Source organism: Clarias gariepinus, chromosome 4, assembly GCF_024256425.1.
Source record: "Clarias gariepinus isolate MV-2021 ecotype Netherlands chromosome 4, CGAR_prim_01v2, whole genome shotgun sequence".
NCBI classification, from domain to species: Eukaryota; Metazoa; Chordata; class Actinopteri; order Siluriformes; family Clariidae; genus Clarias; species Clarias gariepinus.
Genome location: NC_071103.1, coordinates 5,591,568 through 5,663,656, shown reverse-complemented (window position 1 = coordinate 5,663,656; position 72,089 = coordinate 5,591,568). Strand labels below are relative to the sequence as shown.

Sequence of the window (72,089 nt, the reverse complement as noted above, 5' to 3'; positions counted from 1 at the left end):
GAATTTGAATTTGAATTTGATTCTTGTCTCTACAGATTAGGCCATATTACAAGATTATCATAGAAATTCATATCTAAGACCCAGACACTAGACAGATTCTTCAGAGTTGTGGGCTACCATGAGCCAGACAACTTACAGATTCTTCAGAGTGCTAGCTGTGTTAATAACTTCCCATCTGAGTTCCTATATGTATATAGGATATGTTTCTTTACACACTTCTATCCCTCTGCAGGTGCTGCTCCAGCTCAAGGGCTGAAATTAAAATTAATAATAATTTCCTTGAATGAAAAGGTGGAGCTGATATATCACATATATATATATCATATATTTGTTTATTTATTTCAAAAGATGCAAGACAATACTGCCAAAATGTATAATTTACAGGCTGTGAGAAAATTTGCATTGTCTCTTATTGAGTCACAAGGGTGTTAAAAAGCATTCGTCATTTGAAGTTATTCATATCAGTGTATTCTAAGTATAATTTTGAAATGTGCTATAACTCCACCTGCCGCAATTTCATCGTAGTGGAACAATCTGACTACATGTGCAATGCCATGAAAAAGTATTTGCCCCTTCTTGATTTTTTTTCTTTGCATATTTGTCACACTTGTATGGGTGGAATTTCACTTAAACAATTTATGAGGAAAAGACAAATTGGCCTTTTTGTTTGTGAGATATCATAAACATTTCGCATGGGGTATCATCTTGATCATCTTTAGTGTAAGCTGCAAGAGCAAGCAGGGTCAGTGAGGATGAACCAGTGCCTGCTGATGATGACCAACACCAACCCCCTGATCTACCAGTGCTGAGTGAAAAGAATGGCAATTAAACTAAACAGGTAAGCTGGAATAAAATCAGTAGCAGCATTAACTCGTGCTAGTAACTATTATGGTCATAAATATTAATTCAAAACAATGTTTCTCAGCATTATTTAGATTAATATTGACTACCATAATAATTAAAATAAGTAACTAATTTACTAGCGTAAGCTAATGCTGCTACTGATTTTATTTTAGCTTATTACCTGTTTAGTTTTATTGCCATTCTTTTTAAAATATTGTCTTTATAGTTTTATATGTTGTTTGTCTTGATGTCCTTTCCTTTGTTTCTTTGTTTTACTAATATGACCCAATATATGGTCAGTGATACTTCAAATAATATCAATGTTTAAATAGCATTGATTTCTGTATTCATCACAGTAATGTACATTTACAGTAATGTAAACTGAGAGAAGAGAAAGAAAACAATGCTCAAGGCCAGCATGAGCCTAACAACTTTGTGTTTCTTCTGAGAATTTATGGCCAACTCTTTTTCTTAATGCACTATTGTTTATGCCTAGCGGATTTCATATAGAATAATTAAAACATTAAAAGCTAACCATTTCAGCAACAAAGTGGTTGACCATGTAAAATCACAGAGTGGGGTCAACTTACAGTATGTTGAGACACACAGAGTTCCCTTTTAAAGGCTACACTCGATGCTGCGTGAAAACGCTATGGGAAACATCTTGTCATGTTGCTGGTTGTGAAGCATGTGTGTATCAAACATGCCATGTTTGGCTTTTATAACATTGATCGGGTGACATCATCTGATAAGACGCACCTGCAGGTTATAAATAGGAGTGAACCGGAAACTTTTCTCAGATTCTTGTCTTCACCTCGTTTGGTGCATGTCTGTGTCTAACCAGCAAAATAAGTGTTTAACTCACCGATAATGGCAGAGTTTTAAACGAGATGTCCCTCTGTGTGTATAATCCATATCGGAGGGCGATCTCTACACTTTACTGCTTCGATTAAGTGCTACCAATTCCTTGAGAAGCTTCGAGCCGCGGGGCATTCCTGGGGCTTAAACTCGTGCATCCGGCAGAGCTGTGAGAGACGGATTTAAAAACTTCTTTCTTTCGCATTCTCATCGGATCGGTAAATTCCTCTGTCCGCTCTTAAGCGCGCCCTGGCGCTTCTTGTGAATGGGCAAGGATAAACATCCTCTCTTGCTTCCGCGGAGATGGTAATAGCCTCTAAGCACTTAAAAAAATGTAATAAAAAAAAAAAAAAACATAGACGGCAGGTTCTGTCGGGTGGCCGGAGGGCGGAGCCTCAACGACGCTCTCTCCCCTTTTCTTAGACTTTTTATCTTCCCTGGGGGGAAAAGCTTTTCAGGCAGCAGGTCAGGTTGGTGCTCCATTGCAGAGAGAAACTACAGGATTCAGTTCTCACATCACGCTTCGCGTTTCAATGGCGTGGTCTCTACTTCCATGAAACCGGAAAGTGCGCATTTGCTGACAAAAGTTGCTGGGAAATGGGGCCATGTAACATGTTCCCCTACCAGACAGAGAGTCAGGCTACTACATTAGGTATTTCTTGGTTCCCAAGAGGAACGGGGGGCTGCGTCCAATTTTTTGATTTTGCAGGCTTTACCGCTATCTAAAAATAAATCAATAAAAATATTGCCACAACACAGGAGGTTCCTGAGGTTCGCTTTCGGGGGCGAAGCTTACCAGTATCGGGTCCTTCCATTTGGTCTAGCTCTCTCACCCGCGAATACACAAAATACACGGAAAAAGTTCCGGCTCTTACGACTCCAGATCATCCGTATTTGAATTGCATGACTGGCTGGCCCAGTCTCAGTAGCTAGCGCTTTGACATCAGCATGTCATTCTAGCTAATCTTTGTTAACATCCAACGCCATGAAAGCATGCTCTTTCCTGTTCAGAGGACAACATATTTGGGTGTCACATGGGATTCGAGCGTAAGCGGGCACAGCTGTCTCCCGCTCGTGTCGAATCCATTCTCAATACCCTCAAGGATATCAAGCTAGACCAGAAAGTGACTATCACTTTTAGAGATCTTAGCTCTCATGGCAGCTGTATCCATGGTGACACCTTTGGGCCTTCTGCACATGAGAGCATTTCAGTTGTGGCTAAAAACCAGAGAATTTCACTCTAGGGCCAATCCCCAATAAGGGCTATGCGCCAGGTGCTTCGTACCCTTCCTATGTGGTTCAGACCCCGGTTTCTGACTCTGGGTCCCACTCTAAGTTCGGCTTGTCGTCGCAGATGCTAACGACAGACGCTTCCCTCATGGGCTGGGGTGCGGTCTTAGATGACTGTCCAGCCCAAGGGAGCTGGAGAGGCCATCTTCTTGCGCGGCACATCAATTGCCTCAAAATGATGGCTCTATTTCTGGCCCTAAAGCACTTCCTCCCGCAGTTGAGACTACCATGTCCTAGTGCGGATGGACAACACTATGGCAGTCTCATATATTAATAGGCAGGGCGGACTGTGCTCGTGCCGCTAAATAGCTAGCGCACCAGGTTCCAGTCCCTCAGGGCGATTTACATTCTGGGAAAATTTCATGTAGCAGAGGTGGACCTCTTTGCCTCGCAAGATCAGCTAATGTCCACTTTACTACTCTCTGACTTCCAGCCCCTGCGTCTGGATGCCTTGGCGGTCCCTGAACAGGACCAATTAAGTCAAGCTGGACTTCCTTCCAGCGTAATTAAGACTATTCTAAGTGCTAGGGCTGCCTCCCCTAGAAGAGTTTATGCCCTTAAATGAAATGTATTTGAAAGTTGGTGCATGACGAAGCAGGTAGACCCAGTCCACTGCCGAATTGTTTCAGTGCTGGAGTTTCTGCAGGAAAATTTGTCTTCGGGCTTGTGCCCCCTTGTTGAACCACTAAAGTCAGCGCCTCAGGTTTCTGACTCTCAAAATGTTTTTTCTAAATGGCGTTACCTCTCTAACAGGATCGGAGATATGTCTTCCTATCCTGCCTAGACTTTGCCCCTGGGCTAGTCAGGGCCATTTTGCATCCTCACTAACTATCTTCCGAAAGTTCCATTCCCAACATGCACCCTATTGTTTTTGAAGCCTTCTGTTCTCCGCCTTTACAGCTTCGGAGCACAACCTTGGAGTCCAGACACTTGCACTTCCCGCCTTTTCAGGGAACAGGGTTACAGCAAAGTAACGCGAGACGATCACCATCTTTCTGCAGAATCAATAGCAGCAATAACATGGCCTTTCAAGCCTTATACTGTACTCTATCAAGTGCATAGCAAAGCATTGGATGCAGTGGTGTAAAGCAGTCCGCCACTCCACTCTAGAGCCGTGGAGATGTGTTCTTTGGACTGGCAAATGACGTTTCTTTGTCTGGCAATACGATAGATGAGACTGGAACGGGACTTGTGTGACTGCCTTATGGCGAGTGTAAAATTTGATGAACGGGGAATTATAATGTGGGGTTGTTTTTCAATCATTGAGCGCAACCCCTTATTTCCAGTGAAAGGAACTCCTAATGATTCAGCATACTGTAGGGTTTTAACATAATAATGACCATGAATAGCTGCCGGCATCCTTCATCATTATTATGTAGGGTTTACATAATAAAGACATAAACACAATTGCAGAGTCTTGAGTTTAATCTTACGGTTTAGTTATGAAACAAGCACCAACTTCAGCAAGGTATGCAGCTTTGTTTACTTTTCATTCTTTGGTTCGCCTCCAGCGAAGGGAATCACGGCATTGATGATTGGTTGGTGCGATTGGATGTTGTAGAGATAACGTCAGTCGGGAAAGCCCTTCGGTGAGGTGTTGGTTGCCTGGTTGCCGATGGCTGCGCTCTGGAACTTCTCCTGAGGTTTCCTTCGTTGCGGGACTTTAGAGTTCTGGCACGAAGTCTCGTTGAGAGTTCTTGAAGAGCGGATGACGCCTGCAGCGGTGGCGCAGCGCCCGCAAGGGCGAAGCCCGAGCTGCTTGGAAGATGTTGTAGGTTGCAGTTGTGATGTTAACTTCTCTTCTTCTCTACACTGTGTACTTCCTGAGGGTTTTTGTCCCTTGGGGGTCAGTCCGTCTCACAGGTGATTCATCCAATCGGATGTGATTGCAGGGCTTAGCCACGCTTCACGTGGTTCCTCCTTCCGTGCATAAATTAACCAGGTGTTTCGGCTGTCACGTGTGACCCATCCGGTTGGAGTTTTTAATACTTTATAAAAAGTAATTTTGTATGAGCTCTGTTTATGCTACCAATTACCCATGGTCACCAACATTCCTAAAATAAAGCCAGCTTGAGATTGACACCAACCATTACATATCTTACCCACTCATTCCTTCCTTTATCTAATACAAAGGCTTGTAAATGCTGATTACACCTTTAAAGTTATGCAGAAAAATCAAACATATACACAGGAATAAAAGGAACTGAGTAAATATATGTGAATACGTTTTGCCCTACTGGCACACTTTAAAGATGTTTAAAATAGTGTCCATGCTGTATGCCTTTGTTCATGGAAAGGCATGTCTTCCGGAGGTCAGGAGAGTGTACAGGTTTGATGAGTCCCCCTAGCTCGGGGTGAAACTGTAAAACTGTCTTCTTTGTTTACCGGATCGCCGATTTACACCCTCGGTTTTGGGGTCTACTTCAAAGCATCTGGTCTTGTGGAGTTTCTTAGTTTTACAGACGTCCCCCTTAAGATAGCGAACCAGATAAGGTTATCAGGATGGTGCCATGCATGCTGGGAGAGGGGGTTCAAGAATGTGATATAATGTTACCCTATATAAAAACAGTATGGCTAATGAGCTCAGTAGATGCGGTGTCATCAGAAGCGCACAGTGGTGTGCAGAGCAAGTAAGACAAGTAAGAAGCACAAGTAAGGTGCGCATCTCAAAATGCGATAAGACAACAGATAGATAATTAGTTTAAAAATTTATAAATACTCAAAAAATATGACAAAGAAGATTTTTTAAAGAAAAGTCTTTAATTTAATAATGTTTAATATAATATCTTTACGTATTATATAAGATGCATTATTTAGACTCAGTAGAATATATTTCTAATACTTATTTCATACCCTTTGCAAAAGCAATACAACAAAATGGAAAATCAAGTACTCAAAACTATACATAAGCCACATTGAAACTAAAACACACAAGCAATAAGAAAACACATACTTACTAAAAACTGGAAGGAAACCAAAATATAAAATTGCAAACTTATATAAATTTCAAACTATTTAGTGAAACAATAAGAGTTGCATTATTTTTAGTATTTGAATAATTAAACAAGGGATTTGCTACTGCAATTCTGCCCACTTGTGGCCGGTCAGTCTTTGTGCTGGAAATCACTGTGGAGCATGAGGACACAGAGCTCTCCTCTCTGGTGGTTGTACACCAAAGCAAAGAGGAAACCACAGTTTTAAGTACCTTAAGAACCAGTGTCAAGTTTTAAAATAAAAAAGACAAGTGATCCTATACACATTAAATTCAGCACAAGGTTTTTATTTCAAGATTTATCTTTGGCATTTGCCAGTAGACATGATAATTTCATCATTTGACACAGGCCTTCATTGCATTCATTTGTTATTGTTATTTATTATTGTTATTTGTTGAGACAACAACTACAGAGGGCAGAGGGTCTCAAAGGAGAAGCGGCTTACCCATTTTTATTTAACAAGGAGTAAAAATTATACAGGCGAATTGATGATATTGCAGTTTTAAATTTAAATCCCTGCTGTTGGAGTTTTACTAGAGTGTCAGAGTGCTTCCCCATCTGCGTCTCTTCCTTCGTCTCATGAGCTGCTCTTCCTCCAAAAAAATTTCAAAAAACATGCTGAAAACTGTTGGATAAAAATGTTTGGGGGGAACTGCCTGATGTTAAGAATTTCTTCCTTAGTGAATATAATTGAACATGAGTACCAGCTAATACAGTACAATCAATAAGCAAACATAAAGAAAGTACAAGATACTGTAGCATAGAGCAAGAATGGTCAAAAAGGTTGTTATTCCTGTTAGCCTACGTGATGTCTTATCTTGTTGAAATGTTATAATCTACAAGATGCAAAAGACAATATTTTTTGAATAACATTGCTAAATATCACACAGACCATTTAAATAACATGCTCATCTTGGTGTCATTTTATATTTCAATCTTTTATTCAAAGCTTATGTAGATAATATTACCAGTATAACATGCTTTCATTGCTGAAATATTGCCAAGATAAGGAATATATTGTCACTAAACTATGCAGGCAAAAAAATAGTTCATGCTTTTATCACCTCTAGTTGATAAAAGTTGGCTTATCTAGTTGGCTCAAATAGTATCACAACAAGAGTAGAGGTTTTTTTTTTAAACAGTGCTGGACATCTCTGTTACTGTCAGTCTGTTAAACTTTTAGTAAGACGCACAAAGTTGATTAAAACTTTCTAATACAGCGCATACTGTTTACTACAACACTCTCGTTATAGTGACCATGTCTGTGCACGCGTAAAGTATTTTTTTATTTTTATTTTGTGTCCAAGGGTAGTGACTGTCCTTTAGTAACTGTATTGCAGCAATGGGTTCTGGGAAGGAAAAAAAGTTAAAAAGGGTGTAGCAGTGCGGGAGATCAATCTGTTTGAGTGCAATGTAACGTCACATTTGACAAGTGAGACAAAAGTGTCATTAGAGAGGTTCTTTGTTAAATATTCCAGTTTGCCGACAGAGCTTTTCTATCAGAGAGCAGTGATTCAGTTTGTGTGTGTGTGCACCCCACCCTCGTCCTCCTTCTCATTCTTCTTTTTTTTTCAATTTTTTTTTTATTGAACAATTGTCATACATAAACATTACAGAAGCAACTAATTAGATGTACTATTATTATCAAATGGAAAAGAAAAATGAAAAACTCCCCCGTCCCCCCCCCCCCCCCCCCCCCCCACACACACACACACATACATCCTGGCATCCTTCGGCTCAAACTAATCTGTGTGAATTAGATTGGTCATACATCCAGTCCGATGCTTGACCCAGTCCAGATAATCATTCAGGCAGTACCTATAAGCTTGCGAAATAAGCAATAAATGGTTGCCATTTGTAAAAAAACAAAAAAACGAACATATTATTAGAACCTCTCAGTGTATATTTTATTTTTTCTAGTTTAAGAAAAAATAATAAATCTTTAATCCACTGAGAGATTGAGGGACAATTAACGGACTTCCAGTGTAAAAGTATTGTACTTCTGGCCAACAAAGATGAGAAGGCGACGACATCTTTATGTGCAGAACTTAATGGATCTGAAGTATCTGTAATGCCAAATATAGCAGTTAATGGACATGGCCTCAACTGTACCCATAGTGGACATGAGATTAAAAAAACCTGTCCAAAAGTTGTGCAGGTTTGGGCACAAAAAGAACATGTGACTTAAGTTACAGGGAGAGGCGTGGCACCTGTCACATCTGTCCTCAACATCAGGGAATATTTCAGCACGCCTTGATTTGGAATAATGGACTCTGTGCAAAACCTTAAACTAAATAAGACGTGCACAGGAGGAGCTGGAGCGTATTCTGTCTATAGCCTTCCCCCAACATTCCTCACTCAACTGCAATCCCAGTTCATTTTCCCAAGCAGCTGGTTTTAGCAATTTTACAATCACCATAAGATAAAATAAAATTATAGATTCTTGATATCACACCTCACTGATATGGATGTGATCAGATAAATGTGATCAGATTTTCCCAGGGCTGCCTGGGAGGTATAGAAGGAAAATTAGGAAAACGCTTGAATACAAAGTTGCGAACTTGCAGGTAACGAAAAAAATTAGATGCAGGCAGTTCATACTCCGAGGACAGACTAGCAAAACTTTTAAATACTCCATCTTCATAAAAATTGTAAAAATTTGTGATGCCTTTGTCATGCCATGATAATGCTGAATCTAAACGTGACGGGGGAAACTAATGATTTTTATGCAATGGACCCATTGCCGATGCAGATCCAAATTTAAAGTGGCGTCTAAACTGATACCAAATCTTAAGTGTATTAAGTACCACTGGGTTATCAGTGTATTGAGCGGATTTGATTGGAAATGAAGTGCAAAGTAGAGCTAATATACAGGATGGTTTACAAGACAGTAACTCTAATTTGCACCATGGGGATTCAAATGAGTTTATCCAAAAATTTAATTTTTGAATATGTGCAGCCCAGTAGTGAATTTGAAAATTAGGCAGAGCTAGTCCACCAAGTCCAAGCAAGTCTACATCTCTGTAGTAAGGTCTTACAGATTCTAGAAGGTTTCCCAGCCCAAAGAAAAGAGATTATGATTTTATCTAAGGAATCAAAAAAATACTTAGGAAGAAATAAAGTTAGTGAGTGAAAAAAATAAAGAAATTTAGGAAGAATTTTAACTGCATTGATTTTTCCAGCTAAAGAAAGAGGCAGATTGCTCCATCTCTGAATATCAGATTTAACATCAGCGATAAGAGAGGAGAAGTTGGCATGAGAAAGGTCAGACAGAGAACGAGTCATTGTAATACCAAGATATTTAAAGCCTGAACAATTGAATTTAAAAGGCAGGTTTAGATGCTAAAGTTGTAAAGCACTATTTTAACCGGGTAACAATATGTACAGGATTACGGAATCTCCATGGGTCTACAAGGCCATTCTGTGACATGAAATCAAAAATTATTTTAGACATGGCAGACTGGGACACAACACGAGAGCTAGAGCGATCCAAAACTGGATTAGAAACACAGTTTAAATCTCCCCCTAAAATTATTAAATGGGTGTTTAAGCAGGGAAGGCTACTAAGTAATTTATTCGCTAAATCTGGATCATCGAAGTTTGGAGCATATACAGTACATTTACCATCAAAACCTTGGTCTAAAATAGTGTGCCTGCAACAATAAGAAACCTGCCATTTCTGTCAGCAATTATATGGCTAGGTGAAAACTGTATCTTTTTGTTAACTATTATGGCCACACCTCATGACTTAGAATTAAAATTAGAATGAAAAATTTGACCTACCCAGGGACGGAGAAGCCTATTATGATCCTTAACTTGAAGATGTGTTTCTTGTAAAAACACTATATCAGTATGTAAACGTTTCAGGTGATTAAATACCCTAGATCTTTTAATTGGGTTACCCATACCTCTAATGTTCCAGCTAAGAAAACGGATAGGTGTACTACTCCCAACTAAACTTGGGCCTACATAGGAATTGGCCATTTATCCAAAAAATGTTAAAATGATAGAGATTCGCAGAGCCAGAAGGATGACACCCCCTCCCCCCACACACACATGCACAAACACACTCACAAACACACACAAATCTAAAGTCTCCATTCTAACAAACCCTGGGAGACAGCAATTTAAACTAACTAAAAGAAAAGTCGCTCTTACAGTAACTGTGACCACGACTCGGAGAGTGAGCCCGATGTAGAAGGGAAAAGAAGAAAGAGAGAAAAAACTAAGGAAAACAAAAAGGCTCCCACAGATTAAATACTGTACAGTAGAACTAAAATAATGTGCAAATGGAAGTATCCTCAACCCCAGCTTATAATAATATATAGGTAAATAATAACCATCTTGAATAAAAAAGAAGAAAAGAAAAAAAAGAAGATGGAAAAAAACAGCAACAACAACAAACAAAAAAAAAAAACCCTAGAGGTTAATGAATACAATATATTAATCAAAAAACACTAACTTTGCAAAATAAGAAGCTTATATAGATAAAGGTAGCATCAGAAAATGTTAACAGATCACACATTTAGCTTTTTTAAAAAGGAGAAAGAAAAGAAAACCCCTATTCAACAATAAAACGGAATTAAGATTTCCCATAATGACGAAATATTTAAAACACCACGAGTGCACATCAGGCAGTTCGGAAAGTTTAAATGTAGTCCTTTGCTTCAACGGCCGAAAGAAAATCTTTCCCTACACTATTGTAGGTTATCCTCAGCCGCGCTGGTTAGAACAGACCGTAGCGGGCGCCCTCAATGCCACGGAGTTGTCGTCGGACCTCATTAAAAGAAGCACGCGCTTTTGCAAGTTTTGCTGTGTGGTTGGGAAAAACAGAAATACTAAATTCCTTTAATTTAATCTGCCCTAAGTCTCTGGCACGCCATAAAATATCAAGGCATTCACTGTGGTAGTGAAATCTGGCCACAACAGCTCGAGGTCGTTCACCAGGCTTTGGTACAGGCTGTAGAGTGCGGTGAGATCGGTCTAAAGTCGGCTCCTTCTCCAGGCTGGGCGCCTCTTTAAGCAACGCAGCGATGCTAGAGGTAGTGCAGCTGTTAGGACTCTCAGGAACACCGATTATGCGAACATTATTACGACGTGATCTGGCGTCCAAATCTTCGCATTTGTTATCCAGTTTAATTAAATCTGCTGTAAGACGTTGTATCTTACTTTGCATTGCAGTAATATCATCAGTACAACCGGAGAGCGAACGCTCCATCTCACCTACGGTACCCTTTAGGGCAGACAGTCCGGCATTAATGGCGTCCTTGTTATTAGCCAGTTGTGTCTTTACAGCCTGTAATTCCGATTTAATTGTGGACAAATCACCCAATGCAGCACGCAGTTCCGCCCTAAAAATATCCGCAATTTCGTTCATCAATGAGGACAATATCTCGAGTTTCAGCGCACTCGTGTCAATCACAGAGACAGTCTGGTGAACCGTGGGGTCAGCGCGCGGCGGCGAATCACGCGAAGGTGAGGCCGTGACCTGTGGATTAGGCCTCAGTTGTGACTGCGTTGTGCTACGGGTTTTAGTGTTTTTACCAGACATTGTAACCACCTTTAGAGACAAATGTACAAATAAAACTGTTAACGGGGAAGAATGACAGCAAAATTAAAACTGGAAAGCGCAATTTAATAACAATTTTAACAATAATCCTCCAGAGCCTCCCAAAACACGTCCTACTCCATCACGAGCTCAACAGCGCCCCCTCACGAGCTCAACAGTGCCCCCCTCCTTCTCATTCTTCTATCGTCTCATACCAGCCATGATTCTTTTCAAAGGTAAATTGCAGGTTAATTTGTTTTCTTATTTATTTACCTTATGTAATAATGTTTATATATATATGAATATTTTTGGGTTAAATTAATCATCTGAGTTTCCGTTATTTTTAATGGGGGAATTTGCTTTGATTTGCGAGAGCTTTTTCTTACAAAGCCTCAAAGTTATAAAATAGCCTTTCAATTAATGTTTGCGACTCAGTGGTTTAAGTCTAGTCTAAAAACATATTTATTTAGACAAGCATTTGTGTAAATAGATTTGTCTTATGAACTCAGGTACGTAGAGTCTTATGGTGATCTGTATGTCAGTATGGTTCGCAGTACTGAAGGGACTGCAAAACCCACATTCAAAATATATTTGGATGATTAAGTGACTGGTTGCTTTACATCTCTCTTTACATCTCTCAGAGAGCCCTCATGTCTGTGTTTTATTCTGGCTCTCTCTTTTGGTTATGCTGTCATAATTAGTCCTGCTGGAGTCCCTGATAGCACTCTGCACTAAGTATACAATATGGGGCAACATGATAAGATATGGGAGTAGGATTTATTATTGTTTACAATAGGGACCCATTAAAAATAATAAACTACATGAATTGAATACATACCATACTTCTAGAGATTTAATTAGTATACTGCTTTTGATTTCATTAGATTACTTGCTGCTTGCAGTGTGTCGAATAAGCCAAACAATAAAAAAAAATGACAAAGGAATAATCAACAGGCTTTTCTTGAAAGAGAGGAAATGGACTATAATGGACATAATGGATATAATTCCAAATAGACTATATATTTTTTTACAGCTTAAAACTGTTTTTTAGTGGTAAAGTGTAATAGAAGTTACAGTTTAGTTTTTGATCTTCCTTTCTCTGTGAACTCAATTTTTTAGTTCTTGTGCATTGACCAAAGCAACAAGGAAACCACTCTTTCAGAATCTTTAGAAATAATTTCCTGAATTGCTGCCTAACAAAGGCATAAATAATGGGGTTGAGGCAGCAGTGACTGAAAGCTACGGTTTCCGCCCACTGCATGGCCATGTTTAGGTCCTGATACCACTCACAGCTTTGCATGTAGCCCATGAAATTTTGTAGGGCGTCCAGAAAAGGAAGAAAACAATGATCAAGACAAGCATGAGCTTAACAACTCTGTATTTTTTCTGAGATTTTATGCCCATTATGCAGTGGATGGTATGTGAGTAGCAGTACACCATCACTGTTAAAGGAATGATAAAACCAAAGATGTTCAGCTCAATGGAAGTTAATGACATCCATACTATCCCTTAAATTTACCACTTTGCATTTCCATACATTTGATTCATTCTTTATTTGTAAGAAAATTATGGTTGGCAGAGAGGCTCCTAAGCTAAGAGTCCACATGATTAAAGAAAGGGCTATCCTAGCTGGACCAGACTAGTGAAATGAGAAATGGGAGGTATGGACGTGGACAATAATGGCATAATGATTTAACGTCATGAGAATCATAAAGAAGGCTTTTCCATAGAATCCCAGCATGGAGAGTGCTGTCACTGAATGGCACATGAAGCCCCCAAAGATCCACTTAGATCCACTGGCAGCATAGTGTGCCCAAAAAGGCAATGAGATAAGGAACAGGACATCTGAAAGTGCCAGGTTTAAGAGACATACATCGGACATTTTGAAGGTTTTGTGGTACTTGACCAGGACACACAGCACCAGGCCATTGCCAATTAACCCAATGACGAATACGATGATGTAGAGAGTAGGAAGGAAGACTTGGCTGAAGGCCATTACTTTGGTGTTCTTGCAGGGTAGGAACTCCTCTGCTGATATATTGTGCTGATCAGAAGAGATCCTGGCTGTTTATTAAAGAAATTAAACATCTTATTATCAACCCTTGTTATAAATAATCTTACAATGTAAAAGTTAAGCAATATCACAGAAGAGAAATAACTGATGTGCTGCACATTGGTACACCTGTGAGCGGCTAAGGTATCACAGCCGAGTACCACAAACACCATTTACTGTATAATGTCTTTATCAGCACTCGTGGAATGGCTCTCATCCAATCAGATTACTCAGTTAAAACTAAATGCTGTATAATGTACATTATATAAAGGGTAGATTGGTAAAGAGCCATTCCACGAGTGCTTATAATAGATGATAACAGCACTAAAATGTTTAAATTTATGTATCAGCCCACATGGAAAGAACCTATATGAGGATATATGCGCATATATTAAACCTATATGAGGATATATGCACATATATCCTCACCTATATGCAGTATATATGCACATATATCCTCACCTATATGAGGATATTTGCGCATATATAAAGGCCTATATGCAGTATATATGCGCATTTATCCTCACCTATATGAGGATATATGCGCATATATGAAGGCCTATATGCAGTATATATGCGCATTTATCCTCACCTATATGAGGATATATGCGCATATATGAAGGCCTATATGCAGTATGTATGCGCATTTATCCTCACCTACTGTATATGAGGATATATGCGCATATATGAAGCCTACGTATATGCAGTATATATGCATATATATGATAATATATATGCTGCATATAGGCAAAATTGAGGTGCATATATGTGCATATACAGGCCATATAGGTCTCCTGTATTGCTTCTTTATATGAACATATAAGCCCTATATGTACATACAAGATATGTCTCCTATATATCTCATGGCAGGATCTGGTCATTTTAGCTCATATTGGCAACTGTCATACATGATGCGCTCATATTTTCTATTATCAAGGCAATAACTAAGAACTAACTAAATTAAAAAAAGCAAAAAACTTATGTGCGAACACGTGAAATTGGTATCACATGTAATTGGCATGTTATGGAATTTAACTATAGTTATACACATTTTAGAATTTCTGTCGCACTTCATTATCTGCTAATGACCTGAGGCAGGACACGCCCACACGCCAATCACACGGAAATCAGTCCGGGTAATTTACATACTAGACCCCGCCCCCGGACACCGGCATGAAACACACACACACAAAGACAGGCTTGAGTTTACACACAGATTCAGTTTTCTGCACGTTTGGAAGATGACACGCACTACTACACATCCAAGGAAACTCTTCAGAATGTTCTGGAAAGTGGGAGGAGTTTACATTTACCTCAGAAGAAGACTGTGTGGCCATGACGAAGAACAAGAGCATTTTGAAGAGAGAATAGATCCAGGAGGACACACCGGGTAAGTTATTAAGTCTTATATAACTCTTATTCTGATAATATTAAACTAATATTAGTAAATATTTTCCTCACTTCAGCTAGCTCTTGTCAGCTTGTGTGACACATTGGCTTTCAATGCCATTTACATAGTTTAGGTAAATCATGCTAACATGCTGCCTTTCTGTACTGTATGTAGCACATGATATTTCCCGGTGGCTAAGCTAATGCCTTATGGAGTTTACAGATGTTTATAAATGTTCTAATGTATTTCCCCTTGTTTTGGATAGCTTTAGATTATGGTTGCTAATATGTATTTGGCTCCGTTTTGGTTAGTTTATAACACTGTTTCATATCTTTATCATTAACTATTGGGAAGCTAAGCAAGAATCAGTATGAAACATGAAAAAGTTTTTAAAAGTTGCCAATAAATTAGTATTGTGATGTGAAATTATTTTTCAGATTGAAAGGGCTCTGGGGTGTTTTGCCAGGCAGAAGCGTGGAGAGCAGCCCGCCTTGCCACCTCTGCTACTGCCATAGTGCGGAATCTACTGCTTCGACTTGGAGACTTCACTGCAACCTGAATGGTACAAAACATGTTCCTAATCTCTTCTGTCTTTAAAAAAAAATAAACAAGTCAGTCATGTTCTGTGGAATAAATTATGTTTGTGTGCGGGCCATCGCTTTTTTACTTGCCATTTTTGTATTTTCTTGAACCTCAAGAAAACGTGATGTGTATATAAAAAAAACTCTTGCTTTCTCCACCTTCATTTTACCCCCTTTAATAATAATTTTGAAATATTACTTTAAGGTGAAAAGCCAACCAGAGGGGATGGGGAGCAGCTGGTCGCGTTTATTAGGCATTGGAGACTGCATAAGGTAGGGCACCCATTATTGTTACTTTATCTGCTTAGGACCTATATACTAATTCATCGCTTGCTCACTTCTTAATTCTACCTTTCCTTTAAAGCCACATCTTTGGGGTATTGCGCTATAAGGTGTGTAGTCCTCTATTTTGTAGAACATATAGTGTAGCAAATAACCTCGTGGCACTAATTGTTGTCGTCTGAAGTTTTAATAAATAATCATTTATTATTATTATTACACTGTCTTATTATTTTTGTCTTTTCTAGATGCTACATTGAAGAAGTGGCCGGCAGCCACCCGAGGGCAGACAGGCACATCTATCAATTCAAAGCTCACGAAGCTGAGAAGGTCTTCAAAATATATATATGTTTTCTTCCTGTTGAGTTTTTTTGTCTTATTTTTGTTCTTGTACTATATTTTTGTTCTTTTACTATTTGATTGTTCTTAAAAAAAAAAAAAAAAATTAAATTTCTACATTTTGGGCTTTTATTTATGTTGTCTAACAGCTATGGATTTTAATAATTTTACTAATATCTAGGTAAAAATATAGGTGCATATATGCACATAGGTACATGTATGCATGTATATATAAGTACATATAATATAGGAAAACGGCCAATTTTATATATGTCACATATATTAAAAACCTATATCAAACCTACATTAAAACATATATGTTTTATATAGGTTTTTTTCCGTGTGGGAGGCCGCTTCACCAGTGTTCTAACTATCGTTAGGTACACTAATTGTCTATTAAAGCATGTCTGTATGACCTGCAACACAGAGAGGAGAGCAGATGCCTGAAAAACCCACATTCATAACCAGTCACAGAAGCATTTTCAGCATGAAAACACATTTGATAATGGTATGCCATTTTAAACAACACTTTTATCCTTAATAAATGCTTCTAAGTTGTTTCGAACTGTCCTTGGTGTTTTAATTTTTCCTAAGTTACAAAGCTAATAAGATTATAATGCCAGACAGAATACCAACTCCTTCTGTAATCCTGGATCAAGGGCACTACTTGGTGTGTTAAACAAGTGATTGTACACTATAGCACACTAGCTTTTTATTTGAAGCTTTTTGAATTTCAACCCCTGAACCTAGAAGTCAATGGAGTTGATATTCTTTTTATAAGCAAAATATAAAAAGAAACTGTTTTAGGCCTGTAAACTACCTATATGGGTTATTCTCCTCACATTTGGCTACATAGGACCAATAAGAATTTAAACCACTTTTACTTCTGTTGATTACACTACAGTAACTGTTGGTAGCTAGCAGTGCTGGACTGGGACAAAAAATCGGCCTGGGCATTTTGACTAGAGACCGGCCCACTAGGTATTATTGGCAAAGCCATAAAGCCTTTGAATGAAAACAAACGCTGTTCTGACAGCGATGTACACCGTCCTGTTAGTATATGTATCAATCTAATAAACTTAAACCTACACCATCCTCCCTATTCTGGTATTCTAAACAGTACTTAGCGAAAAACAAAAGACTGCTTGGTCGAGTTAACCTCCTGAACTATCTACAACACATGGTGGAAACCTGAAATTAAGACAGAGAAGACTAGAGGTGAGACATGATCATTAATGAGTATTAAAATTAATAAATTACAGATTTAGTGATATTTTCATAAACTATTTATTTACCACATCAACAAACAGCATGGCAGCACAAAATTTTTTTTAAACATGGCAACCTTTAAAAAGTGAAAGGAGACAGAGAAAGAAAGTTGAGAAAGAATAACATTTAATTGAATTTTTGATGCCATTTTACACACAGTACATGGCACAAGAACTGACAACACAACAAAACACAGAGATCACGAGAGACCTGGGCTGCCACAACCAGCTAAATCGTAACACAAATGCACAGAAATCAATTATTTTTCTACAATAATTAAATAGATTCAACATCTTTCTTCGACATAATTTCAGACTGCACAGATGGTAAGCTTACTGGGCTTACAGAGACTTAATATTTTTAGACTTAATATTTACTATAAATGATAATTAATTTCTATACATTTAACATCAAATGACCGCTTTGGTTGTAAAATTCAGATAATTATTTAAAAAGCTAGACATTTAAAATGAGAATAAGAAAGAAAAGTATTTCTTGGTGCCCCCCTTTCCTTGTTAATGCCCTACCTGGCCCCCTGGCAAAACTTTGCTAGACCCGCCCCTGCACAGTTACCAGCTGTCAGCTATGTAGAAAAGGATCCTGGTGTTATTTGTCTGTCAGAAACAGTTCATAACTTCCCTTCAACTCATTCATGTCACCTAAAAGATAAACCTGTTTCTCCATCACCTGTTCAACTCTGATGATTCAATAAGGAATCACCTGGTTCCTGGTTTCACCTTTGTTTCTCTCTCACATATCCAAACCGATCATGACTAGCAGCTTTTATGGCTGTGGCTCCAGCAAACAGCTGATAAACCGATTAGCTGATCAACAGGAGAAGGAGGGGAAGAGAATGAGAGAAGCCGAGGCAGCTGCGCAGAGTAAAGACACAGGATAACTCCAGCTTTGTGTGTTTTTTTGTTTTTTCATTTTAGCTAAAATACAGGACAAATCGCGTTCCTTTTCACCTCAATACGTAACGCGTAATATTTTCTCTGAATACGGGACGATTACATTCTTTACGTTTGGCAACCCATACTAACTAACCTTATTAATAATTCACTCTCAGTAACATCATAGCACCAGCATAGAAACTCTGTCATCATGCTAACTAGTACACAGTAGGAGTTATTGTAACTGACTGTAAAAAGTTAGCAAGCACAACGAAAATAAGCTACACCTACTTGGTTTATAAGTTTTTTTTATGGTTTTACTTGGTTTTACTTAGGCTACCTCAGGTTCAGTTCTGCCACTTGAACCGGCGGCCGCCTCGGGTCTCTCCTCCTCCTGCCTCCCCTTTCCCTCTTCAACCTGCACTTGCTAATTTTACTGAAGTGGAAGCTCCACTATAGCCACCAAACAACTGTGATATTTTAGCACATTTGGCAGCATTTGCCTGAAGGGCTAGTTTTTTTTGGCCCTAATTTTTTCGGCTCCTCCTGCTCCTTTGCGTTTTTTGTTCTCCGTTTTTGTTCAGCAATGATATGTGATTGCTGAGCCGTTGCAAGCGGGAGGGTGCATCTGACCTCCTCGGCTGTAATTGGTCCAGCCCAGAGTCGATCATGACCAATTGGCCAATCCGCCACCTTTAATGGTTTATAACGTTACAAAAAAAAAAAAAAAACATTGGCAGTCGGCCCACAAAAGACGAAAATCACCATCGGCCCACCGGGCAAATGCCCGGTATGCCCTATGGCCAGTCCAGCCATGGTAGCTAGTGTCGGTCTCCAGCTCTGCCAGTCGCGCTTAGTTAGTTTAACCACCTGCTGTAGGATCGGTGTTGGAAAAGCTGTATATATATGTTATGAATAAATAAACAAACAAATTATAATCTGTTGATAAATTGTGTTTGTGGAACTGTGATATATTAAAAAAAAATAACATCCAACATATTATATGACATATTATAGAACACAAATTTATTAAAGAATCTCTCTTGTGTGATATTGCTTAAGTATGCAAAAACTTTATTTATTTTTAAGGTAATGGCTATAAAAATAAAATGCGTGTTTCCTTTTGAGGAAAAAAAAACAAAAACTGTATGTCTAATGTTCAGTGCTAAAAGGATGGGTAGAAATAATCGCCTAGTGTAGTTGCAGACCTGATGGAAATTTGTTGAAGTTGATTAAAAATGAATAATACATTTGTTTTTCTGTGTGGCCTATTTTTTTCTGAAATGATTTACAAATTATAATAACAAAAGGTACTTTGCAAAACTTTATTTACCACCTGAACCAGGTGCCTTTTAAGACTGTATGAATTTTTTTCTGTTTGTTTTTCTTTTAAAGCAACAACATAAACAAGCTAACTGCTTTAAAGGAACAATCTTTTCAGTTATTTTAAGTGATTTACTACTAATAGATCTCTTGAGATATTCTGTTAAACAAAATGGTGACATACCCTAGTCTGCATGCTATATGGCTTGTAAATAGGCTAATAAATTATTGTTTGTACAAAAGGAAATAGATAAATATTTTATTTATATACATGTTAATAACAAGCAGAGTAGCAGGTTGTAGTACATAAATATGCACCACTGTTAAGATTAACTACTGTTAATAATAATATACTATAATAAACTCCCATCAAGGAGCTGTAAAATGGAAAAGTTTTACTTACTTATTGTTATGTTAGAATACATTGTAGTAGTACAGTATTTGTAGGCATGTCTTATTCACTCCAGATGGACTGGTACAGTACAGTATATAGCAAGAGTCTGAAATAAAAAATTCCTGAGGTGGAGTTTTGGCTTGTCACCAGAGTCGTCATTTTTAAGGGTTATTTTAAAAATATTTTTTTTCCATGGAATGTTTTATTCCAGTGTAATAAGTAATATGTGCTTAACGTAAGTCATTTCCCATTAACCTATTAGGCATTACCTATTTATTAGCGCTGAATTTAGGCATGGTTTTCAAAATCAAAAGGTGACTCTCTCTAAATCTCATACCTTGTGGACTCAATATATTACAATACGCCATACAGTATTACCAATATAGTATAATGTCTTATCTTCTTAATGCCAGAATATTGCTTAATATAAATAATTACTTTTTTATTTTATTTTTCCTGTTGTTGATTATTAAAGCTGCTTTGTGGGAATGACAATTGTTAAAAGTCATATATAAATGAAATTTAATAAAAAATGAATATATATATATATATATATATATATATATATATATATATATATATATATCCTATATACTAATTATATATATCCTATATACTATATATCCTTGTACTATCCCCATATAAGCACTGTTGTTATTAGGGCCCAAGCACTATAGCAGGACCCTCTTGTTTTCCTAAGGATTATTTTTTTTCCACATCCTTTTGGGCTTTTGGGAGGTCTTAACATGCTTAAAAACTCATGAAAATTGGCAGGCAGACTGGAATCTGCTGCAATTAGGATGCCTGAGTGTCACATGGCCCAGGGTCATCAGGGGCTCCCACACGAGATTTTGCTGCATAGCTCATACACACTTGCACGTATTCACACAAAACTCTGTACACATTTAGAGCTCCTTGAGCTGAACAACTTTCGCATGACCTGGGTTCAACTCAAAAGGAAGTCCGTTATTTTGGGTCATTCACAAAAACGCACCTGATGGATTTTGATATACTTCTCCAAGGGAATTTATACAATCTCCACCATACCGGGCCAAAGTGAAAGTCAAAGACATTGAGGATGCAAAATTATAGGGGGATTTTAGATATCTTAAACGGGTCAGCCGTGACGATGCCTTAAACTTATGCTAAATAGTGATTGATAACTTTCTGTGTGGCATTTTATTGAGTGACATTATATTCAGTGCACTGTAAGCCCAGACAAGTTGAGTTTACTTAACAAATTGGAGGAAACTGGTTGCCCTAAAAAAAAAAGTAAGTAATGTAAAAGTAATGTTCAAAAAAAAACTTAAGTAAGTTTAATTTAAATGCTAAGTTGACTTAACTTAAATGAGTAAGTTGACTCAACTTAAAATCTCTAAACTAAGTTGACTTAACTTAAAATCGTTTGTAATATCAATTGCTTTACCCAATCACACCACTTAATATCTTAAGTTAAAGTGAGAATTTTTTTATTTCCATTCAACTTAAATTAGAGTGTTTAAATTATTATTTTTTAAATATATAAAAAAAATTAAACAGTATATTCTTTTCCAGTTTTATTTAAACTTCAAACATAAAATTCAAGAACAAGTCATGTCTTATAAAACTTTTTTGTTCATTATTTAAACAGTGGTTCAATCATAGTCCAGGTGCAGAGCATACATCAGTCCAAAAAGGCCTGAAGTTGGTGGCCAGTTTATCCATCACCACACTCCCTTCCAAGATGATGTCCACTCTAGATAGGTTGAGCTGAGGTTTTTCTTGATCAATGTAGAGGACTCACACTGGTTTTTTACTGTACAAGTGCATATTAGTTACATAACAGAAAAAAAAAACTGATTAACAAAGAGAAGATATACTGTAATTAGCAGTTAGATAATGCAGTCTTGTTCAACAAAAAGTACCTCTATTTACCTCCACCTATTTATATTTTTCATGTGCATAAAATTAACCATTCTGTAAACCATTAAAGTAAAAGTTAAATACCAAGCAGTCCTTAAAAAAATATTAATGAAGAAAGAGGTGGACAATAACCTTTTAATCACACTGGTTAAAGCATGTTTTACTGCTCACAGACCATGAAATGATAAGGAGGCTAAATTCCCGTACAGGTGACCAACAGGTAAAATGACCATCAAACTAATTAAAAAACATCACGTTGTACTGCTCCAAAACAGCAGAAAGAGTGATTAGACAACGTTATACAATATAGCTAGCTACTGTAACTTAGCGGGTGAAATTATGTGAAATGCGCGTTCGTGTTCCCAGTTATCTAAAAAAAATAGATGAAAAATTGTTGAACATTACAACAAAGTTTTAATACTGCCACACTCAGCTCCTCCAGAAAATAAAGCAAAAAAATAAATAAAAAGCAGCAGGTTTATACTTCTCGCCAATAGCACTCACCATATTCAGTAGACTGTAGAACAGCAGCCCGACCCGTCGCTCTCCGTCTCACCTGCTGGAAGCAGCCTCGGCTCGGTCACCTGGCAGGAGGTTAATGCGGGGCAGCGTCCGCCCACAGCCACCATTACATTAGCTCCGTTAACGGCAGTCCAAGTAACAGGTGATAAAACTTTTGTCAATTTCAACGCCTCACAATCAGCCTCTCGAGTGAAAGAAAACTATATGAAAAGGATTAGAAGTGAAAAACAGATTGTGGTCTAATCAGACGAATGAAATAATCTCGTGTGTTGCCTGAAAAAACAGCCATCAACTTCAAATTTGGTCTCTATGGAGATAAAGAGGCGTGGCCACGGCTAAATCTTACTATTTTTAAGCGATTAAACTTAAAATTATTAACTTATTACATTACTATCAAATTGCAAGTATATTGTATTACAAATTGGCACAATATACTTACCTATATTAGTAATGCAATCAAACTTAAAATTATTTACTATATTGTAATTGATTGTTTAATTAGATATTAAATCCGAGTTTACAGTGTGACGCATTGTGACATCACATTTAGTGACATCACATTGTGTGATGCTTATTTTCCAGCTAAAAAAGAAACAGTGAGGCGAAATTGCAGTGTACATAACAGTAAAGACTGAATTAAAGGAGGTATATTAATATTATAGAATTATTACATTAATCGATTAATGGCATGGGAATTAACATCATGGGAACAAAACTGCAAATATCAGGTGGGCCCTTTGTAGGGTCACCAAAATGTAACATTACATGACCTTGTCAACAGTGAGGCTCTCTGGGAGACTATTTTAAGTTGTTTGTTACATCTAATAACCCTCCAGGGAATAACTGTGGAACATCCTGTAAATGTTGCCTTAATTTGACCATATTCCTGTGTATAATTGAACCACTCACTCACTCTTACTCATCATCTATACCGCCTATTCTTGGATTCAGTGTCACAGGGGGCCTGGAGCGTATCCCAGGAGGCTTAGGGCATAAGGCAGGGTACACCCTGGACAGGGTGCCTATCCATCGCAGGGCACACACATTCACACACTCACACACTCATTCACACACTAGGGGCAATTTGGGAACGCCAATTAGCCTAACCTGCATGTCTTTGGAATGTGGGAGGAAACACACCAATGATGGGGAGAACATGCAAATTTGTTTAATTGTAATCTGTTTGCAAAAATTAATTATACGCTTTATAATAGTGTATTATTTAATAAACTTAAATAAACAACTTAGTGAATAAATCAGAAGCATTATATTTTTGACAAAATTTAGGAAACTTTAAAATGTGGGAAATTTCAAAGTAAAACTAATACACAAGGAATTTTACTTTAATGAAATTTAAATGTATTTCAGGCAGTCAGTGGAAATAACTTGGGGCAAGCTAAGTGTAGCACAAGCTGGAATTGACCTTTAGCAATTGACCTTTTAAAACTGACCTCTGTCTTGCTTGGAATTTCCTGTGTTTTGTGGTGATAAAAAAAAAAATAAATAAAAATTGGTCTTACTCAATGCACTCCGTATAGTTTGAATAAAGTCATACAGAGTTGGGATTTAAGATGTGGGATTTAAAAGCTATGTGTTTCATTAAATATTATTCTCATGTTTGTAAAGTGGCTGATTTCATTAAGTTTCCAGCTATATATGTGTATATGTATAAATTTACACAAGTGTCACCTTGAATTAATTTTTGTGCTCCAAATTAAAAGCTGAGTAAAATCTCTAATTTGGACTCATACATATTTGCATTACCTTGTGGACTCTGTTCCTGACTGGTATATCATGTATACATCATAACCATAAGACATTAAGCCTTCTCTTATTAACAATATGATATAATGTCTTAAATTCTTTAGGCCAGAATATTGCTTAATATAAAAATTATTAATTTCTGTAATTTATTTTATAGAAATATGTAATTATAAATGTTGTTGATTTTGTAAAGCTGCTTTGCACCCAATGCTGCAATGACTGTTGTTAAAAATGGTATATAAATACAATTGAATTGAAATGGGATTGAAAAATATCCTCATATAAAGATCCTCATATGATGATATTTTCTTTCAACTACATTCACTATATATCTTTGGACTGTTACGTAGAAAGTTAATTTATAAATTAATTACTGTATATTAATGCCATGGGAGAAGCGCATATAAACCATATAATCAACAATTTTTTATTAGCAAAAAGTAAGTAAGTAAGTAAGTAAGTAAATAACAAAAACAGGTGACAAGAGGTTCATTTGAAAATGAGATATTATATCACCTGTATGGTATCTCACACCCATTTTCAGTCCTCCCAGGATGTTTAAGATCAGCACACCCTTAGGTAAGCCATGAAGTAACCTCAGTCGTGGACTCATAATAAGCTGCAAGCCACCCCTGATCAAGCAATAATGTACCATGTAAATGTGAGTACACAAGGGGCCATACATCAGGCCATGTGTGACTCAGAATGTAATCAAACCAGCATGTATCCAAGCCTGATTCGATGTAGAGCTTTAGACCATATACGTTTCGTGAAGTTAAGGTGTGTGCATGTGAATATTTACAAATATCCTCTAGATGCTACTAGTAATAAATTCAGAGGGTGATGACATAAACTGGGTCCATCATTTTATCCTTGACTCATTCATCCACTTATCCAAGATACCAGAGGTGGAAAGTAACAAATTACATTTACTGTAATTAACCATTGTTACTGTAATTAAGTTTTTTTACTGTAATTAAGTATTTTATGTACAGTTACTGTAATTAAGTATTTTTTGTATACTTCTACTTTTTAAAGTGGTTTTTAAAATCTGTTATTTTGCTTTTACTTAAGTATGTTTTGTTTGAAGTATTGTACTTTGATACGTTTGAAATCATATTTTTTTTGGGCGGAGAGAACAAACGCGCTAAATTCACAAGAACGATGGAAAAGGACAAAGCAGATGCACGTGATGCAGACTCAGCTGAAACCAAAATGCCATCAAATACTTATGAAGCAAACCCATGGGCATTGTAACGGGCACTCCTATGTTGTATACCACATTATGTATGTATGTTGCCCTTTTTAAGAGTTGCTGGCCCTCCCCCAGTGTGTGCGCTGCGGAAGTATATGCGTGAGACGGAGAGAACGAAGTAGGAACTCAGGTGTGATCCTCCCCCCGAAATGCTCTATTCTTCTACCCTTTTTTTTTACTTTTACTTTATGTTTTGTATTATAATTTTGTGATGCAATGAAAGAGGCCATTTTGCACTTAAAATGATTATGACAGGTAACTTAAGATAATTTGACTAGCTTGGGCAGTGGTAACTCAGTATTTATGGGTTTCAGTCAGGTCCCAGGTTCAAACCCAAACACCACCAGATTGAAGCTGTTGGGACCTTGGGCATGGCCCTTAACTGCACAGATGCTCTAGATACTGTAGGTGCGTCTTCCCAAAATTAAATTAGTGTTTCTGAATTGTACTGTATACAGTAGGAGCATTCAGTATAGCGCTGCAGTGTAAAACTAGTTAAAAACTTGACTAGCAAACCCTTATATTTCACATAAAATAAACAGTACAAAAATGAAAGTAATGCTTATACATGTATATGGATTAAGTTAGGCATAATAATTGGCATAAAAAAGTATAAAGCAATGTATGGAACATTCAATTCAGTGAGTAACCATAAAGATGTTTGCCATACAGTAAACAGTACTGTAACAGTAGAGAATAAACAAACCTGGCAGATTGTTTTGAACACAGAACTGAATTTATAGCAAAACAACTAAATTATAACACTCAGAATGACCTTTTATTTGGTGTAAATTGACTGATGTGCCTAACTTTTTCCAGAAGAGCCTTTGTTTTACTAAATAATCCATGACTTTTCCCACCAATACATTCAGATTTCTTATAGAAATAAAAATAGATGGCTGTGACTGTGAATGTGAAATGCGGCTGTGCTTTTAAAACTGAAATAAACCTGCTTACTATTGTTGTGCTTTTACTTTTTAAAAGGCAGTGGTTATTCAGCGGGTATGTATTTGTGCTTTGTTATTTATTCTGGAATGCTGATTTTTTATTTTGTCTGCTTTGCAAAAGTTGCCCCTGTTTATGACTGAAATAAAGCTGTTCATTTGGCAACACATGCTTTCATCTCCACTTCAAAACATCTTTGATATGAGCCGACATGAGCGTGTAAGATGTGCATCTAAGAATATTTATGTGAAAATATTGAAAATGTTTTTCATTAAGTTTCTTTATTCAAGCCCTTCCTGTTCCGATGAACATGTATTAGCACATCACTCCCCCCAAACAACACAGAATTTAGCATTTACTTACATCTGAATAGAGTCGATGACATAAATCTTGCATGTGAATGGAGCACTAAGCATTTAAAACAAAGATTTATATAACCTTTTGGCAAGGAAAAACATCTACCATTTGTGCACATATTTTTTCTGGGTTGCTAAAATATAGTTTTATTTGGAAAAACACTTGAGAAAAAAAAGTGATTGGCATCATTGATGATGAAGTCAACTCTTAAGGGTTAAAACTACCAAATACACCATAGAACAGTTTCAGTACATACACTATTTACAGTTATTTGTTTTAAGCACTCTTTCATATAATATATAACACAAGAACATAAAATTTAAAGTGATTGCTTAGCCTTGCAGAATCTTATGCAAACAGTAAATATCTAATCTTCCTAATTCTATCTATCCTATCCATCCATTCTCACTAATTCAATTCAATTTATTTATATAGCGCTTTTAACAATTGTCATTGTCTCAAAGCAGCTTAACAAAATTAAAAGAAGATTATAAAAATGTATAGGAGAATATCTTCAAACTACAATATCTTTACTCACTGAAAAAAAAGGATTTTGTAAATAAATACACATGAGGCTGTACTGCATATTTTATTTTTGATGTAAGACTGCAGCAATTTTTTAACAACTCAGTATTCACAGCAAATGTCTCCAGAGGATTTGTGTCACTGTGTCAAGAGTTTTGAGAGAATGCAGCCTGATTGATATCGCAAGCATTGCTTTTCCTGTGGTCTGCATGAAAATAGATACTAATGTGAATGTAATAGTTATGTGACTTGCATATAACATAACATAATATATAGTAAAGATAATATCATTAAATACATTCGTGGTACAGTGATGTAATAAAAAATGTGTGGTACAATATGAATCGTGTTTGAAGAAAAGAAATAATGGGGTTAACCATTGGCTAAGAATTATATAATATACACTGCTAGCAAAACCAGGAGTAAAAGGGCAAGAAACAAAAAGGGCAACATCCTTCTCCTGGCATTTATTAATGAATATCACCCTCTTAAAAAAAAAAAAAAATGTACCTTATGACAGTACTTTGCAATTTTACTTAAAATAGATAACATGTGATAACATTTAAACCTTTGAATTTTTCATCATACAGGAAGTTACTGAGGTGTGTGAGGGCAAATTGCTCATTTCTGAGATCTCACGCTCAGCTGTTAAACATTGGCCAAAGCAACAGGGAAACCACTCTTTCAGGATCTTTATAAATAAATTCCTAAATTTCTGCCCCATAAAGGCATAGATTATGGGGTTGAGGCAGCAGTGACTGAAGGCGATGGTTTCCACCCACTGCATAGCCATGTTCAAGTCCTGAAACCATTTACAGCTTTGCATGTAGCCCAACTGATGCAGGAACTTCAGGAAGACAACAATGTTGTAGGGTGTCCAGAAAAGAAAGAAAACAGTGACCAAGACCAAGAGAAGCTTGACAGCTTTGTGTTTCTTTTGGGACTTTATTGTCATTATGATTGGGATGATGCGCGAGTAGCAGAACACCATCACTGAGAGGGGAATAATCAATCCAAGGAGGTTGAGCTCAATGTGAGAGATAAGGTTCCATGTTGTTTTTTCTTCATACTCCAATTTGCATATGAATACATTTGATTCATGTTTCATTTGTGTGAAAATGATGGTTGGCAAAGAAGCCACTAAGCTAAGTGTCCAAATAAACACAGCCAGGACTATGCCAGTTCTGACAGATCGATGCTTGGAGAAAAGAAAATTATGGGCATGCACAATGACAGCATAACGGTCTACAGTTATGAGGATCATGAAGAAGATACTTGCATAGAATCCCAGCATAAAAAACGTTGTCAGTGTTTGGCACATGAAGCTTCCAAATTTCCACTCATTTTTGGCAGCGTTGTGTGCCCAGAAAGGCAATGAGATCAGGAAGAGGAGGTCTGAAATGGCCAAGTTGAAGAGACACAGATCTGACATAGTGGCCCCTTTATAAAACTTTACCAAGACACCCACCACCAGGCCGTTGCCTATTAAACCAACGGTGAAGACGATGCTGTACAGGGAAGGGAGGAAGACTTGACTGAAGGCCATATCACTAAGAGTATTACAGGGCGAGTAATCACTCCAGTTAAAAATGATCTCCTTGGCTGTTACAAATAAATAAATGAGAAAACTATTATTATTACAGCCTTATCATTAGTGTAATAACATATACAAATATATTTTTCCGGCATTTGTAAAAGCAGTGGCACAATCCTCTTCACACAATTCTTTCAGAAGAAAAATACCAAATAGGGTATGGGTTATTTATATCCACATAAATAAACAGGGTTGCAGCTTGTACGTATATTTAAGGCATTTTGCAAAAAAAAAAAAAAAAGGGAAATAAAGTTACTTACTTGCTGTCATGTTGGTGTCTGTTGTAGCCATATTTCATATATCACTACTGAGTGACTTGTAAAAGCAGCCTGTATATACTGGTATATAAAAAGAGACTGAACTGCGATTTCCTGAGGCGGGGTTTTTGTCTTGTTGCCAGAAACAGTTATTTTATCTATGAGAGAGCAGAACAGAAACATGCAAATACATGCTCACACATAGCAAATTAAAAGAAGCAATTTTAATGAATATTTATTTATAAAATCAATGATAAAAAAAAAAATACAAAAGTGAAACTGGCTAGACTTTAGTGCTTACCTTAAAAATGTATTTAAAGAAAAGAGAACCGAAATATCTTTTTCTAATGAAGAGTTTTAAGTAATAAATGCAGAGTAAATAAAATGTTTTCCTTTAGCATCATATTACTAGGGGGCTCCCACATTAAGGCTACTACGACCACTCAATCGGGAGGGCCGAAGACTATCATGTGTTTCCTCTGAACCATGTGACGCCAGCCAACCGCCTCTTTTCAAACTGCTTGCCCACACACTGTTGGGGGCGGAGTAACACACTTGAAGGATAGCGCTATCCTCTCCTTTTGAGTGTGTGAGCTCACAGATGCCCCTGATTGGCTGTAGAGCCGGGATTAATGTGGGAACAAGCGATCTCCGGATAATAGGGGCGAGCACTTTACCACTGCATCACTCGGAGGCCGGGAAAATAAACAGAAATCTCTCTAATGATGCTCGATTGAGCGACACACTAACAGAATTACAGTTGTAAAGTAAAAATAAAACAAATTAACCTGCACTTTACCTTTGAAAAGAATCACAACAGAGCAGTGTTTTTTATGGTGTCCAATGGCACACGCACACACAGACACAGAGCAGGCTGAGCCTTGAGCAGAGAGAGTAAATGTTTTTTTAACCTCTCTAATGAGACTTGCTTTTGCTTTACACACACGCTGTACACACACGCATACAGACACAAAATAAAAGATGTTTATGTGCACACACGTCGTTACAGTGTTATAGTAAACAGTACACTCATGCACTAATGTTGATTAGACCAGTAAGAGACACGCACTAAGACCCAGTAGGGAAGACAATTTCCCACAATTCCACAGCACAAGAGAGAGAAAAACCCATTGGCTCAGGTGTAATCACGTGACGCTCAGCGTCAAAACAAGAAGCATATGCGTAAGACATGATCCTCGGTACTTGTAAACCAAGACTTGTTCGTTTTCCAAGTCAAAATGTATTAAATCTTTGCTTGTCTTGCGGAACACTCGAAACTGCGTTACTCGCAATCTAAGGTTTCACTAAAATTTGGGGGTACATTCCACATTTGTAATAAAAGTACAAAAACAATGTTCTTTCTTTACCAAAAGAAGTAGTTCAAGTTAACCAAGTAAAGTATACCCACTTCAGGAAAAGAAATAATTGGATTAATATTTGTATATTACATTATTATTATTATGATACAAAACTTCAAAACTTTAACTTATTTTTAAATCTATATATTTTTACAACAATACAACCACCAGTTATACTGTATTATAGTACAGTACACCCATGTGTCCTTAGTTGATTAACATAACCTTTTACAAATGTGTATTACACCTTAATGAATTTATTTAATTTAAACTGACAAATGGCAAACTTACTTTACATTCTGTATAAATGTCATTACCAATAAATAACTAAAATATAATATACAGAAGTGTTCAGTGATTTCTGTCTACACTTATCATTTAAGGCTAAACCTCATGGCCAACCCAACCTGTAAAGCCAAATTTAAACTTAAGTGTGTAGTTCTAATTGACAAGAACTCAGAATATATATAAAAAAAGTTAGAATGTTAAAAATTGTTACAGTTAAAACCATCGCGTCTGTGGAAAATTACACAGCTTACGTTTGTTCTTAAATTGCAAAAGGAATTAAAGTTCTACATGTGGTTTAGCATGTGGATTAGCAAGTCTAGGTAACTAACCCTAGTAAGGTTAAAAGTTTTTGTTTTGTTTTTTATTTGTTTGTTTTTTAATGGTAAAAATCAGTCAGCTGGTTACAGTATTATTATTAGGCTGGTCCTTTTCTTTAAAAAAAAAATAGTAAGTTAATGTTACTTAATGATCAGTTTTTTGCAAACCAGTAGTTTTATTATAGAGCGTTCACACACATGTAACTTCCCTAACGAAACAAACGTATATTGCAATATACTAGAATTTATATTGCAATAGATTAGGAAATATATTTTAATATATGAGAAACTTCCCCATATATTTGCAATATATGGATGGATAACCTATTGCTATATATTGATTCATATATTTTAAAATACATTGCTGTGCAAACAAAACTGTATTACATTACTGCATGCTTGTTTATTGAAACAAAGTTATTTTTTTTATGGGATAAGCAAGGTCCAAGCTCCAAATCATATTTTGCATGACATTAATTATATTTTACATTATATAGCCATATGAATAGACCATATATGGCTATGTATTGATTTATATATTATAAAATGTAGTGACAGAGTATTATAAATGAAATCATTATTAACAGCAGCATAAAGTCCACTTTTTATTTACCGACATGAAATTTCATTTCAGAATTTTATTCCTTTCACATGACTTTTCATCCTCAACATGCCAACTACATTTTCTAAATTTACCACTGAACTGTGTGATTTGTCATACTGTCTTCCAACAGCAAAACATTTTCTGTTATCAAGTCTCTCTACCACAATGTAATAATACACAGTGATTATGTGTCCAACAAAACAGTGAAGCTGTTCCTTTTTCATTACTCTAGTGAACTGCTGAGTAATACAGTTCTAGTTTGACCAAAATTCTACTGAATATTTTCACAACTGTATCTGTGGTGACTGAAAGTCTCTCTCATAGCCAGTATCTCTTCATTAGTAAGTTTTCGTACAAAGTGTAAGCCAAGGGTCACAACTTGATCTGCTACTTTTTTAAACTGTTTCAGCTTTTTTTTACCAGTCATGTTGTTATACAACTGTATGCATCTAGGCACAGCATTTATTAGTGCATTGTTTTTGAAAAGAGGCAACACTTGTCTATATGTGAATTGTTTCATTATTTGTAGGAGAACACACTGGGTGCCATGAAACATCTTCAGTATCTCCCCATTAAAAGACCCAAAAATATATCCTGAATGTGCCCACAAAGGTCCCCAATTTCTCACAGAGTCTGGCAAATGAAGACATAAATGTACGTTAAATGACACATTTTCCTTTCCATAAATTGTTTAAAACTGTTTGACAAACTCAACAACTAGTTTTTCACATCTTTGTTTTTCACATCCCTCTGATGTGACAGTATCCTTACACAGCAAGAACATGAAGGTGACAAGGATTAACCAGTGCTGGTAAAATGCAGTTCTGCCACTCACTGGCTTTCCAAAACATCCTTTGCTGAAAAGAGCGGGGCACTCTTGTGATATTGCAAGGTTGTTTAATTTTTAAGAGTCGTTGGTCAAGCTTAGGAACACGATTACCAATATAGTACGGTTCCTCATGGTGTTCACTATCCAGCCAAATTGTCATTTGCCGAACAACTCCAAGATGTACATTATGCATATGTTCAGAAGGCACTCCAGATATGATGTCAAAATGTGGGATGTTGACAAGACATGTGGGCCCTTTAATGCCTCTCACAGATTGCGATGTGCGCACAGCCTCCCTTGCATCAGTTAGGGTTGTAGCATGATCTCTTTTTGGAACATCTTTGTATGGATGAACCCTAACAGTTCTATTTCCCTTTGAAACTTGTTCACCAGGATGTAGGCAGAGGCTGCACCCATAATGACCATTAAATTGGGTCATGTTTTGCAGAATGGGCCTGGCAACTGAATCACACATCATAACAGCTGCTATCACTCTACAGTGATTCACAATGTTGTTTCTGTGTAACTTGAAGCCAACAGTTGACAAATACTGACACTCTTGTGTGAATGGTTTTAAAAATGTATTTACATTTGGCCTTTCAGTTTCAAATCATAGGCCAAAAAGTAAAACATTCTCTTTACGGACATGGTAAGGAAGCTCGTTTACCATCCCTTGTAATTCCCAAATTCCGAACTGGAATGATTTGAATACTGGAACTCCATCACAATTTAATGTTAAGGAAAATGCATGAGGACTATTTAGTGGACCACCATCTTTGCTCAGAGTATGATACATTTTACAGCAACATATGTCATCATAATTTTCTGAATTACATTGTGACATTTCCTGACTTAAGACAACATGCAATATCTTCTCTTTGAAGAAGATGTTTCAGTTGTGTTTGGATGGGTAAGTATAGGAAGAAATTTCCATTCTTCAGGGAGCGGTTTCTATCCCATGTAGAGTTAAATACACTGCCCATCAGTGACTTAGTCGCCAATGTAATTGCGACAGTATATGTGACATTCTAAGTGACCCTGTATCTGTTTAAGCTCTTGTAAGAACAGATGCTTTCAAGTGTGAACATTTTCTGGACAGTGAATATTAATCAAATCTAAAAGATCAGACAGGGCCACACCAGTAAGTGAGTGTCTCAAAGCATATAAAAGTATAAGCAAAAAACTCTGTGCTTTGGTTAGTTGTAAGCCTGTGTAAAGTGGCTCATCATTTAATGGAGAAAGCCTTTCATTATTATCCAAATGTGATTCTTCATTTAGTGACTTGTCAATGCTGTCTTCCATGGGAAATTCTTCTCCACTGCCAATGGCCTCAGAGTCAGTAAAAGACTGCCATAGTGGTTCAAACACACCAAAGTCAACACTGTCCGCAAAACTGAAGATTGATGACTCTGTTGTTTCCCTCAAATTTGGTGGTAGTTCATCAGATTCAGGGTCTGCGTGCAGGTCTGTAATGAAAAAATACATTAAGCCCAAGGAATAGTTAACAAACATAAGCACTAGGAAATTTGCATAAAATTAACACTTGATAAAAATATAAAAGATGTCACATTGTTGTATAAAAGGTAAAAAAAAACGCTTCGGTTAATTAAAAAAAAAAAAAAAACTAGGAAAGCAAACTAGTTCAAGTTTAAAGACACGAAAATCATATGTGAGATCACGGCACTGTTAAAATTCCTTACTGTAATGTCTTCACTATCATGTGCATCTTCAGATCTGTTGTCAGAGGAATCCTGATCCATGTTCTGCTGTGTAAGAATAGAGAACAGTTTAAGACAAACCATGTGGTATACATGGCTGATTATTTTGATTCTCTTGCTTTACGTTAGATATAAATTATAATTATTCAACAGTATTTAGCAATAACAGGGGCTACAAGGGACTCCCTTACAAGAGGAGGTAGGGAAATGTTTAATGTCAAATGTCTGCAAAGTGAATGGAACAGTTCAAGACAATATTCCAGTCATCCAATATCCCTGTCAAGAGTAAATTATACTTACTGTAATGTCATTACTATCATGTGCATCTTCAGATCTGTTGTCAGAGGAATCCTGATTCAGGTTCTGCTGTGTAGGAATAGAAAAGTCTTAGAGGAAGTGCTGTCAGACATAGTAGATTATTATTAGTAATAGTTATTAGTAGATTACTTACAATAATCCCACCACCATCATGTGCATCTTCTGAGCCATTGTCGGAGACGAGGTCAGAGGAATCCTGATCCAGGTTCTGTTGTGTAAGAATAGAGAACAGTTTTATATAAAGCATGCGTATGGTAAGTATGGCTATATACTGTATAGGCGAGAAATAGGGTGTCTGCGCCTATGTCTTAATTGAGTTTTTTCGCTCGGTGCGTACTGTAACTCCAAAAAAAGTCAATTTGGGAACGCTGATAGGCTAGACCTGAAACGTTTGTCTCCCATTGTTTGTACGCAACTATGGTCTATATTGTTTCAGTATTTATTTTCAATACCAGTTTTCTGATATCGGAACATTAGTTAATTATTTTCTAGAAATAAAGCCCAATATGTTTGTTTGTGGAAAGTTTATCTTTGTAATTATATGCACTTTAACTGGGTTCTGTTCAGAAGCATGCCACCTCAGCAAGCCAGAAGAACAAATATTTAATACATTCAAAATTATGCCATTTTGGCCTTATTTTTAGAAGTAGGGAGAGGGTAAGAGCTATTTATCAAAAATCTTAAAATAGGAAATCACTCCCATCCCCTCCAAAATGTAGGAGAGCTCTGGAGGTGTCCTAACTGGTAAGGAATAGTGAGGAAATGGCGTTCAGGCAAAAACGTGTGTAGAGGAGAGATGTTTTCATGGAGCACAGAGCTCAGACATGTTTAGACGAAAATGGATAGGTGGTCAAAATGTGTGTAACTGGTTACTAATTCCGACAGTCGAAAATAATAAAGTAAACTTCACAGATCATTTCCCCACCACGCAGCATGAATGCCTGATCCATGGCATGCACATTCAAATAATTATATTCATATATACATTTTATATTCTTATATTAAATTATTTGAGTGAACTGTGTACTTGAGATTCTCAGTTATACGCGGCGCTTCATCACTTCATTAACATGGCATATCCCCATGTTTCTCACTCCTCAGGGGTACGTGTGTCAAACTTACAGGTGGCACTGATACATATTGAATCCCAGCATAAAAATTCTCATGGACTGCCTATTGCGGACAGTCTGAGCACTGATGGAGGGATTGTGTGTTCCTGGTGTGACTCGGGCAGTTGTTGTGGCCATCCTGTACCTGTCACGCAGGTGTGATATTCGGATGTACCGATCCTGTGCAGGTGTTGTTACACGTGGTCTTCCACTGCGAGGATGATCAGCTGTCCTTCATGTCTCCCTGTAGCGTTGTCTTAGGCGTCTCACAGTGCGGACATGGCGATTTATCGCCCTAGCCACATCAGCAGTCCTCATGCCTTCCTGCAGCATGCCTAATGCACGTTCACGCAGATGAGCAGGGACGCTGGGCATCTTTCTTTGGGTGTTTTTTACAGTCGGTAGACAAGTCTCTTTAGTTTCCTGCGTTTTAAGAACTGTGACCTTAAATGCCTACTTTCTGTAAGCTGTTAAGGTCTTAACGACCATTCCACAGGTGCATGTTAATTAATTGATTATGGTTAATTGAACATGCATGGAAAACATTGTTTAAACCCTTTACAATGAAGATCTGTATTTTTACAACATTATTGTTGAAATACACAGTCCTGAAAAAGGGACATATATATATATATATATATATATATATATATACACACACACACCTAAAGGATTATTAGGAACACCATACAACACCATACTAATACGGTGTTTGACCCCCTTTTGTCATGAAGTGGGTGTAATGGCTGATGTTACATCGCCGTGGGCGGATAAAGGGCAGGCATAAACGCTGAGGGTCTTTTAATAAACACAAACAAATCATACTCAAAATAAACAAAACACTGGCTCTTTCGGCCTAACACACATATAGGTTCTTCATACATATTACACAGTATGGAAACTCTAGAAACAGAACATAGTGCGGGGGCTTGAGGGTACCACTCAGGCTGCTAGCTCTGTGACAAACGCTCTGTGTTGTGACCCTCGTTTAAAGATTTACAGGTGCTAATACGTTGAACCTTTAACTTAAGACACACTTCTATGGACACCCACACACGCGCTCCTAGGACGCTCTCTCACCCATGCTCACCTAAGAACTCTCACACGTCCCTCTGCACCACATACACGCACGCACGCACGCTCCTAAGCACCACATGCACGCGCGCTCCTAAGCACCACATGCACGCACGCACGCACGCTCCTAAGCACCACATGCACGCACGCACGCTCCTAAGCACCACACGCACGCACGCACGCTCCTAAGCACCACATGCACGCACGCACGCACGCTCCTAAGCACCACATGCACGCACGCACGCTCCTAAGCACCACATACACGCACGCACGCACGCTCCTAAGCACCACATACACGCACGCACGCTCCTAAGCACCACATGCGCGCACGCACGCTCCTAAGCACCACATGCACGCACGCACGCACGCTCCTAAGCACCACATCCGCGCACGCACGCACGCTTCTAAGCACCACATGCACGCACGCACGCACGCTCCTAAGCACCACATGCACGCGCGCTCCTAAGCACCACATGCACGCACGCACGCACGCTCCTAAGCACCACATACACGCACGCACGCTCCTAAGCACCACATGCACGCACGCACGCTCCTAAGCACCACATGCACGCACGCACGCACGCTCCTAAGCACCACATGCACGCACGCACGCACGCTCCTAAGCACCACATACACGCACGCACGCACGCTCCTAAGCACCACATGCACGCGGGCGCGCTCCTAAGCACCACATGCACGCACGCACGCTCCTAAGCACCACATGCACGCACGCACGCTCCTAAGCACCACATCCGCGCACGCACGCTTCTAAGCACCACATGCACGCACGCACGCACGCTCCTATGCACCTCATACACACACGCTCCTATAGAAGGTGCCCCGGCGTACAGCTTAAGTTAACGACCGGGAGAAACATTAGCGACAAGAATGAGAAACAAACAGGAGTAAGAAAACAATAGGACATCAAATTACAATTCACAATACTCACAAACACAGGTAAACTAAAAAATATACTTAAACACATTGAACCCAGAAGGCCAGTTCAACATAAATAGATAAAACAAAAGCCCACTAGACAATATTAATGCTCAACCCAATTTCCCAGAACTAACCTGACCGAGGTGCCTTCTGGGAAACTGGGTCTTCTAACAAAACTACAAACACGGCAACAGTGCCCTCTAGGGGCAGTCCCTGACAGTACCCCTCCCCCCCCCTCCTTAAGACGCTCCTCTGGAGCTCTATCGGCGATGCCTTCGCCCACCTCCCGACACAATGAACTAGTTCGCTGAGCTCGCGCCTGGACAGCCGCCGAAGTCGAGCCACGGATGCAGCTGCTGGACCCTTTATGTGACCCAGGCAGTTGAGGCAGCACTGGATCGCTGGAGTAGGCCGGGCGGCGGAGGCAGCACTGGGCAGGCATAAACGCAGAGGGTTCTTGTCAAAGTAAAGAGTCTTCAAAATAAACAAAACACTGGCTCTTTCTGCCTAACATACACCACATGCACGCACGCACACACGCTCCTGAGCACCACATGCACGCACGCACACTCCTAAGCACCACATGCACGCACGCACGCTCCTAAGCACCATATGCACGCACACTCCTAAGCACCACATGCACGCACGCTCCTATGCACTTCGAACACACACGCTCCTATGCACTTCTAATTGGCACTAAAGGGCCTAAAGTGTGCCAAGAAAACATCCCTCACACCATTACACCACCACCACCAGCCACAGTGGTAAGCCATGATGGATCCATGTTCTCATTCTGTTTACGCCAAATTCTGACTCATTGAGACTCATCAGACCAGGCAACATTTTTCCAGTCTTCAACTGTCCAATTTTGGTAACCTCATGCAAATTGTAGCCTCTTTTTCTTATTTGTAGTGGAGATGAGTGGTACCCGGTGGGGTCTTCTGCTGTTGTGGCCCGTCCGCCTCAAGGTTGTGCGTGTTGTGGCTTTACACATGCTTTGCTGCACACCTCGGTTGTAACGAGTGGTTATTTCAGTCAAAGTTGCTCTTCTATCAGCTTGAATCCGTCAGCCCATTCTCCTCTGACCTCTAGCATCAACAAGGCCGCATACTGGATGTTTTTCCCCTTTTACACCATTCTTTGTAAACCCTTGAAATGGTTGTGCGTGAAAATCCCAGTAACTGAGCAGATTGTGAAATACTCAGACCGGCCCGTCTGGCACCAACAACCATGCCACGCTCAAAATTGCTTAAATCACCTTTCTTTCCCTTCTGACATTCAGTTTGAAGTTCAGCAGATTGTCTTGACTAGGACCACACCCCTAAATGCATTGAAGCTAATATTATCAGTTGTTGTGTGTCTATTTGGAATAAGAAGGATTAGATTTAGATAATTAGATAGATAATGTATTATTGAGATTTTCACTGTCATTTGTTCAGTGTTGATGCAGCTCAAGATAATGGCTTCCTTGGGAGACTTGTAAATGATGACCATGTTAAATCAAACTGCAGAATAAAGACCATCCGTGTGATTGTAAACCTCATCTTTGTTTATTTGCCATAAGAAGCATCTGTCCTGGTGAAGAGATCACATACAATTATGGTGTTTCTAAGTCATGTTCAAGTCAATGACATCTATGTATGTTAACAGTTTAACACACTCAACATCTGGTTTCTGCCAGAGAATGTGTCTGACAGTTTGTTGGTATAAGTGCAGAAGCAGTATTTTAATTGTTGGCATCATAATCATTGTGTTGTTAGTTTAATCTATAAGGGCACTAGTTATTGGGACAGTGTTCTTTATTAGTGTTTTGAAGTTGTGTATGACTGAAACCAGTTTTAAGAGAACACTGTCTTTTAAGGACATTCCCTGAATCCCAATCCCAAGGTTGCATGTGAACAGTGCTAATGTTTCTGTTCACATGCAACATGTTTAGCATTCATTGCATAGACATGGAGAAATTGCATCTTAAACTGTGAGCTGAATAGCGATATCCAAGATTTAGCATGTATATGATGAAGTTAATTTAGTACTGATAAATGCAGTATTTATGTCTGCTTATACAGTCTGCATATACAGGTACAGTGGTATAGCCACTTCTGTGTGAAAGGAAGTAATGAAATAAGATTGCTGAGTCAACTGATCACATGAAATAGCACAAAAAATGTTTTTGTTTACTTAGTTTTTTTGCCTGCAAATATTTCAAACCTTCACAACTGTGTTTTTAGATGACATCTTTAAAGAATCCACCGACACCAGAACAACAAGATACAGCAGATGATGAGGCATCCAAAAAGATTATGTAAAAAAGAGTTAAGTGTCATTCTTACAAGTAAAAGTGAAATGTATAGAAATGTGTGCACTGTTTGTTTTACACAATATCGCCAATAGTATTTGCTCGCCTGCCTTCATGTGCATTTAAACTTGAGTAACAGCCAATTCCTAATTCATAGGTTTTATGATGTTGGCCCTGCTCTATTTGCAGCTACAGTATAATAGCTTAAACCCCTCTGGGAAGGCTCTACACAAGGTTTAGGACTGTGTTTATGGCAATTTTTGACCATTCTTCGAGAAGCCCATTTGTGAGGTCAGACACTGATGTTGGATGAGAAGGCCTGGCTCTTTATGGACCTTTTTTGTGCACTGGTGCACACACCAGTTCCAACATAACTGTGCACAAGTGCACAAAGCACGGTAAATAAAGACATGGTTGAGATGCGCTTCTGGAAGAACAGTCAAAATTTCCCGTAAACGCACTCCCAAACCTTGTGGAAACCCTTTACAGAAGAGTTAAAGCTGTTATCGCTGCAAAGGGGGCAGACCAACATTATAGTAAACCCTCTGTATTAAGAATTGGATGTTCGAAGCATTTAAAGGCAGGCGAGCCATATATATATATATATATACACTGTATATATATATATATATATATATATATACCGTAATTTCCGGACTATAACCCGCACCTGGCTATAAGCCGCACCTAGTACATATTTTAAAGGAAAAACCATTTTGTACATACATAAACCGCACCTGACTATAAGCCGCATGTGCCCACATTTACAAAGAAAGACGGTACATAAAAAGAGTTTTCAATGTTTTAATAACATAACTTAGCTTTTCTTTCCAAACAGTGCCCGTGACACAGAAGTAACACAGCGCTAACAGGGCTGTTTAAAAAAACACACACTGGTAAAAGTCACAGCAAGTAACGCACGGTAGCAGAGCTTAAAAGCTGCGTCGTATGCTTTTCTTTTTTCATTTTCCATGATGAGGGTGGGCTTATGCTAATTTTATTCATGTACAAAGCGCGCGAAGTTACCGTACGTTAAATTTCTTCTTCTATGGTGTTTATTAGCGGTTGTGACTTGCGTCTTCCTCGACAACACATGTCTCACTCTTACCTTTTCTGCTCGAGCGCCCCTGGCGGCCATTAGAAAAAATGCATACATTAGCCGCATCTCTGCATAAGCCGCAGGGTTGAAATTGTGTAACAAAAGTCGCGGCTTATAGTCCGGAAAGTACGGTATATATATTTATATATTTATATATTTTTTAATTCATTTTTTTTTTTTTATATATAAAGTATGGACAAATGTGCTGCATGTGTGGGACCAGTTGCATCATTTAAATAGATTGGCCTGAGATGTGGATGTAAGTATGATGTTTTTTTTTTTTTTGCAACTTTACATTTTGTGATACTTATCTTGTATAAGTTTTTAGGGTGATTTCCCGGAGAAGGTTTAGCATAATCCAGGACTAGGCCTTAGTTGTATTAGGACATTTAATTAGTTTTCACAAACATTGCTTCCATAGAATCTTGAGACAAAACAATGACACCAATATATTTTAAGATATATGAGTGTAAGCTATTTTCAGTTAAGACAGTTCGGATATGAATTTTAGGGAAACTTCTGGGATTAAACCCTGTCTGGGAAACGTTCCTTATACAGTATGTTTACGTAAGTTCTGCTGTAGAGTCTGTAGCAGACCTTTTATTGGTGGTCAAAGGTAAAAACAGAATAGGAGTGTGTCCTTATTTCACATGATTGCTTTTTTAGGCATATTAGAGGCTTGTGTTAACAGTGGGAAATGATTAATAATCCTTGATTATTTCTCTTGTAGTGTGCTCCAGCTTTTGGCACAAGTCCTTCTATCTCAAGCACCATCGTTTAAAACGATCATCATTGGAAAGGAAATATTAAATTTTATGGTTGCACTGTGAAATCATAAAATAATCGTAAAGTGATCATAATTATTTTGGTAATAGGATACAAGTTCAAAGGAAGAGCTGTCAGATGAGGAATACATGCCAGAAACTGAGCCAGACAGGCAATCAGACAGTTCAGAAGAACTGACAACAAGAACAGATGGAAATGATCAAGCTAAACATCCCACAGGTTTACTGCAAGTTGTCTCTTCTAAGTGTAGTGAACCTTTATGTTCAAGTGTACCCACCAAGTCCAGGGAAACTGCTCATGCCTCAGAAGAGTTTTGACTTACTGTGTCATGAGGAGCAGTTGACTGTAGTTGAGACAGACAGTGACTCAGACTTTGACATAAGCAGGTCAACCTATGTGGTAATGTCATCCTTGGGAATAGGACAGTACTTCTCTTAATGATGATGTTGCCCTGGGTGTAAGCAAATTTGAACAGAAACTCTGCAGTCATTTTAGCCGAGTTGGGATTAGGGGGAAAAGAGAAAGGAAGGTTGTCATTCTTCTTTCACCTGCTGTTGTTAATCTTAAAAAGGATGTTACATAAGACCATAAAGACAAATTGTGAAGCAGATTATGGGCATGATATTTCTGTGATATGACATGCTTTTTCCCTAATAAAAGAATATATAAACTCAATAAGTTAGTCAATATATTTATTTGAAGAAATATTAATAAAACTATGACATTTCTGCTGCGGGAACGACAAATGTATTATTTTCAACAAATGTTCAATATGGCCTTCATTTCTGTCTACGTCAACATCAGAGAAAAAGTGTCTTTTAGGCAGCACAAATCTGCTTTTTGAACTTACAAAGCATTTTCCCCCTTGATAAACTTTCTTTTACTAGGTTTAGATCTGGCCTACTTGGTGGCCAGTTCTTAGGCTCAGTTAAGGCAGGACATTTCACTGTGGGTTAAAAATTCTTCAGTTTTATTTATTTTTTTTGTATGAAACCCATAAATAACATGTTTATTCTTGCCTGGTAACCCATGGCACTGTGGTCATTATGACAAGTAGGTTCCAGGGCATGCTCCACCAAACTTTTGGTGGTGTATTGTGATGTCTGTCACCAAGATATTAGCTGCAGATGGTTTCGATGTTTTGGGTTCGGGGGGATTTGTTTGCACAGTGCATTCCTTGAATGCTCATAGGAATTTGGAGGCAGGGTCAACAATCTTGGACCCTTAGCTGTGGTGAACTGTGTGTTCTGGTGGTTTTCTATCATGGCCAGTGTTACATTTTTTTTTTCTTAGCAATTTGTGCCACATATATATATAGCTCGATATAATGTTGTGGCTGATTGATGTATATTTTCTTGTGGCAAAAATGTATTATGTAAAGTCCTCAATCTACACTTCCCAGCCAAAATAAGTCACCACCTGACCAACTCTAACTAAGTAAATAGTTCAAAGACTTTTTGATTAAATTATTTTCTTCTTTAATGACATGTGATGAGCGGTTGAAATTGTGAGAGCGGTTCAGGGAGAATGAGACATAATTTTTACACATGGATTGGCCACCATAGAACAGACCTTGACCCCGCTGAGAAATTTTGCGATTTGCAGAAGACTTTACTTAATGCTCCGACTCTCCCATCATCAATATAATACCTAGGAGAGAGATTAATGCAAATCCGAGTGGAAATAAGTGTTGTGACATCGCATAAGCTTATGGAAATTATGACGCAGTAAACACGTGCAGTAATAAAAGCAAATGTGGTCCAAAACACAGTGTAATATCCTGTGGTCTCTATTTATTATCTTGAGACCGTCTAACCAAAATGTGTTGTGGGAAAATACACTGACTGACCACTATCAACATCCTGTGAACAGTTTTGGAGCTTTGCCAAAATTTTATAAGAGGTTAAAATGGCTCTTCAGGGAGCTTGTAGACACGATAGGAATTTGTTTAGTTTATCAAACACTAACTGTTTCGCTGCCTGTGAGAAGAATCTTCTTGTATCAAAACCCATAACAGTAAATAAAAAGAAAAAAAAATACATTTTTAAGAATCAGACCTTTTGATATTCATTACCAATTTGCCCATGAAGTACCTCAAGCACAGGAGGGACATTCATTTAATTTAATTCAAGTCAAGTCTATTTGTAAAATTGTACATTTTGAACAATGATCATTGTCACAAAACAGCTTTTTAAAAATAAAATAAAAGAAAATAGAAATAAATTATAACATGTAAAGCATAGACTACAGTATAACTGTCAGCCAGTCCCTGACAAGAAACAATAGATAGGACAATAGAACAAAACCTTAAAAAGGACCAGACTTAACAGGGAACTTATCCGTGTTTGAGTGATACTAGATAGTTTGACCCTAAATCAGTCCCTACTATATCTGTGTGCTATGAGGTTACAAGTTTCTATACTGGAGGTAGCTCAGTGGTTAAGGCATTGGACTATGGTTCGGAAGATCCCAGGTTCAAACCCCACAACCACCAAGTTGCCACTGTTGGGCCCTCGAGCAAGGCCCTTAACCCTCAACTGCTCAGATGTATAATGAGATAAAAATGTCAGTTGCTCTGGATAAGAGCGTCTGCCAAATGTAAATGTCAATAACGAGAAAGATTTTTAAGTTAATATTAAACTCACTTTCGTTGTTGAAGACAATTTTTAAGCGAATCTAAGGTGCTTGTCTTACTCATTTATTTATTTCTTTTTTTGGATGCACCGTGCTGTAGTACCCTCTCTCCACAGTCTCCTTCCTATGCTATTCAGAAATATAACACAAGATGTCATGTAAGCAGTAATATTCGGAAGGGTAGATTGGAATCAGGCAAAAAAAAAATTTCCGAAAAAACACATTCTCTACAAATAAGATGGAAAATTCAAATAATAAAGGAATATCTGCTCATGATGATTATTCCAGCACAATTGAAGTTATATTATGCTTTAGGCTTGCATGGAATTGGCTAACTGATTTTTTGGGTTAATCATTAATTAAAGAGAAAAAAATTTTCATAGTGCAGCAAGAGAGCTTGATGTTTACGGAGTGTGTAAGCGCTGAAAGCAAAGCTGGAAGATGTCCATTCCCAGACATCAAGTAAAGCTCTGTTTATAAAACAACATTTTTGGGGGGCTATTTCCCGAAAGAGGAAAAGTCAAGGGAAAGTGACTGGCGAGTCAGGTTAAGGTTCTTTTACTCCCTCAGTTTACTTCAGTTAAAATAGGCTTCACTGTCAGGACCATATTAAGAAACTAGTTTCGAGATAACAGTAAGAGTTAACGACAATTTAGAGACAAGGAAGAAAGCATCTGCGTAGGGAGAAAGAGAAAGGAAAAGTTATCCATGCTTATATTACAGTGGATAAACTGTACCATCTTTGTATAAGCAGGGATAGTGTAATCTCTCTCTCTCTCTCTCTCTCTCTTTTTCTCACGCGCTTTTTCTCTCAGATTTATGTTTGTGTGAAGGTGAGCTAATACAGTGGTGGCCAAAAAGATTGGGATAACATTTGCCATTATTATAGTTCTCGTACAAAACAGGTGATTTTATTATTTAGTCCTAGATAGTCTTATTTTTGAGTTGTGCTAAAGTTGTGTGTTAGAGTTGTGCTAAAATAATATAATTTGGGTGATAACGGATAAAAATTATAACGTCATGTGTGTTATGAAGCTGAAAGTTCAATATAACAAAAGTTATTTGAAATAACATGAAGTCCAGTTCAGCACAGGGAGTCAGCAGGTGCAGAGGGCAGATGGAGTCTGGATCACTAGGAGCACAGGAGCAGCATGTGTAGCTCCAAACCATCAGAAGCAGAATCCAGCTGGAGCTGCCTCTTCTCTGGATGCCTCAGGATCCTCGCAGGGTTGGCCTTCGTCTACTGAAGCTGGCACAATCTCCTGATGCCTCGGGATGGGTATAAAAATACAGAACAAAAAGGTTTTGAAGAATAAGGGACTTCATACTAAATATTGATTATTTTCTAGCAATTTGATTGCAGAAGACAAATTATTCTTGTTATCTTGATTGTCATTGTGTTAACAAATTAACAATGGAAAACATTGGATTTCACTCTGTCTCAATACTTTTAGCCATCACTATATTGTTTTATAATAAAGGTAGATATAACCTCCCCAACCTAGAAAGCTGACAACAGTTCCTATAATAGATCATCTCCAAGCAAATTTGACTTGGCCCCTGATCCTTTCAATAGCTAAAACACCTTGTTTTAAATGCAAAGATGGCTATCGTTCACTGGCACATTGCACCCACAAGTGATTTGGATAACAAGTCAGCACAATGCCTGATGTCATGTAGGTTCAGATGTTATGCAAAGTGTTTGCATCATGGTGTCTCTCTGTCTGTCTGTCTGTCTTTTGTTTTTTCCTGAGCAAGTTAACATACAGTGAAGGTTTTACTGTGTACAGAGCCAACGCAAAGTTTTCAGACTTTTTTACGTTTTTCACATTTTTTTGTGTCAAAATCATCTTAAACAATGGATTTAAATCCCATTTTCCCTCAATATTTTACACACTAAACTCTGCAATAACAAAGTAAAAACAGTTGTTTGAAATGTTTTTTTTTTTTTTATTTACTGAAAATAAATACAAAAATATCACAAGTATTCAGACCCATCACTTACTATGGCAGCAATACAAAAACAGCCTCAAGTCACACCTCGGGGAAGGTTTTCACTCAGGATAGCTCTTTATTTTTCAGCATCCATGTTTACCTTATGTAAAGTTTTTTTATTGTGTGAACATTCCCCTGCCTCATTGCCCATAAAACAACCCCCTCATTGCGCTTTCTGATTCCCTATATGGTAATACTTCCAATAGCCTGTTTCAAAATGATACTGTACAAATTACATGTGTCCGTCTGTGTCTGGTATTCTCTATGATGTACACATCAAGCAATAATTCTTCCCTTGCTTTATTTTTAAACTTAACACCTCTATACTGGTAAGTTGCCCAGTCCCAGTTACAGAAAAATATCCCCACAGCAAAATGCTGCAACATCTTGTTTAGTTTTAATACGTTGATATGCAGTGTCTCATTTCCTGATTTCAAATAGTTCAGTTTTTCTGTCATTTAACCAGTGGATTTTCTGTTTGCCAAAATCCCAGCAAGGTGTCAAGTGTCTGTTATTAAGGAATGGATTCTCCCTACTTACCCCACCATACAGACACAATTGGTAAAGTGCTACAGATTGTTATCCGTCTGTAAGCCCCTCCTATCTTCAAAAGAAAATGCAGTCTTGCATTTATAGCGAGCCTTGGGTTATTGGTTACCTGTCTGACTGTGGACCTTCATCCCCAAATACTCATTTTGGCTGGGCAGCCAAATGTGGAAAGATTGCTGGTTGGTCAAAATCTCTTTAATTTGGGAATGGAGGCTATCGTGCTTTTGGGCACTTTCATTGTTGCAGAAATTTTCTTGTATTCTTACTCAGATTTGTCTTGAAGATGTACTATACAGGTAATCCTCTTGACCTTATACTTAGTTTTTCTCTTTGACATGCACAATCTACTGTTGAACCTTATATAAACAGACGTGTGTGCTTCCTAAAATTATGTTAAATAAATTCAGTTAAGCACAAATGTCATACAATCAAGTTGTAGAAGGGTGCCCAGTGGTTACAGTGTTGAAATACTGACTGGAAGGTCCCATTTTTAAACCCCACTATAACCAACTGTTGGGCCCTTGAGCAAGGCCCTTAACTCTTAACTGCTGCTTAAATTAATCGCTTTTACTAAGGGTGTCTGCCAAATGCTGTACGTGTTAGTAAGCACATCTAATAGAAGTAGGATGCATCAAAGGTCAATGGCAAGTGTCATTCAATCTTTTTTGTTTGAGAATACAATACAATGTGAAAAACTTGGATACTAACAGCGCATACTAACGGAATCACTTCTGTAAAGTAAAACAAACAAATGAACCTGCACTTTACCTTTGAAAAGAATCGCGACAGAGCAGTGTTTCTGTGGAGAATAGAGGGTGTGTGTGTATTTGTGTGTGAAGCAGAGAGGTGGTGCTTCACACACACAAACACCCACAAACACACACTAAAGCTGAGAGAGTGTGTGACCCGGCACGGTGTCAAATTACACGTGTGCACACGTGTGTTATAAGAAACAGTACACATGCGCTGTACACACACGCTTACAAACACAAAATAAAATATTTTGGGTTTGATTTCTGGCCAGGCTCGATTCCCGTCTCTGTGTGCATGGAGTTTGCATGTTCTCCCCGTGCTCGGTGGGTTTCCTGCTAATGTCCTCCGGTTTCCTCCCACAGTCAAAAAATATGCAGGTTAGACTAATTGGCATTCCCAAATTGCCCATAGTGTGTGAATAAGTGTGTGAGTGTGTGTATGGGTCTACCCTGCCTCGTGCCATAAGCCTTAAGTGATAAACCGGTATGGAAGATGAGTGAGTGTTGTTCAAGGTCCAGTAGGTTATAGCCCATTGCTATGAGATTGACATACTCAGAATGATACTTAGAAGTTTAAAATATGACAAATATCTTGATTATACATTAAAAAACAAAGTATAATCCTAAGACCAAATTGACTTGTGCTGAAATACAGATGGTGCTGCCATCTGTTGGTCTATTTATGGTCTGTCAAAGCAATTCCTTTATGTGTGGATACTGTTAATATTTTTTACATTTGTTAATATTTTGGTTTGAGTCACTTTATCCTTGACTAAATGTCTGTATGAGACATTCTGTATAAGTCTGTATAAGTATATAATTTTGTTTTCAGCGAATCTTGACGGGGAAACAGAACAGAACAGAACAGACAGACAGACAGACAGATGATAGATAATTGAATGCCCTCTAAATATTAATTTCTGGCCTTGGTATATTATCTCATGGTTTTAGAAATTAGTCCATCAGTGTATTAATCTATGACCACAGTATGTGCGGCCATGGCTTCGATATAATACCTTGTGGTCACAATACATTTACTCATAACCTCAATGTATTAAATTGCAGACATAATATCTTGTGAGCTAAAAAATATTAACTAATATCCCACATATTAGGTAAAACGCACTGATTGTGTCTGGATCCTTCCTGGTACGAAAATAGTAACAGTGCTGGGAGCCATTAAGGGGCGTTTGGCTGTTCGATCATACTGCTATATTTATTTTATTGTAATTAATGTAAACTAATAACACTACATAAAAAACTAAAAAATAATAACAATACTATTATTGTACATAAGGATATACACATTATATTTTGAGAGAAACACTATCTAAGAAATTATATATATATATATATATATATATATATATATATATATATATATATATATATATATATATATATATTTATATATATCCCAATATATATTATAGTCCCTATAATTTTATGATAAATCTGCCATTTTTATCTTTAAATGATTTTTAAAGACTAAGTATATACTAATTTCCTCTTCTCCGATAACACTGTCTACATCAGCAATGCACTTCGTGATTCACACTGATGGCTTTGCATGCTCTCTTTCTGTCTTAATTCAATTACACCAGCCCTCTGAATAATTATGCAAGTATTTCTGCCAAATTAAGATGAATGAGCTAATGTTGCCAGTAATGGCAGGGTGTTGGTCCATCTTTAAGCTAGAATTAGTCCCACTGGACCATTGCAAGGAACTGACTCACTGCTTAGAAAGACAACAGACGTAGAAGAAAAACTAACAGAAAAATATAAAAATATAATTCTTCTTTGTTTTTCGGCTAATCCCTATTAGTGGGTCACCACAGTGAATCATCTGTCTCCATCTAACCCTATCCTCTGCATCCTCTTCTCTCACCCCAACTAACTTCATGTCCTCTCTCACTGCATCCATAAATCTCCTCTTTGGTCTTTTTCTACACTTCCTGCCTAGCAGTTCCAACCTCAGCATCCTTCTACCGATATACTCACAATCTCTCCTCTGAACATGTCCAAACCACCTCAATCTGGCCTCACTGACTTTTTCCCCAAAACATCTAACATGGGTTGTCATTCTTGACTCTATCTATTCTTGTCACTCCCAAAGAGAACCTCAGCATCTTTATCTCTGCTACCTCTAACTCTGCCCTCTGTCTTTTCTTTAATGCCACTGTATATGAACCATAGAGCATCGCTGGTCTCACCACTGTCTTAAACACCTTTCCTTTCACTCTCGCTGATATTTTTTGTCACATAACACACCTGACTCTTTTCTCCACCCATTCCAACCTGCCTGTATCCACCACTTCACCTCCTTTTCACACTCTCTGTTGCTCTGGACCGTTGACCCTAAGTACTTAAAGTCCTGCACCCTCTTTACCTCTGCTCCCTGTAGATTCACCATTCCACTTAGGTTGCTCTCATTTACACAAATGTATTCTTTCTTGCTACGGCTAACCTACAATCCTCTGCTTTTCAGTGTGTACCTCCATCTCTCAGGATATTCCTCCACCTGGTCCCTGCTCTTGCTAAAAAGCACAATGTCATATGCAAACATCATTGTCCATGGAGACTCCTGTCTTACCTCATCTGTCATTCTGTCCATTACCATAGCAAACAAGAAGGGGCTCAGAGCTGATCCTTGATGCAGACCCACCTACCTCTTCTGTCACACCTACAGCGCATCTCACCACAAAAATACTGTACATAAATATAATTATAAGGAAATAATTTAATCACAATTTTTAATTAAATATGCTTTCAATATTATTATAAAATATGTATTATTGTTGTTTTAATTATACTGGCATTAATTAATTTGCTCATCATACACAATGGTTTACAGGTTTTGCGCCTGTTAGGGCATTCAACATAAAGCCTGTGCAGATCGCGTGCAGTTGTGTGTGGATCAAATGGTCTGCCGTGGTGTCCCCTTGATGGGAGCAGCTGAAAGACCAACAACAACACAAATATTTACGAGAATATGATAATATTTGCACCAAGGAAGGCCAACCATAAACCAAATCTAACCATAATCTAAACTAAATAAATAAACTAAAGTTCATTTCCTTGAGACAGTTACAACAACTAATATCAACAACATAGCACAAGGCTCGAGGCTTCCAAAATTTCCTCTGTCGGTGCCTTACAGGGCATCATGAAGATGGTGGCTGATATGGTTCAAAACTTTCATATTGTACTGTATTTTAATGGCTTGTAAAATGCAAAAGCGTTTTTTTTTTTACATATATACAAAAGGTTTTATACATATAATAATAATAATAATAATAATAAATAAATATATAACTTAGCATTTATATATATATATATATAGTGCAGTATTATTTTAACTTCTGTTAGAGTTGCTATACTCAATTGCCTTGCATTGCTTTGTCGTTTTTGATTTATTGTTTATTCATTAAAGATTTTGGCACTTAGCAGATAACTATTATCCCAGTAGAGGAAGCTAAGGTTAAAGCGCAGGGTCAGCCAGAACTAAATACTCCTAGAGCAAATAAAGTTAAGCGACTTGCTCAATAGTGGCAACTTGGCAGTGCTGGAGCTCAAGCTCACAACCTTTTGATCAATAAGTTAGAATCAGTTTGAGCCAACAAGCTGACAGGCAAACAAATTACACAGATTTTGTTAGGCCGCTTATTTCTTTTTGTGTTAGAATATATCATGTCGATGTTTAGTTGGTCAAAAAATAAACAGTATCAGAATGTGTTTACATACCAAAAACCTGAGCTACAATTTCTAGAAGTTATACATTAATAATGAGCTGATATTTTTTTGATAATCTTAATACATTCATGTGGGAAATAGATGGTGACACAGATATTAAATTGTTCTTCTGATATGCATTTTTGCACTTTAAAGTTTAGGTAAAAAAGATGCATTAACACATATAACATATACAAATAATAATTGCATCTATTAAGAGAAAAACCTGTCTAAACTTACCTATTTAAAAATAGGAGATAAATCATGAATGAACTGTGATTAACCACATTTTTGAAAAGCTGATTTAAACATTCTTTGTCACACCCATGCCTGATTACTGCCAGACCTGTTGAATCAAGGAATCATTTATATAATACCTGTCTCACAAAGTGAAGCATGCTGCGGGATCATGCACATCACGCCACAATCTACAAAAATTCAAGAACAGATGAGAAATATTTATTGGCATGTATAGACATGTAATTGACATGTATCAGTCTGCAAAGGGTTACAAAGCCATTTCATGGTCAGAGCCATGATCCACAAATAGAGAAAACTTGCAACAGTGAACCTTCCCAGTTGTAGCCTATCAAAAGTACTCAAAGAGCACAACAACAATTCACCCAGGAGCTCATAAAAGAATCCAGAACAATATCTAGGACTGTAGGCCCCGCTTGCCTCAGTTAAGGTCAATTTTGATGATTCAACAACAAGAAAAAGTCTGGGCAAAAATGGCATTCATAAAACAGTTCCAAGGTGAGAACCACTACTGACCAAAAAGAAATTTGATCATTAATCTTGATTATGAATTTTGGATAAATATTCTGTAGACTGATGAGACAAAATTAGAAATTTTACCTTTGAAAGGTATGATCCCATTACATTAAACCTAAAACAGCATTTCGTAAAAAAAAAAAAAAAAACATCCTAACAATCAAACATAGAGGTGGTAGAGTGATGGTCTGGGGCTGCCATAGATGACCTACCATTATTGATGGAACCATGAATTTTGCACACTGCTAGAAAATGTCAAGGGGGAGAATGTCAGGCTATTAGTTTATGACCTCAAGCTCAACTGTACTTATGCAGCGGGACAATGATCCAAAACACACCAGCAAGTCCAACCCTTAATTAATTAACCTAAATTAATTAATTGATAAATTTTTTTTATAATAAATAATAATATAAATAAATAATAATAAATTAAGATTTTGGAGTGGCCTAGTTAAAGTTCAATTCAATTCAATAAAAAAAAAAGGTTTTTGGATTTTTTAATAAAGTTCAATTGTCATTGTCGAAAAGCAGCCCCAGACAATCCACCCCCCAATAAAAATTTTGGTCGTCTTGCTGAACGCTCACAAAGCAGGCTACTCGCAATCTGAGGTTCTACTGTATTAGGTTTAGGCGCAAATACTTTTTCTCATAGTGTCCTGGAGAATTTTAGCCTTTTCTGCATTAAAATGTATTTAATTTAATATTTTTTAAGTATGAATTTTTTTTAAGAAAAACTGTTTAGAATAGTAACTTCTTCATCCTGTTGTCGATTATGTTCATATACCAGCATATCGCTAAGTCTACTATTTCTCATCTAATGCATAAATCCTATAGAAATATATTTTGACACATACAGTATATGTGCAGGATAAGCAGCATAGAGAGTGAGTTAGTGAGCGAGTGAGTGAGTGAGTGAAAGTCATGTGTAATACAAACTCTAGGGGAACATTTCCTCTTTGTGCATTATGCACAAATGGAGTTCTGACACTCAAAGGGCAAAAAGTGTTTTCCCCAGCATTTCAAATGGTTGACTTATTATCGAGTTTCATCAATGCTCATACATTATGCAGGGGGGTAAAATAGCAAACTTGCAGGCTTGTGCTGTAACATACAATACCGACAGGGGCTCCATGAACACAATTAGACTGTTTTATACTGTACACTATTATAGACATATATCACATCTTTATTACTTAATGCACCTTCTGATTAGTATAGCACATTCACTGCAAAATGTTGCACATTACCATATCACTATATATACCATAACACTAGTATCTAATGCATCTTCTGTTTGCATGAACATGTTCTTATTTATTATAAATACACTACATATGCCCTTTTTGTTAGATGCTACTGTAACTGCATTTCATCGGCTCTGCACAATGACAATAAAGTTGAATCAAATCAAATCTAATCTTATATAATTACACTATGCAAATAGAAAGTGTAAGGCAAGAAAACTGATTTTATAATGGCAATATAATGTAATTACATATATTCAGACTTCAGTAATTCGATTTTGTAGATCATATGAACATAAATGGTGCCATCATAAAGAATTAGTTTAAAATGGAAAGTAAGCCTATAAAGTACACAAACTATGCACAAACAACAAGAATTAATAAGATTTTGTCTTTTGGTTACATGACTTTAACCATGTCTACCTATTTAAGGGGACTATGAAATGACTTAGGAATTGTATTTCAATGAATGTTTCAGAAGCCATGCTTTGTTTTTTGTTTCTATTAAAAAGGCCCTGTTTTTGTTTAAGGAATCTAAACAGTCTGTGAACAGCTGACACATCAATAGGAGTTCTGGGGTAAACCTGATGTCACCTAAGCCAGGTGTCAATAGGTCCTATATATTCTTGAAAAGTCACCAGTTATTCAGCGAAACAAAGGCTTTGCCGAAAAAAGGGTACATCAGTCACTTTACATCACATCAGTCACTTTACACCAAACAGAAGGTGTAACTGACTGTCATAATTTTGTTGTTTTGCTATGGGCACACACTGAACAGTTTCATGAACTCAATTCTTTGCCAATCTGCCAGGTTTGTTTGTTCTTAATTTTCACAGTTTTTTAGCTACTGTAGAGTTTGAAAATGTAAAAGTCACAAATTATGAAAGCTCAGTGTGTGTTCTACATAAATAAGATAAAATGTATTAGGTATTATATTGGTAAAAATTCGGAATTTACACTTGGTCAAGGGTTTTATGATATTCTTCAATTTCTTCCTTTTTCCTATAGAGAGAGAGAGAGAGAGAGAGAGAGAGACAGAGAGAATATACACTATACAGTATGTATATATTGTTTTCTAATATATACAGTGTTTTTAAAATGAATGAAATTATTTGTCATATTAACAAGTAGAAACCATGTGATCTAACCAGTGATTTAACCAGTGATCTGGCTTTCAGGATAATTCTTTACAAATTTTGAACACTTAGATGTGGCCAATATCTGCTATTTAACTAGCAGATCCGCTTAGGCTCAACCACAGATACCTCATAGGGTTAAAGCTTGGGCTGGGCCACTCAAAGACATTCAGAGACTTGTCCTAAAGATAATTTGCTTTTAAAAAACCACATAATCATTTCCTTAATGTGCTCAGATTGCTTTAAGTGCCTGCTATCTCCATTACGAGATGGAGCAGACACTTGGAGTGATAGAGGCCACTTCAAATTACCCTGAGCTCCCGATGAAGTAATTTGGATATAGTTGTGCTTTTTGCAGTTTCTCCTGTCTTAGCTGAAAACCTTAGCACAATAAGAATGGCCACTGAAATTCTTTTATGACCAAGGTTCTTTTATAACTGGTACAAATTTGCAAGAACAAGCTTCCTACTGACCTTTTGTTCCTGACCAAATGGTTGCAGAACCAGAAAAGGTTGTTGTTATAGTATGTTGGATCCATTGAAATCTTTGCTGGTCTCCTGCTGTACAGTAGATTAGATCCACACTACATTGGCTTCCTGTGAAATTTCGCATTGATTTGAAAATACTACATACTTTAGACGTATAAAGCATTAAATAGTCTTACACCACGTACATGAGTAAACTGCCAAGCCACCAAGCGTACTTTGATCAAAAGATTTAGGCTGTTTGTCCATACCACATATTATGAAAACTACAGCTGGGGGCAGAGCTTTTTCTTACAAAGCCCCAAACTCAGGGAGTTTTCCTTGCTATTGTTGCCTTTGGCTGCTCATAAGGGACTATCTAATACTTTTGATTCATACACATTCACATTTTATACAAATTTCCACGATTTCTTTTTATTGTATAAATGTTTGCGACAATGACAATTGTTAAAAGCGTTAAACAAATAAAATTTAATTGACTAAATAAACCTGCTTTAAAGACCTGATAATCCATTCAGCACACTTCTGTGGGGCTTTATGTTTTTCAGCAGGTCTGCAGTTCCTGTACCAAGCAACAATGTTTTCAGTGTTGTCTTAAAGTTGATGTTATTTGTCATCATGGTAATCCACACTGCAGACATTTTCTAAAATGCACATAACATGGTAGTGAAAGTAGTGAAAACACATGCACAAAAGAAACAGGATTGATGGCATTGCTTTGTCTATGGATTTAGTTCTGCCTTTTAATACTTTGTTCCAGGTTTTATGCATCACATGTAAAGTATTGTCCTTGCAGCCTTTTTATATATTACTAGTGAGCAGTTTACATTTGATTGTTTATATTTTTGTGTTTTGTATGTCAGGTAATCTATAGCTAGTACTAATTGTTAACTGATGCTACCAACTTGGTGATGTCTTTGTCTACCATGTTGGCAAATGTAATCATATAATTATACTAATAGTGTAACTAATTTTCATAGGTTATAGTGTAATTATGAGTTAATCATGTTCTTAGAGTATAAAGAAAAGCCTCTTTTATCATTATGATGTCTGTGATTTGTTTGTGTGCATTCAGGCAGATATTATGGCCAAGGTTAAAGCTCAGAAAGTCCTGTTCCTGTACTATTGTAGCCCCAAGAGAAAACAGGAACTGAAAGTCGTTGATATGGCAACAAGTGTCACTAGAAGAGAGAAACATCCTTAGCTACCTGCTCACAGACAAATAATATAAAGCTCGATCAATGCAAACTGTGTGGATGTATTTCTTTAATGGCATCTTTTGCAGAAGTAAAAAAAAAACATTTGTATTATGCATTCTACACATGTCTAATTTTCCATCTGCTCATATATGCTGTATATCTAAGCTTCTTTATGGTACATACTGTTGTTTATTCCTTTTTAGTTAAATGATAAAAGGCTAAAACTTGCTGCTGAAACAATCATGAAACATAGTATCTTGTAATAGTGATTCAACACAAATACACATTTACAAATAAAATGCAAGACAAGGAACAGAGAAATTAAGGACCTTATAGAATTGTGTGTCTATAAATTTACATTATCTAGACTTCATAATCTTTATTATCATCATTAGAGTATTTCACACTTCAAGCTGGTGCTGGTGAGGTTGGCTGCCATCACACCTGCACCAACGTCTTGTTCAACGTCAGACTTCTAGCTGATGTCCAGTTATTGAAAAACAACCTCAGGGCCAGGGTTAAGTACTATAGAGACAACCAGGACTGCAACCTCCTTCTGCTTCACAAAAACGTGATTGAACCTGAACCATTCCATCCAACCGCAAAGTTCTCGGTTCACAACACTGGGATGCTGTGACAGAGGACTTTAACAGTGCCAATCTAAAACTCAAAGGGGGGTTGTGCGCTTGATAAACCAATTGGTGATGGCTTAACACTGGATGACGCAGACTGGGACATGTTCTGGTGCAGCACTGATGACATAATTGTGTTGACAGAAGAAGTTGTTGAATTCATAGAGAAACTATTGGAAAATACTGTACAGAACCACTATCAGTATGTTTCCCAATCCCAGGGGTGGCTAAAACCATCCGTGATTCTCAGAGATCTCACACCTCTGCCTATAATGCAAGACTTGCATTGGTTAAATTGAAAAGTACAGAGCTGTACAATATTACTACATGAAGTAGCAAAGGAGGCGAAGCAGTGCCACAAGGGAAAACTAGATTCACAACTCCAACAGAGTTACTCTGGAAGGCTGTGGCAGGGACTAAGGACAATAACAGGCTATAAAATACCAACATCCGGAATAACAGTCCACAGAAGTCGCATTCTACAAAAGCTAAGACCAGTTAGAACCTGTTTTCATGGTAATATTCAACTTTTAATTATCTCTATTAGTATTTCTCACATGCTTCAAAAAAAACAATTATTGTTTCTGTCACGAATTAACCCCATCCTGTCTGTCTTAATGACTATCGCTCATAGCCCTGACCTCAGTTGTTATGAAGGGCTTTGTAAGGCTGCCCTGCAACTCCACCACCAGCATTAAGTTGGCTGATGATACCATTGTGGTGGGCCTGACTGGTGACAACATTAAGAAGGCCTACCTGGAGGCAATTAGAAACCTAGAGAAATTAGCCCGAGGAACAACCACCTCCATAAGTGGACTTCAGTACAAAGCAGGAACAGAAACTAATAACTCAGTTCAGTTCAATTTAATTAAATTTTATATGTTAAGCGTTTTTGGACGCTGGAAGTTCAGTATAACATGAGATATGTTCAAGTCAATATGGTGTTAAGTTCGTTATTGGAGGCTTAAGTAGACTGTAAGAAAGTATTGATCTCTCGAGCAACTGCAGTCATGAGTCATCCGAGAACAGCTGTCAGCATCAGCCAAGGCCAGAACCCTTTTCGTGGAAAAGTGGAACTGTCTCCAGCTACCACACACATCCCAATCAGACCACACGGGGCATTCATACAACGAGATCTTCAATTAGAAGCGGTGATGTCTGGATCACTGGCAGCACAGAAGCAACATGTATAGCTTGACAGAGAGACAGGGAGAGTTAAAGAGAGGGAGAGGGAGAGAGAGAAGAGAGTGAAGAGGAGAGAGCAGAAGAGAAGGTGAGGTAACAGGATGATCACAGTCACACAATGTAGAAGGTGAATGTATATTTAGTGCAAGTGCAAGCAGGGACTCCGGCAGCACTAACTATGGCAGCATAACTAAAAGGGTGAGCCAGAATGGAACACAGACATGAGGGCTGCCTGAGATGTAAAGCGATCAATCACTTCACAGTCAACAAACCTGAATGATCAATGAGAGTGGGGAAGACAGCATCTAAACATACTAGTTCACCATAATACTCAACATCCATGAGTCCTCCAGATCTACTCCTTTACCTAGGGCAAAACCGTGTCCCGAACATAAATTGGAAGACAATTTTTAAATTCATGGCTTTGTAAAAAAAAAAAAAAAGCTCTGCCCCCTGCTGTAGTTTTCATAATACAAGGTACTGACAAACAGCCTGCATCTTTTGAATGAAGTAGGCTTGACAGATCGTAAGACACTAACAGTTCACTCAGATACTGCGGCGTGAGTCCATTTAATGCCTTATACATTAAAAGCAGTATTTTAAAATTTATACAGAATTTCACAGGAAGCCAATGCAGTGGGGATAAGACCCGTAGGGGTGTTGTGCTCATCGAGGACTCTCGCTGCTGCTTTCTGAACTAACTAAAGCTTGTTTATGCACCTAGATTAACAACCAGACAGTAAGGCATTACAATAGTCCAACCTAGAGGTGATTAAAGCATGAACTAGTTTTTCTGCATTGTTCAGTGACAATATACACTCACCTAAAGGATTATTAGGAACACCATACTAATACAGTGTTTGACCCCCTTTCGCCTTCAGAACTACCTTAATTCTATGTGGCATTAATTAAACAAGGTGCTAAAAGCATTCTTTAGAAATGTTGGCCCATATTGATAGAATAGCATGTTGCAGTTGATGGAGATTTGTGGGATGCACATCCAGGGCACAGAGCTCCCATTCCACCACATCCCAAAGATGCTCTATTGGGTTGAGATCTGGTGACTGTTGGGGCCACTTTAGTACAGTAACCTCATTGTCATGTTCAAGAAACCAATTTGAAATTATTCGAGCTTTGTGACATGGTGCATTATTCTGCTGGAAGTAGCCATCAGAGGATGGGTACATGGTGGTCATAAAGGGATGGACATGGTCAGAAAGAATGCTCAGGTAGCCCGTGGCATTTAAACGATGCCCAATTGGCACTAAGGGGCCTAAAGTTTGCCAAGAAAACATCCCCCACACCATTACACCACCACCACCAGCCTGCACAGTAGTAACAAGGCATGATGGATCCATGTTCTCATTCTGTTTACGCTAAATTCTGACCCTACCATTTGAATGGCTCAACAGAAATCAAGACTCATCAGACCAGGCAACATTTTTCCTGTCTTCAACTGTCCAATTTTGGTGAGCTTGTGCAAATTTTAGCCTCTTTTTCCTATTTGTAGTGAAGATGAGTGGTACCCGGTGGGGTCTTCTGCTGTTGTAGCCCATCCACCTTAAGGTTCTGCATGTTGTGGCTTTACAAATGCTTTGCTGCATACCTCGGTTGTAACGAGTGGTTATTTTAGTCAAGTTGCTCTTCTATCAGCTTGAATCAGTCAGCCCATTCTCCTCTAACCTCTAGCATCAACAAGGCATTTTCTCCCACAGGACTGCCGCATCCTGGATGTTTTTTCCCTTTTTACAACATTCTTTGTAAACCCTAGAAATGGTTGTGCGTAAATATCCCACTAACTGAGCAGATTGTGAAATACTCAGACCGGCCCGTCTGGCACCAACAACCATGTCACGCTTAAAATTGCTTAAATCACCTTTCTTTCCCATTCTGACATTCAGTTGGGAGTTCAGGAGATTGTCTTGACCAGGACCACACTTCTAAATGCATTGAAGCAACTGCCATGTGATTGGTTGATTAGATAATTGCATTAATGAATTATTCATTCAATTTTATTTGTATAGCGCTTTTAGCAATTGTTATCGCCGCAAAGCAACTTTACACAATCAAAATATTTATTTAAGTTTGTATGAAATGTGAATGTGTATGAAACAGAATAGTCAGTTTGTCCCTGGTGAGCAAGCCGAGGGCGACAGTGGCAAGGAAAAACTCCCTGAGATGGTAATAGGAAGAAACCTTGAGAGGAATCAGACTCAACAGGGAACCCATCCTCATTTGGGTGAAACAGAAAGCAGTAAATGATCTGCATTTATACAGTGTGTTAGGTGGCAGGCAGGTCAGCTATAATAGCTGATGTTAATTGATGTTAATATGGAGTCCAGGTAGTTATTAAAGATTCAGGTAGACTTGTAGGAAGTTCCAGTCCCCAACTATCGAACTGTCAAGTCCCCAGAGAAACAGTTGCCAACACCAGTCAAGGCCAGAACCATCTTCTAGGTAGAGAGAATCATCCCCAGACACCAGACGCATCCCAGAGAGACAAACGGGGCATCCATGTGACGAGATCTCCAACCAGAAGCGGGGCACCAGGATGGGTAAGACAGGTCCAGAGGGCAGAGCGAGTCTGGATCACTGGCAGCTCAGGAACGACATGTGTAGCTCGACAGAGAGAGAGAGAAAGAGTGAAAGGGGGAGACAGGGGGAGAGAGGAAAGAGAAAGAGGGGGAGAAAGAAAAGAAGAGGAGAGATGGCAGGTAGGTATGGTCACAGTCACACTATGTATAATGTGAATGTATATTAACTGTAGAGTGCAAGCAGAGACTCCGGCAGGACTAACTATGACAGCATAACTAAACAGGAGAGCCAGAAGGAAACACAAACATGAGGGCTTCCTGAGATGTAAAGCAAACAATCACCTCACCGTCAGCAAACCTGAGTGATCAATGAGAGTGAGGAAGACAGCATCCAAACATACCAGTTCACCATAATACTCTACGTCCATGAGTCCCCCAGATCTGCTCCTTTACCTAAGACAAATCTATTTATGAAAATGCTTGGCTAAATAAATAGATTTTTAGCCTGGACTTAAACACTGAGACTGTGTTTGATTCCTGAACACTATTTGGAAGACTATTCCATAATTTTGGGGCTTTGAGAAAGTAAAAGCTCTGCCCCCAGCTGTATTTTTCATGATACGCGGTACTGACAAGCAGCCTGCATCCTTTGATCGAAGTAGGCGTGGCGGTTCGTAAGACACTAGCAGTTCGCTCAGGTACTGCGGCGCGAGACCATTTAATGTTTTATATGACAAGAGTAGTATTTTAAAATCAATGCAAAATTTCACAGGGAGCCAATGGAGTGAAGATAAGATAGGGGTGATGTGCTCATATCTTCTGGTTCTAGTAAGGAATCTCGCTGCTGCATTCTGGACTAGCTGAAGCTTGTTTATGCACCTAGCTGAACAACCAGACAGTAAGGCATTACAATAGTCCAACCTAGAGGTGATAAAAGCATGAACTAGTTTTTCTGCATTGTTTAGCGACAATATATTTCTTATCTTGGCAATATTTCTAAGGTGAAAGAATGCTATCCTGGTTATATTATCTACATGAGCTTCAAATAAAAGGCTGGAATCTATAATTACACCAAGGTCTTTTACTGTTGCACTTGATGGAACAGAAAGGACATCTAAAGTTACAGAGTGATCTAAAATTTTACTCCTAGCTGTATGCACTCCTATGACTAGAACTTTTGTATTATCCGGAACAAGCGGAGGGAAGTTAATTAGCATCCAATGAGATGTTATGTATCCATTGTAATGAGAAATTGAACAGGTGTTCCTAATAAGCCTTTAGGTGAGTGTATTCCTTATCTTGGCAATATTTTTGAGGTTAGAGAATGATAACCTGGTAATATCATCTACATGTGCTTCAAATGGAAGAATGGAATCTATAATCAAATTTTTTTACTGTTGTAGGTTGAGTACAACTCAAAAGAAAAATAATCTGCAATCTTTTAGTTGGAAAAGTAAAAAAAAAACACCACTTAGGCTTATTGGGTAGAAGTCTATCAGCATGATGATGATGACTGTCTTCACTATGTTCCATGGAATATCTACAGTAATGCCTTGCTAATTACTTTTTCAGGCTTCTCCTCTCTGATGCTTTGGAAACTGTGCATACCATGGCTTTTGCTTTAAGATGTGACTATTAAAATGTAGAAAATTTTAACCGTCAGCTCACCTTTATTTTTAACCGTCAACTCACCTTTATTTGTGGTTAATCACATCCCGGTTATAAGAGGGTGTGCACACTTATGCAACCACAAAAGAAGAAGAAAAGAAAAAAAAAAGATTTCTTGTACTTAATATAGTTAACATTTGGAAGGTGGAAAAAGTTCTGAAATTATTTTTATTGGTCTAATTTTCCTTACATTAAAAAACCTTTTTTAACAGGGGTGTGTAGACTTTTTATATGACTTATTATATTAACAGGGGTGTGTAAATGTTCACTGTAGAACTAAACAAACTGGTTGGTCTTCTTTTTTTCACTCATGCAATAAAACCTCTCCCTACATTCCTGCTAACACATCAAAGTCAGGATGTAACACATTTAACATTGCACATTTGCACACATTGCTTATAAGTTGCACACTTCCTGGTACTTTACACATTTTTTGCTCATGTTTACACATTGTTCATTTTACACACAAATGAGGACTAACTGCACTCAGCTGTAATTTCATGTATCTATCATTTATAAACTTATACACACTTTTTATGCAAGTGTATATTTATACCTTTAACACCTCATATACTTATCTTATTTAGGAATCCTGTACAGTACATTTCAGTTTTTTTTAATTGTATATTTATCTTTTACTTAAACTCTTTCTTTGATTACTGTATTTTTTTAAATTTATTTATTTAATATGTATATTGTAGCGTTTTTCACCGCTAAGCAGGCACTTGGAGAGACGAGGGAGCTACTTTGCTGCCCAATGCAAATGGCTGGGAGTAATTTATTTCTCTTATACACGTAACCACAAAAACACCACATCCAACCTCCTTAAAACACACATCTGACACACACACACCCCTGGCCAAAGCCACTAACCCAAACACCTTTTCCCAACAGGGTGAACACCAAACAATCCCTCCCGCAAAGCATGATGGTAGCCAATCAAAACCCCGCCCACGCCACAATATATTTATATAATATATTTATATTTATTATTGATTAACTGAAATAATACAAGACTTTTGAAATGTTTTGTACTGTATATTATTATACAATTTATAGTTTATATAAAACATCTTGGGGTGTTTGTGTCATACAGTATGTCTGTTGTGCTAGCATTGTTTGACAACTGGACTTTTGACCTTCTTTTTTTAAGTTCCACTTAATGGCTTCTGACCACAGGAGAAGGAGAGGATAATAATATACAGTAGATTGTCCAGTAAAACCAGGAGCTATGGAAAAAAAACACCTCCTGTTTCACTTATTCAGGCTGGTTTAATGACTGTACGCTTTGTGTCGCCAGTATGAACAGGTTCATCCCCAACTGGGTAGTGTTAATTTTGATTTTGCAGGTCTTTGATTGATGTAAGCGAGTAAATAAAGGAACTAGAAAGAGTGCCAGTACTCTAGTCAATCAGTCATCATGATGTTAATGGAAAGACATATCCACTTCATTATTATGGTATACTAGACACAGGCACAGACCATCTCAACCACACTCCATCCAGTAAGTGGTGGTGTTGCATTGTTCAATTCAATTCAATTTTATTTGTATAGCGCTTTTAGCAATTTTCATTGCCGCAAAGCAGCTTTACACAGTCAAAAGAATTATTTAAATTTGTATGAAATGTGAATTTGTATGAATCAAAATGGTCAGTTTGTCCCTGGTGAGCAAGCTGAGGGCGACAGTGGCAAGGAAAAACTCCCTGAGATGGTAATAGGAAGAAACCTTGAGAGGAACCAGACTCAACAGGGAACCCATCCTCATTTGGGTGAAACAGAAAGCAGTAAATGATCTGCATTTATACAGTGTGTAGGGTGGGAGGCAGGTCAGCTATAATAGCTGATGTTAATTGATGTTAATATGGAGTCCAGGTAGTTATTGAAGACCCAGGTAGACTTGTAAGAAGTTCCAGTCATGAACTATCGAACTGTCAAGTCCCCCGAGAAACAGTTGCCAACACCAGTCAAGGCCAGAACCGTCTTCTAGGTAGAGAGAACCATCCCCAGACACCAGACGCATCCCAGAGAGACACACGGGGCATCCATGTGACGAAATCTTCAGCCAGAAACGGGGCACCAGGAGGGGTCAGACAGGTCCGGAGGGCAGAGGGAGTCTGGATCACTGGCAGCTCAGGAACGACATGTGTAGCTCGACAGAGAGAGAGAGAAAGAGTGAAAGGGGGAGACAGGAGGAGAGAAGAAAGAGAAAGAGGGGGAGAAAGAGAAGAAGAGGAGAGATGGCAGTTAGGTATGGTCACAGTCACATAATGTATAATGTGAATGTATATTAACTGTAGAGTGCAAGCAGAGACTCCGGCAGGACTAACTATGACAGCATAACTAAAAGGGAGAGCCAGAAGGAAACACAAACATGAGGGCTTCCTGAGATGTAAAGCAAACAATCACCTCACCGTCAGTAAACCTGAGTGATCAATGAGAGTGAGGAAGACAGCATCCAAACATGCCAGTTCACCATAATACTCTACGTCCATGAGTCCCCCAGATCTGCTCCTTTACCTAAGGCAAATCTATTTATAAAAATGCTTGACTAAATAAATAGGTTTTTAGCCTGGACTTAAACACTGAGACTGTGTCTAAGTGCCGAACACTAATAGGAAGCCTATTCCATAATTTTGGGGCTTTGTAAGAAAAAGCTCTGCCCCCAGCTGTATTTTTCATGATACGCGGTACTGACAAGCAGCCTGCATCCTTTGATCGAAGTAGGTGTAGCAGATCGTAAGACACTAGCAGTTCGCTCAGGTACTGCGGCGCGAGACCATTTAATGCTTTATATGTCAAGAGTAGTATTTTAAAATCAATGCGAAATTTCACAGGGAGCCAATGGAGTGAAGATAAGATAGGGGTGATGTGCTCATATCTTCTGGTTCTAGTGAGGACTCTCGCTGCTGCATTCTGGACTAGCTGAAGCTTATTTATGCATCTAGACAGTAAGGCATTACAATAGTCCAACCTAGAGGTGATAAAAGCATGAACTAGTTTTTCTGCGTCGTTTAGCGACAATAAGTTTCTTATCCTGGAAATATTTCTGAGGTGAAAGAATGCTATCCTGGTAATATTATCTACATGTGCTTCAAATGAAAGGCTGGAATCAATGATCACACCAAGGTCTTTCACTGTTGCATTTGATGGAACAGAAAGGCCATCTAAAGTTACGGTGTGATCTAAAATTTCACTCCTAGCTGTATGAGGTCCTATGACTAGAACTTCTGTCTTCTGTTTCGCTTAGTTGCTGCTATTGACTGCTGCTTGCTGTTATAAAATGTCCTTATGTGTGGTTACAGCATTAAAAACGGCAATTTACAGTACAAGAATTCTGAACGTAATATTGAGAAATATGTTCAGTCTTTGTGCTTGAAACCACTAGCTAAATCTGGCAATGCTAGTAACAGTAGTGCTGATAATTCATTTTCAATTTACCCTTTCACCATTGATAATAAACATAATCTTTTGTGTGCTGTCATTCTTTTATCGTGTGTACTGGAGCATGCAGGCAGTCAACCTAAAAAAAAAACTAAGCTCAAAAAAATATTAATATATTGTAGCGTTTTTACGCCGGAAAGAATGCTGGAGAGACGAGTGAGCTTATTTGCTGCCCAATGCAATGGCTGGGAGTACTTTATTTAGCACACAGCAGGTATGGCATGAGCAGCACCTTCACTCAGGAGCCTACATCCAATTCAGCGTCAGCCTGAACTGGAGCACATTTCACACATCACACACCCAACACACACACAACAGGGCCAAAGCCACTAACCCAAACACCTTTCCCCATCATGGTGAATACACCGACATCCCCGCAAGGCATGCTGGTCGTCAGCCGCCGCCCCGCCCACGCCACACTGCCCCCACCCGAGCTGTGACCGTCCCTGGTCACCATGACAAACTCCGTTTCGGAGGCGTGGAGGCGGTCGGCGCTGGGAACGCCGGCGTCCTTTGGCAGGTGAGGGATGAACGCGAACATAGTCCTGAGGCGGTCCGGCCTCCACAGAGTTCGATGTGTCCCCGGCGTGCGGCTGGTAAGGCGCAAGACGGTCCCGGTGCAGCAAATCTCGTGCCCGCCCTGCCAACCGCACCCGGTAGATGACATCAGAGAGCCGAGCTATTACCGTACAGGGGCCCACCCAGTGAGACACACGCCCGGCCGAGAGCCCCCTCCTCCTCCTTCCGGAGGAACACACCCACACCTGCTCGCCAGCAGCAAAATCTCGCCCCTGGCTGTGAGTGTCGGGGCCCGCAAGCGCTGGGTGGGGCCCTTCTGCCTGGCGATGAGCGGTTCACAATTCAGCTGTGAGACCGCCGAGACCGGCGGAGCGACTGCGGGTGACGCTTTGGGTGACGCAGTAAGACGGCTGCACGCTGGCTCGGACGGCTGATCACCACCGGAGGACACTCGGCTCTTCCGCCGCGATGTACCGCCGATATGGGCTTAGCGCGCTCGGCCTCGCGCAGCGGCAGGTCGCTTTCCCGGCTAACGGCGCACGGAACTGTATCTTGGGATTTTCTTCTTCCCGCTCCGCGTTGGTTGACATGATGTGCTCAACACACACACAACAGGGCCGAAGCCACTAACCCAAACACCTTTCCCCATCATGGTGAATACACCGACATCCCCGCAAGGCATGCTGGTCGTCAGCCGCCGCCCCGCCCACGCCACAATATTTATCATCATTATTATTGATGATGACATCATACTAATATGACACAGTATTTAAAACTTTAATTAGATCAAGAGATCTTTAATATTACATCTTTAATCAATTATTGCTATTATATATATATATATATATATATATATATATATATATATATATATATATATATATATATATTAATTATAATAATAATAATTATCACAGGTTAAAACGTAAGTTGAAATAAACAACAAATACTATTTTAACCATTTAAATGTTAAAATACTGTTATTTAGTGATGATAAAATCACAGTGTCAATTCCCAGTCATTACATATTATATAGTATTACAATATACTGTATAACTCAGAGGCTGATGTAGAAGTTAAGATTTTTAAATGAGCTCACTATGCCCCTAGTGACCAACAATGGTATGACTACAACCAATAGCATGTTACCATATTTACATTTAGGCATTTGGCAGACGCTCTTATCCAGAGCGACTTACATTTTTATCTCATTACACATCTGAGCAGTTGAGGGTTAAGGGCCGCACCCAAGGGCCCAGCAGTGGCAACTTGGTGGTTGTGAGATTTGAACCTGGGATCTTCGAACCGTAGTCGAATGCCTTAACCACTGAGCTACCCCTGACTTTCACCATATGAAAGTCAAGTACATTATATTTATTCATAAATAATTTTGTAATTTATTATAAGCTATTTCACAATCAATAATCTCTATATAATTTAAGAAATATTTTGTGATGTTTACTCTTTACTGTCCCTCTGTTTGCCTTTAATGTTTCTATGTTCCTTCTTGTGCTTGGGGAGTTGTTTCTGGTGGCATTCACTCTGACATAATTTGTATAGCCATTTAAAATAAAAAGAAGATGGATAAGGGTGTAGCATTTATAATAAAATGAGATTTTTTATTATAGTAAGATTTAAGACCATTTTATTCAGAATGTGTTGGTTAGTAGTTATACAAGTGGTACAATAGCTTACAATCCACACAAAAACAGCTCATTGTAAATAAACACACATACAAGAAAAAAGAATTTGTAGTAATGTCACATGTGTGTCTCAATTAAACTCATATAACAATTACATATAACTGTCACAATATTATGAAAAACATGAAGTTTCTGTGGCGACGTGTATAATGTTTTTTCATTGGAAACATTCAGAAAAAGGGAAGTAACCAAGGAGTCTGTACAGGCTGTTTACATGCACTATTATTATTATCATCAATTTTTGCATATATAAAGCAGTAATAAATAAACATTGTAAGCTTGTGATGTGATCATATCAGCATGTCTGGCACAAAAGTCTAGGTTTGTAGGAAAATCAGCCTAGAAACTTAGTCTCCCTTTGTTTAAACATGCCTTTGTTGTATATACATTTGTAAAAGGCTGTATATCACAGACATATAGGGTGAGCATCAAGATCTTCCCTGATTGGGTGGAACTATATTAAAATTTGTTGAAGAACTAACATAACACACACACACACACACACACACATCTTTTGGTGCAAAGGAATCAGCAGCATGGTGGTGTACCATGGCCTCCATGGTCGACTGTTTGAATCCCGAGTCCCACTTTTGGGCCTGTATGCATGCAGCTTGCATGTTCTCCCTGGTGCTTGATTGGTTTCCTACCACAGTTAGAAGATATGCAGATTGGGCTAATTGGTGGGTCTAAATTGCCCAGAGTGTGTGAGGGAGTGTGTGTACTTAGATGGATTGTCCATGGATCCAGGATCCAGGATGTACCCCAACTTGTGCCCTGAGTTCACAGTGATAGGCTGTAGGCCTCCTGTGACTCTTTACAAATTAAGCTAATGACAATGAATGAGTAAGAGTGTAATATAATCGTTTCAATAAATAACATATTTGTGCTAAGAATGAAGTTAGGGAAAAATAAAGGATGGTGAAGATTAAAGTCTTTCTACTGTAGCTGCTTTAATCAAGTGGTAATAGGAGATAACTTCACTTATAATGTGGACATTCAATAACACTAAATACACTAACTATAAATGATTATTACTTCATTTTGTATCAGTTACACTGCACAATTAGTAGGGCAAGTGAAAGACAAAAAAGGCATGTTGAAATTTAAAGAGACCTACCCAAATGGAAATATGCATTTAATACAAAAAAAGAATCAATTAACCAAAAAAACAACACATAATCTGCTCTCTTTTGAAAAGGTGAAAAAACTAAGCATTAAATGCTTTGCAGATTTTTGAGCTTTGGTGATAACATGCAAAGGCAGCTTCAGCTTTAATTCTGTCGTGTTAACTTATGTTTCATCTCCTACACTTACACAGTTTAGGCTACACAATATTTTCACATGTGGTTTTATGAGAATTTGAGGACATATAGCTCTTTCTGTCTGAGAAATTACTCATAATTGTCGGATCCTGGCCAAAGCAAAAAGGAAACCACTCTTTTAGGATCTTTTGAAATAAAATTCTGAATTTTTGTCCCACAAAGGTGTAGATTATTGGGTTAAGGCAGCAGTGAATAAATGTTAATGTTTCCACCCACTGCATAGCCATGTCCAGGTCCTGATGCCACTTACAGGTGTTCATGTAGTCATAGTTTTGCAGGAGCTTCAGGAAGATGACAATGTTGTAGGGTGTCCAGAAGAGGAAGAAAACTGTGACTAAGACAAAGATGAGCTTGACAGATTTATGTTTCTTCTGAGATTTCATAGCCATCAAGATGGGGATGATACGTGAGTAGCAGAACACCATTACTGACAGAGGAATGATCAAGCCGAGGATGTTTAGCTCAATGTAAGAGAATGACTTCCATAGTGTCCCATTTGGATATGTCACCCCGCAAGTCCATCCATCTGATTCATTCTTCACTTGAGAGAAAATTATGTTTGGTAGGGAGGCTCCTAAGCTAAGTGCCCACATAAACAACATTACCAGTGTGCCAGTTCTGACAGACCACTGCTTTAAGTAGTGGGACGTATGCACATGGACAGTAATAGCATACCGATGTACAGTCATAAGGATCATAAAGAAGATACTCCCATAGAATCCCAGCATGTAGAGTGCTGTCACTGCATGGCACATGAAGCTGCCAAAGATCCACTTAGCAATAGCAGCATAGTGAGCCCAGAAAGGCAGTGAGATAAGGAAGAGAAGGTCCGAAAGTGCTAGGTTGAAAAGGCACAGTTCTGTCACATTTGATCTTTTGTGATATTTGAACAGCACACATAGCACCAGACTATTACCAATAAACCCCACAAAGAAGACAATACTATAGAGGATGGGCAGGAAGATTTGGCTGAATGACCTTACACTGTTGAGATTGCAGACCTGATAACCTGTGTAGTCAGAAATGTTTTCAGCTGTTTGGGGAAGAGGATGGAATAGCCTCATTAATGCACATTTCATTAAAAAAAAAGAAAAATTACAGTCCAATACTGTAATGTACAGTTCTAACAATGTTTTCAGACCCTTTCAAGTTTTACATTCATCTTAAAGGGATTTAAATTAGTTTTTTTCCCTTAGCATTCTACAAACAATACTCCACAATATGGAGTAAAATTAGGTAAAATTGTTAATTAAAAAATAGACTGAAGTATCCCATTAACATACATATTCAAACCCATACTTATTACTTGGTTAAAGCACATTTTTTTAATGATGCTACAAAGTAGCCACACTTTCCTTTTTTATTTGTTAAACTTCTTTCTAGAAGCTAAACCAGGTTGGATGGGCACAGATCTTAGGTCTCTGCATAGATACTATATTCAGGGTTCAGGTCCAGACTCTGGTTTGGCCATTTTAGGACTTTTACAGAGTTGTTCTGATGCCACCCCTGTATCTTCTTTGTGATATGCTTTGGGCCGTTGTCTTGTTTAAATAAAAAACCATTGCCCCAGCCTGAGATCCTAAGCACTCTGGATAAGCTCAGCATAGCTCTTTTTTCTGCATCCATTCTCTCTATACTGACTAGCCTGTTAGTCCCAATCACAGGAAAACTTTCCCACATACTGCGAGATTCCTTAATTCAAAATAATTCAGTATTTTTGTAATCGGCTTATGATGGTCTGGGAGTCCTTTAGGAGCTTTTTTTGTTGTTGCAAACTCCCAGCATGCGGTCAAGTGCCTTTTAATGAGAAATGGCGTTTGTTTGTCGGGCCACTATACCATAGAGGTCTAACTGGTATAGTCATGCCGTAAAGGCTGGCTTTTATCCTCCTGAAAGTCTCTGCCATATCTAAAAAGAAATCAGCATTTTATTTACAGAGATACTCAGTACAGTTGGGGTCTTGGTTAACTGTGATTCCCAATTCCTCAGTTTGGCAGGGCAGTCAGATCTTGAAAGATTATTGGCTTTAGATTGTTCCAAATCTCTTCCAAGTAAGAGTGGTAGAGGCTACTGTGCTCCAAATCACAAACTCAATGATGTGTTATATGAAGTGTCATAACCAAGGGTCTGAAAACTATATATACTATAATTTTCTTTTTTTTAGCTGATGACACGCTTCTATCATCTAGGTTTGCTGGCAATTATACCTAATTTATAATTTAATTAATATAATGCATTTAACATATACCACTTTTCACATGCACAAGAAACTTTTAACACAATTAAAATCTATTACAGGAGTAAAGAGCATTCATTGCTACCAAAGAATTCCTAGATTACATAATGATGTAGAATACAAAAATACCACTTACTGCCTCCTGACTGTAACGTGCCCATGACTTCTGAGTCTAGCTGTGACTGTGAAAGCGGGCTGTGTAAACTGCAATATGATAAGGCTTAGTGGTGAGGTGTGGCTTTATTCCGCAGACAGATCAGTCATTACATTTTAATACATCCCATACTGTGGTCCACAAATACAAACAATGCAAAAAATACAGAATTTGAATTTTAAGTGTTTTTTAACAGATTTTTTGAGTCATCAAATGACCACAAAATCATTAAGATTACTTCTAATAACATAAAGCCATAAAATTTTTGATAAGACTAGCACACAAT

The 72,089-nt window shown here is 38.1% G+C and overlaps 2 protein-coding genes, 1 long non-coding RNA gene and 1 pseudogene across 3 annotated transcripts; all 4 read right to left on the bottom strand.

Moving 5' to 3' along the window:
- Positions 1-12,647: 12,647 nt before the first annotated feature.
- Positions 12,648-15,649, bottom strand: LOC128520001 (C-C chemokine receptor type 4-like; annotated as a pseudogene).
- Positions 15,650-27,368: 11,719 nt separating this feature from the next.
- On the bottom strand, positions 27,369-29,628 carry LOC128519763 (C-C chemokine receptor type 4-like). The gene is made up of 3 exons (XM_053493602.1): positions 29,476-29,628; positions 29,178-29,332; positions 27,369-28,925 (listed from the first exon to the last, which is right to left on the bottom strand). The coding sequence occupies exons 2-3, from the start codon at positions 29,206-29,208 to the stop codon at positions 27,886-27,888; spliced, it is 1,071 nt and encodes a 356-aa protein (XP_053349577.1). The 5' UTR covers positions 29,209-29,332; positions 29,476-29,628; the 3' UTR covers positions 27,369-27,885.
- A 3,853-nt stretch (positions 29,629-33,481) lies between these two features.
- Positions 33,482-34,796, bottom strand: LOC128519733 (uncharacterized). Its single transcript, XR_008357878.1, has 4 exons — positions 34,740-34,796; positions 34,589-34,654; positions 34,271-34,336; positions 33,482-34,036 (listed from the first exon to the last, which is right to left on the bottom strand). It is a non-coding gene; the product is annotated as an uncharacterized LOC128519733 (long non-coding RNA).
- Positions 34,797-69,323: 34,527 nt separating this feature from the next.
- On the bottom strand, positions 69,324-71,843 carry LOC128520542 (C-C chemokine receptor type 2-like). The gene is made up of 2 exons (XM_053494823.1): positions 71,786-71,843; positions 69,324-70,446 (listed from the first exon to the last, which is right to left on the bottom strand). Exons 1-2 carry the CDS (start codon positions 71,808-71,810, stop codon positions 69,416-69,418), a joined length of 1,056 nt encoding a protein of 351 aa, XP_053350798.1. The 5' UTR covers positions 71,811-71,843; the 3' UTR covers positions 69,324-69,415.
- Between the last annotated feature and the right edge of the window lie 246 nt (positions 71,844-72,089).

Excerpts from the sequence above, each read along its gene's own strand:
- LOC128519763 (XM_053493602.1), bottom strand. The coding sequence starts at position 29,208 with ATGGCTACAACAGACACCAACATGACAGCAA. Across the intron at positions 28,926-29,177 it reads AGACACCAACATGACAGCAA|CCAAGGAGATCATTTTTAAC; the intron begins GTAAGTAACTTT and ends TATTTGTAACAG.
- LOC128520542 (XM_053494823.1), bottom strand. The coding sequence starts at position 71,810 with ATGGGCACGTTACAGTCAGGAGGCA. Across the intron at positions 70,447-71,785 it reads CACGTTACAGTCAGGAGGCA|CTGAAAACATTTCTGACTAC; the intron begins GTAAGTGGTATT and ends TTCCCCAAACAG.